This window comes from Marmota flaviventris, chromosome 6 (assembly GCF_047511675.1).
Source record: "Marmota flaviventris isolate mMarFla1 chromosome 6, mMarFla1.hap1, whole genome shotgun sequence".
Lineage (NCBI taxonomy): Eukaryota > Metazoa > Chordata > Mammalia > Rodentia > Sciuridae > Marmota > Marmota flaviventris.
Window position 1 is genome coordinate 156,113,689 of NC_092503.1, and position 58,805 is coordinate 156,172,493.

A 58,805-nucleotide genomic window follows, 5' to 3' on the forward strand; every position below is an offset into this window, starting at 1 on the left:
TTCAGTTCCTGACCCACCACTTAATCGACTGTGGCTTTGGGCAAGACCCAGAAACGAACTTCCTGGCCTTCAAAGGGCTATCTGAACACGAGAACAGCACTGTCTCCTTCTAGGTTGGCAGCAGGGGTCCACTGAGTACATGGACATGTGTGTCATGACACAGCAAAGGCCCCTCCCTCCGCCTGACCACACTCTGTGACATCGCACTTGGACTGATGTCTCCTATGCCAGTAATTTCCAATTATGCATAAGATTAACTTAACCTGGTCACTGGGTAGGGCAGATCTAAGTTTATGATGCTGAATACTGGTGTAAAAAGCATCACATTTTCCTTATAATACTACAGATGGTATTGAACCTGCTAGTTATACAGAAAATATGAACATAAGAAATCACCACACCAAGAAATTACTGTAAAGATAAAATTACACTTCTGTACATTTTAGTTCTATTCTGCATGAAGTGTAACACAGGAGTCCCCTCTCACCCATGGTTTCACTTTCTGAGGTCAAATGCAGTCTGGAAATATTGAATAAAAAAAATTCAGAACTAAGCAATTCACACTTTTGAGTAGCATGGTGAAATGGCATGCTGCTGCACTCCATCCAGCCTGGAAGTGAACCCCCCAGTGTCCACTGGGTCCATGCAGTATATGCTACCTGCCCATTAGTCACTGGGTAGCAGCCAACGCCAGTTGTCACAGCATCTCATTATGTATGTTAAGGTAACCCCTAGTTTAACTTAACAATGGCCCCAAGGCACAAGAATAGTGAGGCTGGCAATTTGTATATGCTAATAGAACCCACAAAATGCTTCCTTCAAGTAAAAAGTGAAAGTTCTTGACTTAGAAGGAAAAAAAAAAAAAAGCCCCATGCTGAGGCCACTGAGCGCTATGTCCAGGACAACCACGTCCCTGAAGCTGTGAAGAGGGCAGAGAGCTTGTGTGGTTTTGCCATCACACCTCGACCTGCAGAAGCCATGACCACCAAGTGTCAGTGCTCCATGAGGTGGAAAGGGTTAGATGGCGTGTGCGGCCACGGCAGGACTGGACACCGCGCACTCCTGCCTGAGGGTTTCAGAGGCCCTGCTTCTCCTCGGGGTGGACAGAGGCATCCCCACCTGCCGCAGGCCAGAGCCTGAGCCACAGGGTGGTGCTGGCTGTCACACTGTGCCACACCCTGTGCCTCCCCCCACTCCACAGACCTGCCAACGCCCCCGCCAGCCCCAGCCCAGGACCACAGGTGCTAGGGGACCTCGAGGCCACAGCCAACTCTAGGTCACGCTCTGGGTGCTGCTCTGTGGGAGGAAATGGCTGCTTAGATAAGATCAATTGGGTCCAAAAACTATTTAACAAGTATCACTTTTAAGCATATGAAGTGGATATAGGTCCGGTTATTATGGAAAGTGCCTCAGGGGCCCAGATCCTCAGCACCCTGCCACCTGCATGAAGACTGACCGGATTTCAGGACCTTGGCTCACGGGTCACGGAGCGGTTACCGCCATCTGGGGCAGTCCAAATGCCCGGCCCACGGTGAGACTCAATGTTCAGTGAATTGGTGATTCCACTGTGGTGGGTGGCTATGGACAGGTGAGAGAGGCTCAGCGTCGGCTCTCTCTCAGAGAAGGAAGAGACGATGTCCGGCCTCCCCTTTCCCTTTCCTCAGCTCCTGAGCTTCTGCCAGCCACCGAACGCTCTCTAAGGTTCTACAGACACACACAGGTGTGAAGCTTCACCTGGACATGAGCATCAGCACAGGGCCAGCTTTGGAAACACACAACTCTCGCCCGCGCGTAGCCTGGGAATTCACCCGGCCTTCAGGCCCGCTAACGAGCCTCCCGGTCAGAAGAGCAAGGTTCCATTTTCAACCCCAAGAAACCCGGCCTCTTCCTACAGAAGCCCACCAGGCCCCTGGGAGAGGCGTCAGTGTGCAGGGCGAGTGGGCTTCCTGTTCCAGGCCACAGTTGTCCTGCACACAGGGTCCCACGGGGTCCTCCATCTCCGGCTGCTGCACTATCTGTCCTTGGAGCAGTAGCTGAAGGAAGCCCCGTTCCTGACGGAGCCGGTCCTGGATGCCCGGGGATGCCCTCTCTCCATCCCTTCCCGGCTGAAGACGGTGTCCTGCTCACTGTCAAACTCGGACTCGGACACCATCAGGCTGGAGTTGTGCTCCGTGCTCCGGTGCTTGATGCCTAGGGAGAAGCAGCAGAGGCTCAGGGAGCAGCACCCCTCCTAGGAGGAGCCCTGTTCTTCACATTCAGCTCCACTATTCTGGGTGCAGGCTCAGGAGGAGCGTAGATGTGTCCCCTGAACCTGCAGCCGAGCAAGTGGCTTGGGGTTCCTAGTGATCAGCAATAGGGACCTTGCTGTCACACCTGAACTTGAGCCCCAGCTTTGGCAACTCCCAGCTGTGTGACCCTGGGCAAGGTACCCAGGCTCTCTGGGCTTTCATTCTCCTCATCTATCAATTGGGTTTATGGTGAGGATCAAGTGAGATAGTGCTGTGAATGTCTAGGCCCAGCATTCCCATTCCGCAGAGTGAGCACTCAGTGAGAGCCGTCACGATGACTGTATAAGTTCAACAGATTTGAGTTCTTGGGGTTAACATAGGGGCAGAACAGGAAGGAGAGTGATCCCTGCTCTCAGAGAACGAACAGACATAGACAGGTGAGCAGACAGCGCGACAGGCGAGAAATAAACACCGACCTGAATCTAGAGGAGTGGCCCCCACCCCACCCCCGACTGCTCCGGGGCCTTCCATGTAGCCTGGGAGCTGGGCAAGAGGAGGATCTGGCTGGGGAGACAGAGCAGGGGCATGGACTACGGGCAGCACCCAGGACCAGACCGCGGCCAACGATTCACACAGGAAATAGCGAGTGGGAGCCGGGGCCTCCCAGAGAAGCACCGAGTCAGGGCAGGATGTGGAGTCCGGCCTCACCCCACAGCACAGGCAGACAGTGGCAAAGACACAGGCTGCGGGACAGAGGAAGAGGCCCCGGGAGACTGCAGACCAGGCTGCTGTGATCTCCACGCTACGTCCCCTCGAAACGCTCTACCCCCAAGGAGAAGGCCCTGAGAGGCAGTGCCTTGGGACGTGACAGATGGGGTCACAGTCACAATCAAGGAGGCACTGGAGAGCTCCCCTGGCACCCCCCACCCCCCCACACACACACACACGGTGCAAGGCTACGGGGAGGGGAGAGGGTGCCTTCCGGAGGAGCTGGCCCTCACCGGCACCGAAGGTGCTGCCCACGTGCAGGAGGAACTGTGGTCTAGGGACATGTGGATGGATGAGAACTACGGGTCAGGTGCGCGGCAAGCACCCAGCACGGTTCGGCCCTTGTCATTACACAGTTCAGAGGTGAGACCGTGAGGATCCCAACGAGGGTGGAGGAGACAGCGGTGTGGAGACAGCAGGAGACTGGCAGCTGGGGCTGGGGACCAGGTGAGCTCCAATGACTGAGTCCTGCACCTGGGTAAGAAGGGCCCCAGGAGGACAGAGACATCAGGGGGTGGGCGTGTTCCAAGTGGGACGGGGTGACCTCATGCAGCCAGAGGACCCTGAGCTCTTAGGTGTAGTCACTTTGGAGCACCTCCAACGTCAACTATGTAATGTAAACAGTGGGCACTCAGTGAATGCACACTACTCTGTACTTGCAGTGAAGCTCCTGCTGCCAAAGCCTCTGACTACACTCGGTGTACCAGGCAGTCCTGGCCTCTGCCCTAAGGCTTCCTCCGGCGCCCACAGGACTCCCAGCACCGCAGGGTCTGACCCGCACTCAGGCTGAGCTCCTGTAAAGGTAGGTGAAGGTTCACTTCCCTCCCTCCCCAGGGAACCCGGGGACTGTGCAGGGGGCAGGCACTCAGCACCGAGAGTGGGCAGCGTTTTGCATTTCTTGACCTTGAAAGTGAGTATGTCCCTGTGTGAGCAAGAATTTAGCTGCAAAGCCAGCGTCATGGCAGATCCACAGACGCCCGGCTGAGCAGCCGCAGAGGCCAGAGAGGACACATGAAGCAGGCCGCAGTGAATACTGAGCTCCCAAAGCCAACTGAGGCGGGCAGGAGAGGCCCACGCGCAGGGCGCCCTGAGTGGAGCTAGTGCAGCTGCCGGAGAGTGCAGGCTAGTGAGGTCTAAGTGTCCTTTTGCTGCATTTCTGGTCTGGCAGGCCGACAGTGATGAGCGTTCACACAGGAGCTGGGGACACTGTGTCGTGCGCCCTGCCACCCTGCCACCACAGGGAACAGAGCCAGGCACTGGGTGCCAAGGAGTCTTGCCCTGGGGTCACTGGGCAGAGCTAACTGATGACAGACACTTCACATCCCTCACCATCGAGGCCTCAGGCTCTCTGCCAAGATGGCACTACTCTAAGACCACAGTGTTCCCGTTGGCAGGTCCCCAGGACCGAGGCGCTGGCTGTCATCGCAGGCTGCGTCCCACTCTTCCTACCTAACTGAGCGCGGACTCGGCTTACTCCTCCCCTAAGCCCAGTGTCCCTCCCTGGCAGACACCCTGGCGAGGCGGCTTCTTACTGTATCTGGGCCTCAGCTCCATTCTCTCCTGTTCGTCCATGTTGTCCAGGATGGTGTACTTCGTTTTCTTCCTGATTTTAGTCCTTTTTTGTCTGAAAGGAACAATGAAAAGTTCAACCCAGATGGGTCACTGGGACCCAGGGTTGGGGACACTGAGGAGAAGACACTGAGGAGGTGTTTGGCCTCTGGTGTGTAGGAGTTGACACTTCAGCTCCTCACTGTGAGACCCAGGTGGGGCCGGAGCCCAGCAGGGCTGGCACGTGCCTTCCAGAAGCCCCCTGCAGAGAGCAGCAGGAGAATGGGCCAGGAGTGGGACAGCCATGGCCCTGGGCCTCTAGCCAAGGGCTCTGAGGGATGGAGCCCCGAGAGCGGCCCCCAGAACCATGTGTGCAGGGGGCTTTTCCTTACTGAGGAAAGAAGACTGGTAAGCAAGCTTCCCCCAAAGCCTCAGCACCCCGGAATGTCAAAGATGCAGGAATCAAACTGGCAATCAGAGAAGGAAAGACAGCAGAGATTATACTACAGGACGTTCCCAAGTTCAGTTGCTGCTTTAGCAACGAGTCAGACATCCACTCTGTATCACAGCACGTGACAACCAGGCTGGCCCTGTGTACCTCATCCCATGCTGCAGAAGACAGTTTGAAAACACATCAAAACCATGCTAAGGTAGGTAAAGAACAAAGAGTGATCCCAATTTTCTGATCTCGAAGTGAATAAGAGATGGGCCTCTCACCCTCAGGCTAGAACCTCCTAGCTCTGGCTTTGAGAACTCTCCTAGACTTCGGTGCCTCCATGTTCTGACCTGTAAAATGGGGGCAAGGATGGTCCCTTTCTTCTCTGGTTGCTGGGAGCACTACACGAGATGACACGAGATGACACGAGACAGGCCTTGGCCATGTCACCACCCCTCCCCGTCTGCTGGGTATGTAGGACCCAAAGCTGCGGGCCACAAGCAGCAGGGGACCCCGTCCCAGGTGGCAGCAGGAAAACCTGATGGACCTAAGCCTCTCCCTGGGGCCTGTGCTTGGCTCTCCTTCACCACCCACCATGGGACCATGAGCACAAGTAAAGCTTGAGTAGAAGTGACTTCTGAAAAGAAACTGTTAGTTTTAGTACACCTACATTTTTTTTTTTTTTGGTACTAAGGATTGAAATCAGGGGTTCTCAACCACTGAGTCACATCCGCAGCACTATTTTGAATTTTATTTAGAGAGAGAGTTTCACTGAGTTGCTTAGAGCCTCGCTAGGTTGATGAGACTGACTTTGAACCTGTGATCCTCCTGTCTCAGCCTCCCCAACCACTGGGATCACAGGCGTGCGCCCACCTTAGCTCACCTACTCTTTATTACATCTTTGGAGCACATTTTTAGAGACTCATAGAAAAATGGACCCTTGCTGGCTCCTAAGGACTAGATAACCACTTCCCCCTAGTCTCACAGAGGGCCGAGTGCGGGGTTCCGGGAGGTTCAGACAACAAGGCAGCCAAGGGGCTTCTGGGCACCCCATGGAGAGAAAAAAGAAAAACCAACACAGGTTCTCTTTGGTGATATTAGACTAAAAGAGATTCGGGCCCAACTTGGTGGTGCACACCTATAATCCCAGCAACTTGGGAGGCTGAGGCAGGAGGATAGAAAGTTCAAGGTCATCAGCAACTTAGCAAGGCCCTCCCTCAAGATAAAAAATAAAGAGGGTGGGGATGTGGCTCAGCGGTAAAGCGCCCTGGGTTCAATCTCTAATACCTAAAAATAAAAGGGATTCATACAGATCAGGATGTTGTTTCATGCAATAAAAACTGAAGTCTTCTTCTGGAAGTCTGTACCAGTATTCTTGTAGAACTCTTTTCTCCACTGAGACCTCTAAGGCCACCAAGGTTGTGCTCTGGGGAAGTGACATGAGCTAGCGAGGATAACACTGGATTTGATGGAGAACTTGGACCCTCCTGGAAAGTGAGAGCCTTCAGAAGGAGAAGCAGCCTCCAGTATTAATCCACTTCTGCAGGCTCCTGCACCGTGGGCCAGATGTGCATCGAATTCTTGGACTAGCTTGTCTTCATAAAAGCGACCATCAGACAGGTCAGCAACTTAAGAAACCCCAGCAAGCCACACCACGGCAAGACACGGTGCCCAGGGAGGCACCTTGGTTCGAGTGGACAGGCGCACCAGCACGTACCTGTGACAGCAGCAGATGCACAGCCACGTCACGCCTCCTGCCAGCACTAGGAGAGCGCAAGCCAGCCCCGTCACATAGAATATGCTCCACTCTGGAAAACGAGAGAGCCAGGGTGGGCGCTGTGGGCTGTTTGCACACAGCACCGCGGGGGATTCGCAGTGATTTCTGGGGCAGCGCAGAGCAACAAGGCTGAACGTCAGTAATCAACACCCAGGACGGCCCTGTTCCACCCATTGGTCCAGGGACTCATGGAGCACGTACTTCATGCTGACTAGAGAACCAAGTAACCTAAAATAACCAAATCAGCCCATTAAGTAGCATAATGTCCCTTCCACACACACTGTGGCCCATCAGCCGAGTCCCTCCAGAACCCCAAGATCACGACCCTCCCCCAAAATGGTCCTGGCGTGGTGTTAATGAAGCCAAGTGCCCGTGGATGAAGACACCTTTCAGCCCCGTCTTCCCTCCTCCTGTGCCCTCGCTCGTCAAGGGCTCTGCCGAGCAGCTGAGGACCAGAGGAGCCACGGGAGCCAAAGCCGAGCTGGGTTAAAGCTCTTGGGGTGAAGGTCACACGCTCTCCCTGGAATCCTGGCCCAGGTGGCGGCTCTGCATGCTTGAGCCATACGAGGCAGGATGTGATCTGGCAGTCAGCTCCGACCATTCTTTCTGCCAATCATTCCCATCAAAACCACAAATCTACTCCTAGAGGACGAGCAGTGATCGGATACGGTTTTCTCCCCAGAGCAGATGGAGGGGCCCAGCCCGGCCTGCTGAGGCCCTGGCTTCCACTGTTGGTGCCTGCCTGGAGGACAGCCCGGAGGAGTGGGCTGGGTCTCCATACTGGTCCAATTCAGGCAGGTCCCCCTGAGCTGGAGCCAAGGGAGGTGCAATCTGGAAACGTGGCCTGTGGCCACAGCAGCCCCCTCTCAGAGCTGCCGGCCAGGGTTGGCAAGCAGGCTCTGCCGCAGAGCACTCCTCCCGGGGAGGTTTTATGCATAAGCCAGAAGGCAGTCCTGGGGAGGACTCTGGGATAGGACGATGGCCCTGCAGCTCCTTGCCACGGCCACTTCGACGCCAGGACTCACCACAGTTGCTCTCCCCATCGCGGACATAGCGCTGGATCAGGTTCTCCATCCACAGCTGGGAGCAGACGCAGCGCTTGGTGATGGGGTCGCAGCGGCCGTGGCCAGAACACTCCAGAAGGCAGCCTGCAAGGGGCAGGGAGCTGAGGGCCGCAGGGAAGGGCCTGGCTTCCCTGCTCCGCACCCAGCAGCAAGGCCCTGAGCACTTGTGTGGTGTTGGACCGAGGACCTGCGACCTCCTCATCAGGAAGCAAATGGCAGAGAAGCCACACCATACAGCAAACGCCTTCAAACCCAGCAAACACGTGCCACCTCTGGCCCAGGAAAGCGGATTCTGAGAATGCACCCAGTGAGACTGACTGGGAATGTGCACAGAGCTCTTGTGTGAATGTCACAGAGCTCCTTGGATACAATATCTGCATTGTAACATTACTGAAAATCAATCCTAAAGTCCGTGGATACAGGGCGGGTCACATGACTGCAGATCATGCCCAGGGAGGCACACCACACAGCCACCAGCATCTCCCTAACGGGAAGCTTAAAGGAGTTAGTTGAGAAAATGATCATATATGAAGTTAAAAGCAGTTAAAATAGACGACAGGGGCTAGGGGTGCGGCTCATGGTGCGGCTCGTGGTAGAGCGCTGCCTAGCGTGAGTGAGGCCCAGGTTCAATCCCCAGGTCTCAAAAAAAGACAGACATCAAATCATCCTGATTGTATTACATGTTCACAGAGATGGAGCAACTGGAGAGAAATACCAGAATATTAATGAGTCATCTCTGAGTGGTGTGAATTCTAGGCTTCACCATCTGGAAGATTCTTTCCTCCTCGGTATCTTCTGGATAGTCCAGATTTCCCACAACTATAAATATTACTTTTGTAGCCAGAAAAAAAGATTTTTTACATCAAGTTACTCTACATTATAATGGAAAAAGTCAATAATATTTTATCGGAGAATTTGTTGGAAATAAATTTATTGGAATTAAATTTTGTTGCCCAAATGTTATCATGTCCCTTGTGACCCTCACAGAAATGACCACTTCAGCGTGATGTGCATTCATATTGCTCATGAGATGAAGACAGGACTGTGGACTGTGGACCAGTGGGTGTCCTGGAGGGTGGCCAGCAGGCCCTGAGAGCAGGGTCCACGTGGGAGGCACATTGAAGCTGTGTCGCGGGCAGGCACAGTGGCACATGCCTGCATCCTGACACTTGGGAGACGGAGGCAAGGGGACAGTGTGAGCCCCGGAGTTTAAGACCAGCCTGGACAACACAGAGGACCCTGTCTCCAAAAAAAAAAAAAAAAAAAAACAGAGAGAGACCCTGCCTGTTGTTGCTCTCTGTCTCCTTCTAAGACACGGCTGTGGGCAAATGTGTGCTGCAGGAAACACCCCTGAGAAGTAAGTGCAGAACAAGTCCCTGGGTGTCCCCATCCACTCCTCTCCCTGTGCCTGCAAGCCATATCGTATCCACCACCGGCAAGTCTGATTCTTTTAGAAGATTCCAGAACGCAACATACCTGCTGTGTCCACCCTCAAGACCTTGAAAAGCAAGAAGTCGGCCCTCTCCCGTGACAGCCGCCTGTGCAGGGCTCGGGCCACGTCGGCGGCTCTGAGGACCTGGGCGGGAGGCCCGCTCTGCACATAGAACACGAGCATGGTGCTGCAGAGGAGACACGGGAGCACAGCCACACGTACGTGTCAGGCAGGGCCACGGGGCACGGCCAGCCTGGCCACCGGCCTGTGCTGTCGGGAGCTGGGCGGAGAGGCAGGCTCGCCTGTGGCCAGGAATTGCTTCTCTTCATAAATAAAGGCCCTTAGGTCTCCAAGCACAGCTGAGAGAGGCCTCACAGGGGAGCCCGATGCACAGGTGCAAGCAGACACAGCACACGCGAGGAGACGGCCTTCTCCCCTCCTTTGTTTCTGGTGCTGGATTGAACCCTGGCCCTTGCACATGCGAAGCACATGCTCTACCCCTAAGCTAAACCCCATCCCTCTAAAGCACAACTGCAATGGCTTCCAGTACATTCACGGACTGGCACCGCCATCACCGCCGTCTAACCCAGAACAGGCTCTTCACCCTAAGAAGGTAACCCAGACCATTAGCATATTTCCCCTCTCCTCCTCCCCCACTCTGAAAACCACTGGTCCGCCTTTCTCTTTATAAGGGATTTGAGTACTCTGGACACTTGGTGTAAATGGACTCACACGATGCAGTGATCCTCTGCGTCTGGCTGTTTACTTAGCACAGTGTTTTCAAAGTTCGCCGCCTTGCAGCATCTGCCGTGCGGCTCGATCGCTGTTTTATCCACTCCTCAGCTGGTGAACGTTCAGGTTTCTCCACTTTTTCTCTACTGTGACTAGGTGCTATGCACATTCATACACAGGTTTTTGTCTCTCCTGGGTGTACACCTGTGAGTGGAGTCGTCGGGTCGATGGCAGCTCTGATTGGCCTCCTTAGGAACACCAGACCTTCCACAGGGCTGTGCCATGCAGATGTTCCAGGGTACCCAAGTCCTTGCCAGCACCTGCCCTGCCCTGGTCGGCCAATGGGTGCTGAGTGGTGTCAAGGTGGGGTTTTAATTTGCATTTCCTTAGTGGCGCATGAGGAAGAGCATCTTTTCACATGCTAATGGGCCACTTGCACATCTTTAGAGAAATAACTATTCAGATCTGTTAGTTTTCCAGGAATGTTGTTAAAAAAAAAAAAAAATACAACAAATTTGTCTGTATTTCTTGTCCCCTCTGTCCTGTGGCGTTCCCTGTGTACCCTGTGTACCCGTGTCTCCACTCTTCTCACGAGGACACCAGGCACATGGATTGAGAGCCACCTATCCTAATCCTACCTAATCTTAAATTAACTACATACTTCTGCAACAACTCAGTTTCCCACTGAGCTGGTATACCAGGGTCAGCACTTGGCTAAACCATGTTGGGGACACAGTTCTACCACAAGTGTTTCTTTTGCGGGCACTGGGCTTCCAGTGAGTGGGCTCTCTCATCCAGCGAGGAGGTCCACGGAACATGGTAGAGGAGAGTGTGGCTGTGGAGTCGCTAATCAAGACCTTGGGAGACCAAGCAGGAAGCAGGTCTGATTTTATTGCACAGTTACCATGTACATAGACTCAGGCAGCAGCCAAGCAGATTACAGGCAGTCACCAGTGCAATGTCTGCTAACTAGCCCTGCAGCGGCCAATAGAAGAGTGGACCATGGAGCAAGCTCAGGGACGGCCACACATGGCCTCACGCCCAGGGTGTGCCTACGGGGTAAGCGGCCTGCCGCTCATACGCTCTCTCTCTGTGCCTAGTATGAGGGCAGGGCCTGCCACTCAGACGCCCTTAATGTATGCCATGGATGAAGTACACCATGTACTTGTCCCCACATTCCAGCGCCTGCGGCTGTGGCTGGGCTTTGCGCTCTGTGCCCTCGCGTGGCCTGTCACAGGCTGGCCCTTGAGCATGGAAGCAGCCGTGATCCCCGGGCGGGGCACACTGGTCCTGGCCTATCTTCTCACCAGGGGCTGGGTTCAGTTTGGCAGTATTTTGTCACCAGTTTGTGCTTCTGCACTGGAAGGGCGGTCGGCCTACAGTTTTCTTTCCTTGTGGTGTCCTTTTCTGATTGAGGATTGGGGGAGAGCTGGCCTCACAGCACCATTGGGAAATGTTCCCCAGCTTCTATTTTGGGGGAATCTTGTGAAGTGCTATGTTAACCCTTTAAACATTTTGCAGGGTTCGCTGGGAAAGCCGTCTGGTCCTGGGACATTTGGGGACCTTTGTTACTCTTCAGTCTCCACCTGTTGCACGTGGGTCTACGTAGACTTGTCATTTCTTGTCAGTAAGTTTTTTTGCTGTTTATGTCCTTCTAGGGGTTTCCAGTTTCACAAGGTTCTCTGGTGGGCTGAGGAGCGTTCAGAGCATCTCTGTAAAGTCCTTTCCATTTCTGTAAGGTTGTCCCCTCCTTTATTCCGGCTTCAACAATTTGAGCCTTCTCTGGGTTTTTTCTTGGTCAATCTTTATAAACTTTGTTGACTGGCCAAAGGAACAACTTTTGGTTTTGTTGATTTTCAGAAAAGTCTGTGACTCAGTATTTTTTGGTCTTTTTTAAGTAAGAGAAATGTATGCTGTGTTTTAGAAAGAGTTCTGTAAAAAGTAACTAGAGGGCTGGGCCTGGCACCCCATGCCTGTAATCCCAGCGACTTGGTGGGGGTGCAGGGGGGCTGTGGCAGGAGGATCTCAAGTTCAAAGCCAGCCTCATCCATTCAGCAAGGCCCTAAGCAACTTATAATGAGACCCTGTCTCAAAATTAAAAAATGTAAGAAGGCATGGGAGTGCTGGGGATGTGGCTTCGTGGTAAAGAGCCCCTGGCTAAATTCCCAATGCCAAACATCCATCCACACCTACACACAGGACTGGGGAGGAGCTCGGGGCAGAGGCTGGCCTAGCCCGCAAGATCCTGGGCTCAATCCCCAGCACCGCAAAATCACCACAATGACAATGATAGTAGTAATAATCAGGATGTGTTTCACTGGGCACTTTTCTAAGTAAATACCAGTCCAGGGGACGAGCTGGTGGAATTACTGTGCATGGTGGGATTTTCCCCCATATTCCTCTCTCCTCCCCTCCAGCCAGTCGGATAAACATTTAAAAACAAATCCCAGTGAGCCCTGCTCCTCGGGGAACGCCTCCTGTAATCCCAGCTGCTGGGGAGGCTGAGACAGGAGATCTGGAGTTCACAGCCAGCCTCAGCAACAGGGAGGTGTTCAGCATCTCAGTGAGACCCTGTCTCTAAATAAGACACAAAATAGGGCTGGGACGTGGCTCGGTGGCTGAGAGCCCCTGAGTTCAATTCCCAGTACCAAAAAAGAAGACCAAAGCAAATCCCAGGGAAACACAAAAGGCAGGAGCTCAGCCTCACACACTCCAACCCTGGGAAGAGGGAAGCTGAGAAGCTTGGGCCGCAGGAGCCCAGAGGCGCGCACAGGGAAGAAGCCCGACAGCGCCGTCCTGGCCTCCGGGGTCCGCCGCTCAGCCGACACGAGGTACCTGAGATCCGAGTGCGCCTGGATCCGCTGGACCTTGATGTCCGAGTCCAGCACGTCCAGCAGCACGGCCAGCTGCCTCACCAGTGCGTCCTTCCGCTGCTCTGTCAGCTGCCCGACCCCCACCTGCAGGATCAGCTCCACCAGGCCGCCCCTCCTCGGGTCTGGAAGGAGAGACCCCAGGGCTTTCCACCTGGAGGCATTGCCTGCGGGATCTCCACACCCGGCTCCTAGGACAGTTCTTCCAGACACCCAGAGGCCGCTATGGGGAGTACTTTTTCTCTTTTATCCCGGTTTGTTGTCTTTTTTTCTTCCCAGCATACCTGAGCCCCTCGCTGATCTGAGATGCCAGCATCCCCCATGTTTGCCCAGGACCAAAGAGAATCCACCCCCACCCCGTGCCCCGAGCATTGTCCACCCACAGTGGGGGTCAGTGTGGCCACCTTGTGAGCTCTCCCCCACCCGGGCATCCCAGCCCCGCGTCCCTGTGTCCACGACACATTGAGTCTTTGTCTCTTGGCAGGAAAACAAAAGTGAAAAGATGATCTCGCTGCCAGCTCTAGTTGTCCTTTACAAGTTACGGGGCTGGATGATCGAGTGGGGATCACAAGGGCAGCAAGTGGGCCGAGAGCTGACTCCAGCCACAGGAGGCCCCCCACCACGGCTGCATCTGTGAAGATCCCCAGGTGCTGACCAGCTGGACCGTGCCTGGGCAGCTCCTCAGTCTGTGAACACACCTGGCTGCACCTCCACAGTGGCGGTGTCCATGTCCGAGGCCCCCTGGCTGTCGCTGACTCTCAAGTGGAAAGTGTAGACCCCCTCCACCAGATTGGTGAGCTGCAGGGCCACACTGTGGTCAGAGCCATCGATGACATCCTGTGAAATAACAGGATGCACAGGGCAGCTGTCAACCTCGGGTTTCTGATCCCAAGCCTGAGCACCCTCACCCACGAGACGAGATGGGTCAGGCTGGGGAGGGAGCATCCCTCAGCTCCCCTCCCCACACAGCTCCAGGGCACAAAGTCCAAGGCAGGATTTCCAGGGCCCGAGCGCTTTCCAGGAATTAGCAAATGAGTGATTCTGTCCAAGAGAGGGAAAGACCCAAACCAGGGCGAGGACCCCAGGGGCAAGGCCTGGGTTTCACGGGTCTTGTTTAACATATCTGCTTTATAACACTCTCATCTTGGGCTCCCTTCTGGCACAACACGGTCTCCTCAAACTGAAACCCTGGGAGAAAGGGAGGTCATTGTGGGCCTCGATGGTCCGAAGGATTAGAGCAGACTCTCCAGATTCCCAGCTCTGAACTTGCTGACGGGAAAGGATGCACAAGAAGGTAGGGACTCGGAGGAGAGGAAGAGAAGCCCAGGAGACCCACCACCAGCTGGGCAGAGGGCATTCCAGAGGGACTGGGGAAATGTGGAGCGCTCAGTCCCTCCCTGTGACCACGCCTTCAGTACTTCTCCCAGAGAAGGTTTGCAGTCCCTGGCAAGGGCAGGAAGGAAGATCCCCAACCCTAAGCCCAGGAGGCACAGCGGGCTGTGGGAAAGTGCCCCAGGAGCTGCACCCTGGACGGTTTTGTAGGCAGAGGGACGAGCTAGCTGACCTGAGCCAAGGCTCTCTCCACCTCTGCGTTCACTCTCCTCCCCTGCGGAGGGGATCAGCCATCCCGACTTGTGACATGTCTGATATGACATAAGGAAGAGGAAGAATCTACTTGGACCAAAACAGCAATGACAGGGAAGAGCAAAAAGATTCCCTCAACAGACTCGGCTTCCAAGTGCTCCAGGCTCTGCTCTGCTACCCAGCCAGAGTGTGGTCAGGGAAGGGCGGAAAGGATTTCAGGATCTAACAGCAGCTCTGACCTCCAGGCCCTGGGACATTCAAACTTAGACCAAGCCCCTTACCGGGGAGATGAGGCCATGATATGGACACTGCTACAGACTGACTGTGTCCCCCAAACCTCACATGTGGAAGCCCTAACCACCAGTGTGACCAAAGGCAGGACCCATAAGGAGGTAATCAAGGTGAAAGGAGGTCCTAGGGTGGGGCCCTGATTAGGTATGATCAGTGTCCTTCTGAGAAGAGACACAGGGCTTGTGCCTCCCCTCCTCGCTCCCTGCCATGTGAAGACACAGCGAGAAGGCAGTTGTGGACCATCCAGCAAGAGGCCTGAGCAGAACCCGAACTGGCCGGCGCCTCAGTCTCACCTTCCCACCCTCCAGAGCAGCAGGAAGTGGAGTCCTGTTGGCCAAGCCACCGGGCCCCAGTGTGCTGCTGTAGCAGCCCGAGCAACTGGCACAGACACATCACAAACAGGCACTCAGCTGGCATTCAAGGTACTCACCCCCGCAGCAGGACTCTGGCCATCCCGCACCCACAGATAGGACACAATGCCTTGGTCGTCGGTAGACCTTGAACCATCCAAAGTAATGGAATTATTGGGAAGGACGAGAACATGCCTGCCACCAGCCCGGGCTCTGGGAGGACTGTTACTTTCTATGTCAAGTACAGCAAAAAATAAGCAAAGACATCGATTTAAAATGCTGGTGATAGAAAGCAGGTCATAAAATACCCACAAGTGTTCCCTCTTGCAGAGATGCAGCTTTTAAAAACTTAAAAGACATTATTTTCTGCCCCAAATACCTGCAAGACAATATATAGACTTTCTTACAACTCTGTGCTTAGCTGTTTAAGATTGGGGTGAAAAGGGCAGGTGGCAGCCTGGACACTGATGACTTTTCTAATATATATAATAATGTGTTACTTCTCCTTTTAAAAAGAGAGAAACATTGATCTTACAATGTTCAGGGTCCAGAAAGTAAAAACATTTTGATTTAAAACACACTCTAGGGTTGGGTCAGTGGTAGAGGTCTTGCCTACTACGTGCAAGACACAGCCAAGAAATACAAATAAAAACAAAGCAAATACACCCTGGGTCATCTTTTACTGGTCCACACCGTCTGACTGCAGAAATGTCTGGATTTTTTAATATTATCAAACTGGTAGAAAGTGATCAGCCCCTCCCTCCTCTGATGAGGTGTCAGATAGAAATGAGACAGCATAGAGCCATTTCTGATTTAACACCCCAGGAAAGAGGGCCGGGGCACCAGCAGGGACGGGTGCCACCAGAGGCACAGGGCTGGTCTGGAGAGGAGGCGGCTGCAGGGCGAACCCCGCTTGTTCAGAGGGCTCCAGAGTCTCCTCCCCACAGGCAGCAGCAGAAAACAGGGTCAGAAAGTGTGAGGACGGCCTTGGGCCTGAGCCTAAGCAACTCCATTTAAAAACTCCCACTTTGAAACCTGCGGTCTCACCAGGTGCCTACGGAGCCCTCCAGTATGGTCATGAGGCACAGCCCTGACATGAACAAGTCACTTCCCCCCACCCTGACAAGCTCAGCGCGAAGTCTCTGTCGTGTTGTCCTTGCCCCAATAAGGGGGAGAGGCAAGAGAATCAGGGTGAGGACCTCCAGACCAGATGCCTTAATACCAGGGCAAATGACATCACTGAGAAACCCGGTGGCAGAATTGAAAGGGTGGTCGGATGCCCCCAAATGTAGTCTAAGTGATGGAGCAAATGAGCAGACGTTCAGCCAGCCGACACCGATGCCCTCAGGCTGGAGAGCCTGGTGAGGACCTGGACTGACATCCCAGCTCTTCTCATCCGCCTGATCCTCTGCATTGTTCCCATCACTCTCAAACTCTACAGCAGCCTCCTGACTCTGGTGAGAAAAGGACTTCTCCCCATGACCGCCTCCTCAGCCAGCCGTCAGCTCCACCCCAGGAGAAGCCTGCCTCGGTTCCTGATCTGATGTCAGGAAAAAGTGAGTGTGCATCTGCTGGACTTGCGGCTCAAGGCTGGAGACTTTTGATCTGACACTTGAACTTGGCTTGCAGACGGAATGTCTGTCATGAGCCTGTCATGATTACGTGTGTTTGCAGTGCTTAGAATTAATTAGTCTAGAATTGTTTGCTGTAAATTGATTATGTCTATGCAGTGCCCAGCATTAAAGATTGTCCTTTTCTTGATTAAGAACCTTTAGAATGAAATTGTATTGAGTGATTTGAGTGAATAAAGCATCGAAAGGGCAGAAGTGTGTGGACATTCTTTATTTCTCCCCCCTCGACTGCATAAGTCACACCTTTTGCCCATCGCGACAGGAGGCCAAGGCTGGAGCCCGGGGATCCTTAATATTCCCTGGTCCCCAGGCTGGAGACTGCGGCAGAGACAACTGGTCCCATTTCCAGGCTTCCCGCTTCCCTAAGTCCTGAGATGGGGCTCGGGGCAGAGTGCTTGCCCAGCACACACAGGTCCTGGCTTGATCCCCAGGACAAAAAAAAGGATCTCATTTACCACACTCCATTAGGGGTGGGACATGGGGAGGGGAGCGAGGTTCACATTAAGGAGGCTCAATTCCAGGTGAGGGATGTGGCTCGGAGGTAGAGCACTCACCTAGTATGCAAAAGACCCCAGGGTCAATCCCCAGCAACACACACACACACACACACACACAAAAAAAAAAAGACACAAAAAAACTTAATTCCACTGTGAAAAAGGGGGAAGGTGCTGAAGAATAGAAACAAACAGCCATAAACTGAGCCCAAAGGCCTGTAGAAAACAACACCGAGGTTCCAAGTAGGTCCATGGCAGGTCCAGCACTTCCCCTTGGTCTGTGCTCTTGAACTCCAGTTATATGCTCCCTGACCCCTGCCCAGACACATCATTGTCACCAACTCAAAATGTCCAAATCTGCATTTAAAACCTACTGCTGCTCTTCTGTGAATGCGATTTCCCTCACCACCCACCCACATGCCAAAGTCACAAATCTTGGTGCCATCACTGCCATCCCCCCCAGCATCATGCCACCTCTCTTACCCTCAGGTGCATTTCTAAGTCCTGAGAACACACGCTCCCAAGGTCTTCCCAACGTGTCCCTTTTCTCCCTAGTCTCACCTTCTTGGCCTCTAATAAGGTAATAAGGTTCCCGTCACCTCCTGCCCAGATGACTCCACATCCCTCACATCCTCCTGGCCTGCTCTTTTCCATATATATACTGGTGCACACACTTCACCACTGAGCTACACCCCAGTCATGCCATCTTCCTAGAAATCCAGGTCTTAAAGTTGAAATGACATGGTGCTAGGGTTTGCTTTCAAACATTCCAATCAAAGTAGACTAAGCTGCGAATTGATCAGAGGAACAAGACCAGCAAAGCAATGTTGGCCGTGGAAGGTGCCCGCGGCACACAAGGGGCTTTAGGGCTATTCTGCTTTTATGTGTGGTTAGAAATATCTACAATAAGATGTTCTTAGAAATCCAGCTCTACATCACTCTGCTGATGAAACTGCTCCAGCCTCACCTACCTGCCAGCTGCTAGGCATCACAGGTGGCAGTGCACCCTTCGTGGCTGAGCCTCTGCCTCAGGCCCCAGCAGCTGTCCCCACAGCCCCACGCCCTGGCCCTTCCCATACCACATGTGCATCTTTCCGTCAGCCATGCTTTCCTTCCTCTGTGCTTAAACATGTCACAATCGTCCATTTTAGTCCTTCCAACTAACCAACATTTGTGACTGCCACAAGTCCAGCACTGCTTTATAGAGAGGATGAAGAAATGGCTGAAGCAAAGGGCCCGAGCCCTCAGGGCCAAAGAGGCAGGCAAGAGAACAGAGCCAAGAGCAGTTAACAGCTAGAGGCTGGGAGCACCTCTGAGCCGAACTCCGACAGACAGCAGAGTGTGGCCGCATCTCCGGACCTGGGCTTTGGTCGCCACGGCCTCTGAAGGAGAGTGGAACTGTTACAAGATACTCAAGGAAAAGGAAAGGTGCTTCCTTGCACAGGGCTTGGGGAGAGCTGTGCGGCTCCGAGGCTGGCCCTGTGGGAAGGAGGGAGTGAGCACTGACATCTCTACCCGGCGGGGCCCAGGGTCCTGCTGGACACGAACGCAGGCCGGTGGTCTACTCACCCTTCTTCACTGCCAGAGTCAGGGTGGACGTGCTGCTCAGCCCCTGCTGGTCTGCCACTGTGAGGCGGAAGAGGTGGGTACCCACCTGCAGCCCGGTGACGGTGGCCACAGCCCTGTCCACGTTCTCCATCTCCACTGCACTGGGGCCTCTGTAAACCAAGACAGTGAGAACACGGGGAGGGCGTGGGGCGCTCAGGCAAGAGTGTGGCCGCCCCACAAACGCTGCCTGCCGCTTCCGGGCAATGTGCACACCCAGAGTATCTTAAGGTGACCTTGTGTCCCTGGTACACTCCAGGTAAGCCTAACCGTCAACCGCCAAAGCCTATTTTCTACAGTCGGCTGCGCTCCTGGAAGAAGATACCTGTTCTTGGTTTTTTATTTTAGTTAGCTGCCAGTGAGATGATCTAGCCTTGGAAACAGAATCTTACAAACTACCCCTTTCTTTTCCTAATAAAATTGGGTCAAAATCCTTGTCCACCTTTAGGGAGCGCATGGAGGAGGGTGAGCCAGATGGCGGATGTCCTAAGAGGAATTACGCGGTGCATTAAGAGGGAGACTTGGTTCTCAGAAGACCTAGGTTGAGCCCAGCTCCTTCTCCTCCTGCCTTGGCAGCCTGAGGCCATGTGATCTCAGCAGTCCTTGTGCATCTTAGGTTTTCAGCTTCAAAATGCGAGTAACCCTCGTAATCAGCCTCTTAAAACGTCGCGTAGACGTCCAGGAGATGGGGCGTGTGAAGCTCGGGAAATGCTGGGTCATACTGAGCTCTGAACTTCCGTGGCCTCCAGTCTGCGCAGGGTGGTGGGGCGCAGACAGGGCTCCCCGAGGCCCCCCTGAGCTTCTTCCATCCCCAGTTCCCCTCACACCAGGACAGCCCTGCCACCTGCCCTGGGACCCACGCCCTGCAGTCTCTGTCCATCTTGTCTGCACTTGGTGCACTCTTCGGCCAACCACGCCCAATTACTTCTAGAAGCCTGCTCGAGTCCTGACTGGCTGTCTGGTGCTGGTCCTCCAGGGAGGGGACACTGTCCCTCAGCATGGCTGTGACCCCTAGAGTGGTGGCTTGACACCCACCCAATGTGCTCCCAGTGGTAGTGGACGATGCCGTGGTCGTCACTGCTCCGGCTCCCATCCAGGGTGGCACTTTGCACTGGGAAGACCAGCTCCTTGTCGGGGCCGGCCACGGCCACGGGAGGCCTGTTGTTTCCTAGAATTGCAGAAACCGTGTGAAAAGGTCCCATCTCTGCCTGAAGGCTGCCATCCTCTGACTTATTGTTCTAGACATTTATCTGATACATAAAAACATAAAAGTGGTACTTGATACTTGATAACGGGCACCATAGAACGTTCCATGCGTGTGTGCGCTGCCTAATGTTTACATCAGACAAATCTCCTCATTTGTCAATTTTTGGTGGTGAAAGCCTCTGCAGATATTGCCCCCCACTGGTGCCTGTCCTGTGGGCTCTTGCAGACCCTGTTATCCCCTGCTAAGTCCCAATCATGTTGTACCACAGTTTAGAGACAGAATCAAGACAAGATTCTGAACTTGAAAGAAAACCGGTTCTCCGAGCAGCAGCAGCTCCCAGCCTGACGTCCTGACGGCAGCGAGGTGTAGAGACTTTCCTGCCCAATTGGTCACAACCTAAGCCCAGGGGCCCGATTACTGTTCCTGCTTCCATCCTGGGGGCCAGATCTCATTTCCATGTCACATACCAGGCTGGACAACCACAGCGACCACAGCAGTGGACTGCTGACCGGCGGAGTCTGTCACCAGCAGCCGGAAGGCGTACTCTCCTTCCTGCAGAGCAGACAGATGAAGGTACGGGGTCTGTGCTCCCTGAGCAGCAGCAAATGCAAAGACAAAAACAGAGAGATATTAAAGAAGCTCAAGTAAAGAGTGTGACATAGGCAAACTCACGATTTCATCTAATACAGAAAATGAAAGACATATGAACCCAGGAAAATGGAATGTGTAGCCCACTGTGTATCCTCAGAGCATTGAAGGAATTAGGTGAATATAGCCCAAGAGGCAATGTCCATCAGGATGCACAGCGGGCACATTCTTACCCAGCAATCCTCAGCATCTACACCAGAGAAATGCACAGGAGGCTCACCCCAGGGGCTGACCTAGCCCAGTGCAACAGCGACACAAGGGAAGCAAACCCACTGCTCACCAACAGGGAGTGGCCAAGGCCACCGCAATGCACTATGGAATGCAAGCTTAGAGGAGAGATCCTCAGGGCTGGGCTGCGGCTCGGTGGAAGAGCAAGTGCTTAGCATGTTCCAGGCCCTGGGTTCCATACCCACCAAACAGAAGAAATTTAAAAGAATGAGGTAGCTTTAAATTTTTAAAATGAAAAATGTAAAGACATATTAAGCAAAAAAAAAAAAAAAAAGACATTGTATACACTGTGATAGTATCGCTACACACACACACACACATGCAAACACATAGAGAAGATTCTGGAAGCGCACCCATTAAACTTATCAAAGAAATGGCCTCTAATAGGGGACCTGTAAGAGAGTGGTAGTCAGTATACATTTTCACCTTATCAGAGTTTATTTGAGCTGATTTTTAAATTTTTTCCCGTAAGAAGCAATTCATATATCACTTTTGCAATCAAAAATAAATCTGGGGGCTGGGGTTGTGGCTCAGCAGTAGAGCGCTCGTCTAGTGCATGCGAGGCCCTGAGTTTGGTCCTCAGCACCACATAAAAATAAATATATAAAATAAAAGGTATTGTGTCCAACTACACCTAAAAAATAAATATTAAAAAATAAATTTTAACATTAAGGCAAAAAACATAAACAAACAAAAGCAACACCGTTTTTCAAAAGGCATGCTCTCAGCCACACTCGGTGCCTGCAGGTGAAAGTCCTTTTGCGGTAGAGCAGGGGCTTAGCATGTGCATGATGCTGTGTTGTCGCTGGTAATAGTTTCAGTTATTCTTACATTTGCAGTTCGTGGCATCAGAAAAGAATTTTGACTTTAATCCTATTTCAATTTATTTAATTTTAAATATCCCAGGATTGCCTAAATATAAATGTGTCTGTATTTCTTGAGGTTTTAGGTGGAAAATTGATAAAGAAAGTTGATACAATATCAATTGTGTTATCACAAGGAATGGTATTCTGAAATTTGAAATGCATAAACACTTAAGAATTTTAAAAGAAAATGCTTTCCTCTATTTTCCCCTTCTGGTGCTAGGGATCAACCGACGCAGGGCCTTGGGGACGCCAAGCCCATGCCCTGCCTCTGGACTCCCCCACAGACCCTTTACTTTAAACAGGCCAAGCACATTTCTCTGAAAATTTCAACAGAAAAAGCATAACTTCTAGTACTTGGCTCAAAATTGATATGGTCAGAGAGATGTTCACGCACACGGGAACTGAGCAGACCATGGGCCTGCCTGAGCAAAGTGTCTACAAAGAAACTCTGCAGAACTGGCCCCTTCAGCAGGCTGCCTGGTGTGGTTTTCAGGCCATGCAAAAGGGTCTGGTTCTCAGAACTCGACTCTGTGGTGGCCCCAGCGGGTACGAAGCTCGTGCCTTGGGACATGTTAATCAACCATGTGGCAATAACATGTTCCTGTGGCCAGTCTCTGGGCAGGGAGAGAGGGGTGTGCAGCCACTGCACTGCTATGGAGAGCCAGACTCACTCGGGGACCCAGCCCCCGTAACTTCCCTCCACTACACGTCCAGGGTGGGGGGTGGATTCTGAGGGATTAGCTCTGGGCACATAAGGCTCAATAATTATGTAAAAGAAAATTTGGAAGAATCTCTTAACCAAGGAAGTATAAAATATCAAAATAGCCCAACCTTCCTTTTTTTTTTTTTTTCTTTAGCCAGTACTGGAAACTGAACCCAAATTAACCTCAAGATCTAGTCATCAACACAGGACAGCTTGGTTGAGAGGAAAGGATGTGAACTTGGAAGGGTTGGGAGTTTAGGTGCTCCTCTAACAGTGCAGTAGTCTAACAGACACACTTATGAAAGCAGACTTTCTGGATCTAACTGCCCCTGCCCCAAACCAAGACTCAATTGGTAGAAATAAAATATGGATGGAAGGATGGATGGATGGGGGAGTAAGGTAGATAGATAGATGGATAGATAGATGATAGTGACAGGTGACACAGACAGATGCTGCAGTTGACAAGGGTGGACTGATGTAGATGATAGAAATGGACAATAGAGATAAACACAGAGAACAATAGAGATGGACGATACAGACAGACAACCAAGAGTCAGGAGCAGGTGGAGAACGTGCCTGCATGGCCACCTCTTTGCTCCAACTGCTGGGGTCCAGGGACCACTCATAGAGGACGATCTGGTGATCATCACTGCTCTGGTTTCCGTTCAAAGTGATGGAGTTCTGGGGCAAGGTCATGGTCTGATTTGGGCCTGCGTTGGCGACAGGTGGGTGGTCCACAGCACTGCCGACGGTCAGGGTGGCAGTGGTGGAATTGGTGGCTCCATCAGAGTCAGTGACGGTCAACCTACAGAAAGGAGAGGAGGCTGTGAGTCTGCAAGAGCTTGCACATCTGGACATGAGTGGCCAGCTCAGCTGCTCCTGGTCACAGTCTCCAGAACGGCTCAGAACAGGCAAATGGAAATGAGGATGAAGTTTAAAGAAGCACACAGACTCAGGGATGTTTTTGCCTGCTTTTCTTCCTGTTGACTCATCTTTGTTTATCTTCTCATGTCAAAGTTTAGGGGCTTCCCTTGCGGCTGGGATGCTGGGTGGAGAGGCCCCTTGGCCAGAGCAGCTGCTCCCCACAGCTGAGACTAAGAAGAACGGCGTCCGAGGTAAGTTCTGCCTTCAGTCTGGAGCACTGGGGGACAGTGGACCGTTCTTGGATTTTCAGCTAGGAAGCTCTTTAATTTTTCAACCCTTTTCCAGAAGCTTATGATAATTGTTTTCAGGACACTCTGCAAGGTAATGTTGGGACTCAACACTTTCAAATACAAAGTGATGCTCAGTCCACCAAAAGAAACCAGCATGGACCCTCCTGTACTGATGGAATGAGTTAGTTGGAAACGTAGTAATAAGAACAGGATATCCCAAAGGCCACTTCGTCCTCCTGGGGGACGACGGTGGCTGGGCAGTGGTAAGGGCTAGGTGGGTGAACAGGAATGTGGGGATGAAGAAGCAGCTTCAGGGAGGTGCCCTCGGCCTGCGCATCCTGGGCCTCCTCTCCCGCCGCCCACCCGCTCTCTCCAACCAAGGTCCAAACTCCCATTTCATCATGTATAAATTTCATACTAATAAGTAACTAAAGTGATAGAGAAATATTTTAATCATAACTTCTTTAAAGTTCCTTAGGCTTTTATATCAGAAACTTTCCACAAGTCCACATTAGAAAATCCTCAAATAAAAAAGTGGTTGATAATGTGTCTATAATGTTGCAAACACCTGTAAACACACACAACTCTGACCCAGAAGTTTCACTGATACCCTAAAATGTAGCCGTAAAGATGTTCACTAAACAGGGAATGACGAGGCTGACTTCATAAAGGACTACTATGTTGTAGCACCACAGCAGCCAACGTGCAGAGAAAGCCCAAACCAGACCCACCAACGAGGACATCTGCTAGAGGAAAGACGTGCACTGCAGAGTGGGAAGGTCCAGAGGGACAATGAGTAGTACCAACGCCCAGGTGGGGAAAACCACAATTGAGAGACAACCCATTCCAGATGGATAAAAGTTTGAACATGAAGGATTCAAAATTTTAAACTGTTAGAAGAAAATATAGAAGGTAGGTTGCAAAACACCCCATATGTCTTGATCCATGTAAGAGAAGAACATTTTTGTTTGTGAATAGAAAGGGGCTGTGAGGGGCTGGGGCTGGGGCTCAGTGGCAGAGCGCTTGCCTAGCATGAGTGAGGCACTGGGTTCCATCCTCAGCACCACGTTAAAAAATAAACAAATGTCCATCTACAACTACAAAAACATTTTTTAAAAAAGAAAAGGGGCTGTGAACTTAGATACCATGAAGAAGCCATGAGGAAGTTCACCCCAGATACATGAAATCAGATTCCGTGTCCTTGTGTCCTTGGGCCTGGCTTATTTCCCTTAGCGTAATGCTCTTGGCATCTATGTTGTACCATCTATCCAAATTTCATTCCTGGGTTTTTTGTTTGTTTGTTTATGTTTTTATTTTTTTGGTTTGAACCCAGGGGCACTCTCCCACTAGGCCACATCCCTAGCCCTTTTTAGTTTTATTCAGAGACAGGTCTCACTAAGTTGGTTAGGCCTTACTAAATTGCTGAGGCTGCTTTGAACTCACAATCCTCCTGCCTCAGCCTCCCGAGCTGCTGGGATTACAGGCGTGTGCTACTACACCAGGCTCATTCCTGTTTTTTAAATTTCATTCCCTTCTAAAGCTGAATATCCCTCAATTGCATGTGCATATTTCATATTTTGCTTTTCCATTCATCTGTTGATGAATGGAAATTTCAGACACCTGAAATTCTGCTCCATGCAAGGACACCTCTGCCTCTCGGCCATTGTGAACAACACTGTGGTGAACACTGGAGTCCCTGCTGTCAGGTCCCTGGGTGTAGGCCCAGAGACAGAACCACTAGGTTATGGGTGATTCTGTCTCAGCTTTTGGAAGAGCCGCGAGTGCTCTCAGCAGCTGCCGGCGGACATGCCCCCTCAGCCCTGGGGCTTCCACTTCTCCACACCCTTGGCAGCGCTTGCTATTTTCTTCCCTCCCCTCTCCTCCCCTTCCTCCCCTCCCCATCCCTTCCTTCTTTCCTTCCTTCTTTCCTTTTTAGCAATCCAAATGTGAAATGGATGAATAATTTCTAAGCTGACATTTCAAACAAACTAAAACACAAACTGATTCAACTGTGTGCAAAGCCTAGAAGACTCTGGAGTTCCTCTGTGGACCTTGTGGTCAAAGATAAAACCCAGCAGGTTCTGAAGGACCCCAAACCAAGCCGGACTCCAGGTCTGCAGACCCATGGGGACGGCTCTAGGTCTAACAGCTGGGAAGTAGCAGAAGGGACACCTCATGCAGCCAACTGAAATTCTGCTCCAATCAAGAAGAGAAGAGCTAAGTGAGCAAACGGTCAATAGGGTCAAAGAGATAACTGGGAGCACAGTCTCGGGGTCACAAGGGAGCCGGGTGGGGGGTGGGACGAGTGTGGAGACGGAACTCCCGGGAGGTCGGAGGACAGAGCCACTGTGGGAAAGAGAACTGCATTGAGCCAGCCTTCCCCTCCTGGCCGTTTGCCTCTCAGTCTCCATCCCCGAAATGCAAATCTATGTCCTCCCAGAGACATGCTCACGGCAGCTTTATTTATCATTGTTCTGCCACAGAGAACCCAGATTTCAGCAGGTGGAGTGGGGTGCACCTGTATCCCAGATACTTGGGAGGCTAAGGCAGGAGGATGGCTTGAGCCCAGGGGTTCAAGACCAGCCTGGACAATGTAGTGAGGTCCTCTCAGAAAAAGACCCTAAATGTCCATTGTAGATGAATGGATAAATGAATCATGGCATATCTATTGTTGGGACTCAGAAGATAATACCCCAATATATGACTTTTGGGGGGCATACTGAACAATTTTGTGTAAAGGGAAAGACTTTCTCTGGATTCCCTTCATCTGCACTGAGGCCTCACCTACCACAAGGAACACACCTGCCTTCCCTCCCCACCCTGACACCCAACTGTCCACGGCAGAGAGGAAGGTTGAGGAATGAGCCCACTCTGATGGACATCCCTTGAAGCAGTCCCCACATCACGCATTCCCCGAAGAATCGCCCAGGAGCCTCCAGTCGTTCACCTCTGGCAAAGGGGCCAGAGTTTGAGCAGTGTTGAGTGGGCGAGTTCCCTCCATGTCCCCTCCTCCTGGCCGGGAGCGTCCTCCCCTGCACATTACTAAGCCTTCGGCCTTTTCCCCTGTCTGATCTGTCAGTTGACGACAGCGAACCCTGGAAGGTGTTCCTTCGCTCCTGCGCCCTACGCTCATATAGACTCAGCCAAGGCAAGGGAACCCTGTGATGCAGAAGACACAGGTCAGCCTCAGCGCAGGCGAGGAGCAGCTGCGGTGCCCTCCAGGGACACAAGTTACAGAATGCAAAAGGTCAACGGTGGCAGGAGGCCCGTCAGTGGCTGCCTGGAGGGGCAAGAGGAGCTTTGGGGGCAACAGAAATGTTCATTGACTCCATCAGGGTGGTGGCTTCACAGGTGTGCACATGGGCCAAGAGTCACTGAGTTCCACAGTTTGAATATGTGCAGTTCACCTTACTTCAGTTGTACCCTAGAAAGTCATAAGAAGGAAAGATTGAAATAGCCATGTAATTAACAATCACATAACTCTGCCTCACTTTGAAGATGCAGAGTTTGTTTTTTGTAACTCAACAGAGCAAAAAAGGTGCTCTGTTATAGTCCCCATTCAGTTGCTGACACCCAAACCAAACACTTCCAGTGAACAGGTCACAGGAATCAGGGAGAATCAGCCTGCGGTGGCGCCAACCAGAACCCAGAGAAGACCAAATTCACCTCACTTGTGGACCAGGATAAAAAGCACAGCAACTTTTAGGCTTCAATTCAAGGAGGCAGTCAAAACGTAAGTTCTGGGAAGCGATAAACAATGGCAACAGGACCCACTTGCCTGACGGTGTGGTTGCCAAGAGCAAGGTTAGCCACGCGCAGGACCGGGGCGTCGGACAGGTGCTGCCCCGCAAGGGGCCCGCTGACTGCTTCCCAGCGATAGCTCACTATCTCAGAGTCATCTGTACTCCCTAAAAGGTCAAAAGCAGAAACCAGAATGAAACCCAAGAATAGTAAAGCATAAACTTTGTGACTTATGTAATTCCAAATTTAAATTCATTTTTTGAATTTATTTTTTTGATTGTTGATAGAACTTTATTTTTATTTATTTACATGTGGTGCTGAGAATCAAACCCAGTGCCTTAACATGCCAGGCAAGCGCTTGACCACTGAGCCCCAGCCCCAGACCCCTTTAAATTCATTTTATATGAGACTCTTACATAGAGCTCAATGACAAATATTATGTATTAGAAAGGACCATTTTCCTACTCCCTAAATTATCACTCTGTCTTTCTCCTGGATTTGGGCAGATCCCAGTGAGGACGTTCCCACAACGTGAATATTTAAGAAGCACAGTGACAGTGTTGCTTTTTGAGAAAACAGGTGTGAAGAGCAGAGCACATGGAGAGGCTGGTTCCCCTCGCCCCCTGCAGGAGGGACCCCACTCACGGGTTCTGAATCCCCTGATGCTGACCATGTGAAGAGCTGCTTCTCTGTCATTCAGACAAAGCTTCACTACAGGCATTATTAAGGCGTGAATCTAGAAAGGTCTGATCCTGCATGAGAAGTTCCCACTTAAAGCACAGCAAAATGTTTCATGTGGAATTATAGAAAGCAAGACCTGGCAGGGGGCCCATTTCATTAAAGGAAACCACAGGTTCATGTGGCAGAATAATTCTAACTTCTTGTAACTAAGCTGCACTGAATCAAAATTCGAGGCGTCTTCTCATGGAAACACTTCCATTTAAAATATGCCTCATCTTCATGTCGCAAGGGGAAATGTGGACCTGCCCATCTGGACAGATGCAAGGGTCAGGTGGGCGTGATCTCTGCGCCCTTGCAGGCCAGGAGAAGGGAGCGGCCCTGGCTCTTCTCCCTGCAGCCAGGACAGCTCCCCATGGGATTTGCATTAGCTTTGTGGTCAAGTGACATGACACGCACATACCACACACACTAAGTCTGGTGAAGCAAGTGAGCACACACGCCAGGCTCTTCTTATCTGCGTGGCCACCTGTAACCCCCTGGGGCCTCTCCACTAGAGAGAAGGAACCCTGGTCACATCAGCAAGGGACACTTCCACCTCACTGATGGCAGCCCACTCATGGTACTTTAAAGTGGTTTTCCAGCTGCCCTTTACATATGTCACACACATCCACAGAAGCCTCTTGAGTAGTGGCTTTAGGTCCAGGTCAAACAGCTGGCCCTAAGAAGTTCCTTACAGACCAAGGTGACAGCGGAAGGGCAAGGGAGCACAGACAAGGACACAGTGAGGACAAAGCTGAGGAGCTGTAACAGAAGTTAGAGGAGGACACACTCATCGCGTGTTGGCTAAGTCCCCAGGCCTGCTGCAGGGACAGTCAGATCCTGGGGGTGGGGGTGGGGGGCGAAACCCAGGCGCATCAGGGGACACACACCGCTGCCATCGATGAGCGCTGCTGTCGTCAGCGGAGCGAGCTCCTGTCTCTGGGGAGAAACAACAGCCACTGGAGGCAGGTTGACTCTTCCGGCTGGGAGACAGAGAAGAGAGCCCTGAGCCCAGGCTGTGCGTGCACAGGTCCACCCAACACGACCAGCGGCTTTTTACCCTGATTCACCCTGCCAAGAGGGCGTCTCCCCGCAGGCCTCAACCTAGAGAACGTTCTGAAGCTTTAGAACTTTCCCGTGAATGTCAGTGTCCTCTGCAAGCTCACATTTCTGACTGTGACCGAGGCCCAGCAAGACAGGGAAGAATGACACGGGGTGGGTCCCTCGGTCAGAGCAGCAGCACAGACTGCGGCTTCAGCTCCTGTGATTGGCTGCGTCTTGGATCTTTGACTGATGGTACCCAAAGCCACCACCATGCTCCAGCTATGATAAAGATCATGCAGAGCGGGCAGAAGGCAAGCTGCCGACCTGGGACAGGGAGGAGGGGACCTGGCAGAGCTCTGTGGCGCAGGCTGAGACCCCACCCTGCTGAGGGGTGGTGGAGGATGCAGGCCGGCTTGTGGCCTACTCACTGACCAGGGCAAAGGCCACTTGTGGCCCCAGGGCAAAAGCCACCTGCTCTGATTCACATGGATGCCCTGACTTACAGCCCAGGAGTGGACACAAAGCCCACGGCAGACCTGTCCCCCGACTGGAAACATGTATAGGTGGCTTAACATGGTTAGGTGGCTCCAGTGGATATGTTTAAAACACCCCTGCTCCCAAGCTGAAGCTGAGCCCCGAGGGCAGGAGGGCAGGGGAGTGGATGGAGGTCAGAGAGGAGGCTGAGGTCCAACTGCCACCCCTCAGGAACTGAGCAGGCCTAACTGCGAGTCCAGCAGGTACTAAGCAGTCCTCAGATGGTAGAAAAACACAGCCACCTGGGATCCTCACATGCCTTCCTATCATGGAGCCTAAGGTAGAAGTTGAAACCTCCTGGCCATGTCACCCAGATGCCAAAATCAAGATGACCCACAGAGCAGCAGGCCATCCGTCACACCTACCTGGCTTCACAGTGACGTTGACAAAGCCCTCTCCAGAGGCCTTCTCACCAGAAACGGCCACCTTGAAGGTATACAGTCCGGCTGACAACTGCAACATAAAGTCACACAGGAAGCATGCCCAGCCCTGGCCGATGCCCCCTGGAGGGGCTAGAATATCCCTGGTGTGGCAAGGAGGGGCTCAGGAGAAAGCCCCCATCCCGTCTGTTCAGAGACTGCAGTCTGGTGGCCACCTGAACTCCAGGACATGGAGGTCAGCTGGATGGCCCTTTCGCTTAGTTACAGCCAGCACAGGCCTACAGAGGCCTGAGTGTAGAGATGGACCAGCCAGGGGCAGCAGATCTCAAATGCATGGAAATCATGCACCTTTTATTTTTTTCCCAGAGCTGGGGATGGAACCGGCCACTGCCCCACTAACCCAGGTCCCCAGCCTGGAACCGCTGATGGTCTGGGGAGCACACTAAGCAATGGAGCTCAGTGACAAGAGGTGGCATAAGGGGTGTGGCAACTTCAGCTGTGTAGTCTCGGGAGGTGACAACGACAGGGTCCTCTGTGGGAAACCAGGTCTCAGGATCAGTCAGTCAGGAAGAGGGCAGCTTCCTCCTGGGGACCTTATCTCAGAGCAATGTCCCACAGGCAAAGCAATCTGGGACTGCAGTGGAATTACGGGCACCTCTGAGGAACGCCTGACTGGGAAGTGAGGGGACAGGTGGCTCTGTGCCGCAAAGCTGCGGGATCAGGACGCAGGCTTTAACCCTGCACAGCGGGCGCCGGGCAATGCCTGTCCCCTGAGCAGATATGCTAGCCAAAGCCTTTATGTAACCATCTGCCCAGTCTACCTGCATGGCTTAAGCTGCATGTCCTCCTTCTGGATGGGCTCCGGCAGCTCTGCTATCTCAGCCTCTGCCTGAGACCTGAATCTGGGTTCAACAGGTAAGACAGTGCCAACTGGGTCCAGTTACCTACTTGGGAGAGGTGAAGAGTCGGCCTGTGACCTTGCTCAATGTCACCCTGGTAATCTGCTGGGTGGCTTATTAGGCTCCATTCATACTTGTAGGTTGTTTCTGAGAGAAAATAAGAAATAGGAGCAGTTATAGGTTTGGGGCGGTCACTTCATAACCTGGGTTGAGAGGGAGGAGACAGCCATAAGCCCAGGAGTGTGGACACCTCATACCCTGACCCCACCTACCCCTCTTCACCCTCCATCCCAGCAAAGAGGAACAATGTTTCTCCCCCACCCACCCACTTCTCCCTCTCTCTCTCCTCCATGTCTCTCTCTCTCTCTCTCTCTCTCTCTCTCTCTCTCTACCAGGGATTGAACCCAACCACTGAGCCACACCCCCAGCCCTTTTTTATATATTATATTTTATTTAGAGACAGGGTCTTGCTGAGTTGCTTAGGCCCCCGCTAAATTGCTGAGGCTGGCTTTGAACTTGAGATCCTCCTGCCTTAGCCTCCTGAGCTGCTGGAATTACAGGTGTGAGCCACCGTGACTGGCAGTTCATCCTCTTAATGGGAATATTTTTTTTATTATTATAAAAACATAACTTATAGAAAGTTTAGAAAATAGAAAACAATAAACAACTACAAAGAAAAAAAACCTTCCCCGATCTCTCTGCTAGCCTTTCCTTCCAGGTGCTACGTCTGATCCTCCCTGTAAGTTTTAAGAGGGTAATACACTGTATTTTCTCTCCTGTTAATAAAAGGCAAGGGGATTTCAGCCCATTTGATCTTTATAAGGTTTATATAAGGATATGAGAATGAACTGGACATCTCTAGGTTAAGCTAAAGCCATCTCCCACCTTCAGATATGAGAAAAAAAATGAGGTACCTCCTCTCAGGATTGAAATGCATGTCAGGAGGTATCCGCTCTGCTTATAAAATCCCAGCCACATGTGATGGGAGAATGAGCCAAAGGAACCCAACTGAATGACAAACAGCCAAAGCCCTGAAGAAGGAGTTACCTTAGGGAAAAGGGCATTTGACCACCTGGGGACAGGTCAAGTGTCCACTGGCCAACAGAGCTCTGGACACCTGCAGAAAGTACTCTGGACTTTTTTTGAACAGCTGGCATGAGGTGTCTGCAAACAAACCTTTGGTCACACACTGCCTCCCTCCTCCCGGGGAATTTCCTGGGCTCCATAAGTCCCCACAGATGGAGCTCTGCTACCTGACACCCTGCTCTCACGTGGTGTTCTGAGTTTTCCATCCTGGGCAATTAAAGGTTATGCAGTGCGTGTAATCTCTTACTCCATTCAAGACTGAAGCCGGGCCATGGTGTGGCTTAGGAGGCTGAGGCAGCAATTTAGAGAGGCCCTAAGCTACTCAGCAAGTCCCTGTCTCAAAATAAAATATCAAAAATGGCTGGGGATGTGGCTCAGTGGTTGAGGGCCCCTGAGTTCAATCCCGGTACCCCCACCCAAATAAAAAAAAAAAAACCTGTTTGAAGAAACTTCCTTGCTCATGATCATCCAATCCTAGTCTTCCCTCAGAACCTTGCTTGGTGCTGTTGCCCAGAGTTGTGAAAACAACTGTAAAGACCTGCTCCGGGAGAACACCCACCCCCACCCCGACTCCCCCTTCCCGGGAAGGTCACAGAGGAAAGTCAGACTCACCTGCAGGTGGCGCTGGCACCACGGAGGCCTTCAGCTCCACCCGGTCCTGGGGCAAGGTCACTACCAGGTTGTCTCCCGCCGACACCCACAGTTCTTCCACTGAAAGGAAACCAGGGACCATGCATGCCCTCACATGATGTGCCCACTCCCGTCCCTGCCCGACAACAGGTTTGTTCTTAGATTCAATAAAACAAAATAACATGGTTTTGTAATCGTGCTTCATCGTTTTAAAGGAAGTCACTTTTGCCCCCTGGTTAGTAACTGAACTGTGCCCTCGCTATGCTTCGAGACAGACTTTGTGAGTCAGAGCCATCCAGGTGGGCTGGCGCTGGGAAGAGGACGGTCAGGCTGCGTGAGTTTCTGAACAAGGCGAAGGCGGCGGAGTGGGTCTGTCTCCCACCGCCCCAGCTGTCCTGGGCTCCCCATCAGTAGTCCTGAGCGTTCCTGAGCCGCAGAGCACACACGCAGTTCTGGGCAGCCAGGAGGAAATTCAGGCAGCCTCCATATATGAAAAGGCCACTTTAGCTCAAGCAGCCGGGACAGGGGCTCCAACAGGAGCACAGGGCAGCAGCTCAGCACTCAACAGTGCTCCTGGGCTGGGCGCCAGGGTCGCCCCACTGTGTCCTGCCATGGTTGTGCCTGCTGGGCTGGACACTAGTGTCACTCCCAAACCACATTTTGATGGGTCAAAACACAATGCAGAAAAAAAAAAAAACAGTGAGAACAAAATCTGAGCCCTCACCAGAGGTCTCAGCCACGGGGAGACGCTGGAGGCACAGGGGGCTCAGGCAGGCCCCCGCGGCCCTCAGTCCCAGGCCCCGGAGGCTGCAGCCACTGAGAGGCCTGGAGCCCTCCTCGGGCTCCCCCTCCTGTCACTCTCACTGTCCAGGCCCCCTGTCCCACAGTGGGGAAACGGAGCCCCGGAGAGGCACAACAAGCTGTCCGGGGCCACCTGGATAACTAGCCAATGCTTATTGGTCCACCAGGATTTAATTAGATATACCGATTTCAATACCAGATTGAACTGGGCCAAGCACTGCTCCAAAGGCTTCCAAAAAACACATGTAATCCTCCCAACCTCACATGGCAGTGAGAGTGAAGCCATAGGTCCCTGAAGAAATGGCCTCTGTTAAAGATCCTGCAGACGGCATGGCCTGGGCTGAGGGCCACTGTGACTGTGCAGACATGGAACGCGGCAGGTTTGGAGCCACAGTTTCCTTGGGTTGCCAGTCCCTTGAGAAATACAGCCATTTACTTCCACCCTCTGTGTACCACCCACGTTCTCCTGACTAGTGAACTTCTCAGAATGGTTTTGAGCTAATAGACCTCTAGCCCCCACGGACCCTAAGCTGAGCTCGCTCTCAGATAACATCTGAAACCTGTAAGAAGGACTGTAACAAGGACTTCCAGGCTGCTGTTGCCAAATGCACTGACTCTTGGGCCTGCAGCTGGGCGCAGGTGCCTGATGGGGAACTCACAGCAGGATAAAAACTCAAGCATCTCTCCCTCCATTTAGGGGAGGGGAGTACTGGGATGGACCCAGAGGCACCCTAGCTGTGAGCCACATCCCCAGTCCTTTTTATGTTTTATTTGAGAGTCTTTATAAGTTGCTGAGGCTGGTCTTGAACTTGCAAACTTTCTGCCTTGGCCTTCCAAGTAGCTGGGATTACAGGTGCGAGCCACCATACCTGGCTCTAATCCTGATAACCCCAGCCTAATTCCCTCTTAAGATTGGGAGCCACCTCGTCACAAAGGCATGAAAAGTTCATGTTGGCTTTACTATAAATTACTGCGATTATTCTAAACTTGCTTGGAATGCCTGCCCGTGCCTTGAACTCACTCATGCCTGGCTTTCCCTGACCAGATAACAACCCTCTCTGAAACTCTAGTGGCGCCTCATAAATTCTGACGTCGGGACCTAAATTTACTCCCTAAGTGCTGAATCATTTAGACCATTAACCTACTACCTGCCTTTGTGTTATGCTTGTCAAAATCCTGTTATCTGTAGGTTCTCAAGACACCCCTCACACACACACTTTTTGCAATTTCCTTGCTATAAAGCTGTGCTCCTAGAGAGCTGGGGTGCTGTCTTCTATTCACACGGGTTTCGGGAGAGACAGCCCCGGCCGGTCGGAATTACAAGCTTGCTTTAATTGGATTTAAATTGGAGTCGGTGGTCTTTGTCTCATGGTTTAACAATCCCCATTTTGAATCTGTCCCTTTTGCTTTAAGACATTCTGTCCTGCCATCAGCTTAGATTCCACAACAACAGGTCAGATGGACAAATATCTCTACTGACCAGGCAACAGCCACCCTCCCCCCACCAACCCTGGGATAATAATCAACCAGGCCAGTTTTGAATTAACCCTTACTACTCGGCCACTGGGACTTAATTTTTAAATGAATGTGCTTCTTCCTCTTCCTCTTTCCCAGCTCCTCCCTAATCTCAGGGGAAACAGGGTTACCTTTCTTCCCCACCCTAGACAGAGTTATCTGTCCTGAGCACTCACCCACCACAGGAACAAGTAATCCAGACTTTGGAGATGGCACTAGAAGATCTCAGAAATGAGTATCTCCCAAATTAACGAGTGAATTACAACTTCAACGGGGAACACATGGATGTACGCTTTAAATCACCTCTTTAAAAACCCCTGCTCCCTGGGAATTACACAGAACTCCCCTGTGCTTCTCCTTGGCTGGTAAAGCAATAAAACTCCTTTTTCCTTTTTGTCAAAATCCTGTCCTCCTGACTGGATTGGCACTGGGGACACTGATCGAAGTTTCGTAACAGTTTTGAAGCCAGAATTAGACAGGCAGTATAGGTAGGTAAATGGAGTCAGGTCAGATCCAGTCAGGCCAATTTGAGTGAGTTCAGCTAGTTGGAGACTGTCCCCTGAGGGATTAACTCCTTCAGAGCCCTTCCTGCACCCTTATCCAGAACCTGTCCCTGCTCCAACCTGTTGCTAAGGTCACCTGTCCCAGGAATTGCCCCTCCCTACAGGGAGCTAGAAGGTTGTTAACGTGTCCTGGGCTGCTCCATCCTGCCCTTCCCCCTGCAGCCCACCTGTTCCCCACCTTTTGGGCATCCCACCGAGCACTCCTGGGCCTAGTCACTTACACGGGAAGGAGAAAGAGAAGAGGGAGAAGGCAGGAGAACAGAGGAAGCCTGGGACATAGAAAAGGGCAGAACACCTCCTTCTTGGGATACCAGGACACCAGCTGTGGCCCCTTCTGCCTCCAGGGAGAAGTCCATGTTACCCCTTTTTAAATAAACCCTGCTTTCTATGCCTGACTCGGCGTGCTTCTCTAATGTTCAAACTTCAACATTTGCGGGAGCAGAACTCGTAACCATGACCGGCGGCATCAGTTTGACCAAGACTCCTTAACTGTGAGTACTCTGATCCCTGGTCTATGCTCCCCCCGCAAGACAGGACTGAGGATGTGGGTCTCCTTGTGTCTCTGGTGGGCTACACATTCCTTCCCTGTCTTTGCACTGATGGGCTCTTGGGTTGGTCCTTCAGATGGGTGGCTGGATCTGGTCTGTTGAGATCCCCGAGCTGGGCCTTAACTCTAAAATTCTGGTCACAAGCTTTTCTGCTTTACTGTAGCCACCTACCTAATGTCCCCACCAGTGTTCATTAATACATTGATTTATCGTTTTCTTTGTGCTTTGGCTATGAAGGTTAATCTCTTTCATGGAGGAGCATGTCATTCAGGGTGACCCAAATCTGTGCTCCTGGGCCATGGCCACTAATATTTGACTCAAAATAAACTAATTTCTTATTTCCTGAAAGCAGAGTTTATCTTACATTGACAGTAGGACTGTTGGAACCCAAGGATCCTGATTCCAAGGCCAGTTTCCTTTTCCATATTCCACACAGCTTCTCTTCCACCATTAGCTCTTTCTGAAGCTCAGGATCAAAGTAAATTAAAAAGGTAAAGAGGTGTCAATAAAAAAACATCAAAGTTGAGTATCACTGGCTCAGGGCACTGAAAACGAGTCAGCAGGGCCTTGTTAGTCAGGTCTAAGACAAGTTGGACTGGAGCCACTGCTGACCTGCTGGGACAGGGAGCCCTCCTTCCCTCCCCCCAACTATCAGGGACGGAATCCACACCAACCTTACCTTCTGCCAGCACCAGTCATTCCTGACCGACCAGTGATGTAATGACCAGGCCTCTCTTGTGCTTTTAAACTCTAAATATAGCCACCATTTTGTAAAACCCTAGAGCACATTGTTAAGACTTCGAGGATCTATTTTTTCTCAGATTGCAATCCTAATTAGCCCCACAAAAATGCAGTCCTCTTTATTCTCAACTAGGTTGATTTTATTCTTGCTCAACAGAACATAATCCTCAAAATACATCACCACAGGAAAGCTCAGTAGACACGACGCTTCGGTCTTCCATAGCGTGAAACTTCTTTATTAGACAATCTAATAGAAGCTTTTCATTCCTCACTGAAGCCTCTGCAATACACAGTCCATGGGCTCTTCCTCCTTTCTGGGTCTATGGAGGAAGAACGTGCCACCCCAGAATGCTTGCCAAGGGTCAAGTCTTACGTAGGAGTTCAGGGACTCCAAAATGGCAGAGCAGGGTAACAGAAAGATGCCATTGGAGGCCAAGACAGGGAGACCAGTCGTGTCCTTCTTCACAGTGTCCCATTACCATGACAACTCCCACTGCAGGTGCAGTATTTTAAAATGACCAGTGGGTAAATTGGACAGTATTCTAATTAGGCTTCCTAAAGTAGCCAATGGAGAGGAAGTTGAAATCGGTTTCCTAATCAGGGATCTCAGGTAACCAATGGGGCAAATGGGTAATCTGGCTTTTCCTTGTTTCCACTCCCTGTGTAAGGGCAGGCTGTCTGCAAAGCTTTTTCCTACCTGATTGGGTTGCCCAAACTGGAACACAACTGCCATGTCTTCTTAGAACCACAATCTTATAAACTCTCTGCACAGGAGGAAGACTCAAGAAGGTTGGATGAGGGGCCTGTCCCAGGCTCCACCCACCTCTGTTAGCAGAGGTGACTGAGGCTAAGGGCCTGCCTTTTATCCTGCCCATTGTGGTATCAGAGAAGCTAACTTCCCCTGAAGAATAAACAAGATCCTGTTTTTCAACAGATTGCCCAACCATCCTGAGGAGCATCCGCAGAGACCCACATTTGACCTACAGTAACCCAATAAGGGAAAGCTGGAGTCTAAGACCTCATACTCATTACTTGCCTCTCATGAACCCAGAGTCAAACCAGAAATAAGCATTTGGACCTGCACACTAAGCATAATGGGCAAGGCACAGCAGTCTTCGAGTCGCTCCTTGCTTGCCCTAAACCACTCCTAGCAAAGTGCCCACCAAAGGGAATGAAAAACTCAGGAGTGCATGTGAGCCCAGACCCCCTCTGACCTGTCCCTGCTGTGCTTCCCCAGTGATCCTCCTCCAAATAACCTCTCTGAAGGCCGGTCCTTGTCTCTGTGAATTCTTCTCACTGCCCACACACTGGCCATCAGACTGAAATTCAAATATCTCCTCTAGAACCCAGAGGAACTGGGCCACTGTCAGTTCTTCTGGGCCCATTTATCCACCCTAAAAATAATTCACTATCCGCTCCCCCAAATTTCCTATTTGCCTGCCTCCCTGTCCCCATGAAAAGGCCTGTGTTTCAGCCTCATATTTTGTGTCTGGCTTCTGTTTCTTTGTTAATGAATTTGTTGTTCATTTTTTTTCTGTTATTTATTGTCAGCTTTATTTCAAAGAACGGCATTGTCCAAACTTTCCAGGGAAAGTCCAAACTCCCTGCGGTGGAAGTGCTGAGCAGAGTCCCTGGCTTCTGCAAGCCTCAGCGAGTTCCATTGTCACTACGACATCACTCGTCGCTCTCCAGACCCATTTTAGCGGGTGCACTGGATGCCAGTGTCACCTCCTCTAGAAAGACTGGGCTCCCACAGCAGCCTCGCAGCACTGACAGATTCTATCCAGCCCGACAGCACAGCGGCCCGCCTCCTCTCCTGGACTGAGGCGCCGCCGAGGGGGCGACAAGGTCTCCCTCATCTTTTACGGCCAGTACCCAGCACTGCTGCTGGCACACGGCAGCTGCTCAGAGCCAAGCCTGGAGGAAACAGCAAACTCTAAAAGCTGAGCTGCCGTACTCTACCGCGTGTCAGCACAGTCCTTCCAGTTGGGATTACCTGTCCTGGGAGCAGGAGATACGGGTGGCCCCGGAGTGGACCCAGGAGGGACAGCACTACTGGGGACGGTTGGGATGCTGCACTCTGCGCTCTGCGGGGTGGCTGTGGGAGCAGAGCTTTCCTCCAGGGCGGCTGGCCTGAACCCCAGGCTGGCAGAAGGACTCCGGGAAGGCTTTAGCACCTGCGAGATCATTCAAAAAAAAAAAAAAAAAAAAAGTCTGATAAACCAGCGAACTCCTCAAGCAACGCAATGTCACCAACTTTCATTTCTGTTACAGAAGCACCGCAAAGGGGCAGAGGGTTTGTTCTCTGAAAGGCTCCGCGAGACGGTCACTTTTTCTGCTCCAGGCCAGGCAGGTGCCTCGAGAGGGGCCCGGCGACGCGCGCAGCCTGCCCCGCGCACACCCACCTCGCGCCCCGCGCACACCCACCTCGCGCCCCGCGCAGCGCCCCTCGCACACCCACCTCGCGCCCCGCGCACACCCACCTCGCGCCCCGCGCAACGCCCCGCGCACACCCACCTCGCGCCCCGAGCCGCCGCGGGCTCGCAGAGAAGCCGCCCCCTTCCCCAGCGCCCGGCCGGGAGGGGGCGTGGCGGCCGAGGGAGGCGGATCGCCGCTGTCCGGGCTGTGCTCGGGGGACGCGGAGCCGGCCGAGTCCTTCCGCGAGGGGCGCTCCGGGTCCCGCGGCTTCTCCGAGGACGCCGCGGGGCTGTGGCCGTCGCCTCCGGGCTGCAGGCTCCAGGCCGCGGGCTCGGCGCTCCCGCTGGGGCCTTGCTTGGGGCTGGGCTGCAGGAGACTGGGCTCCATCTCCCCGTCGTCATCGGAGGGCTCAGCCATCCCCGCCATCCCCTCCAGGCCCCGGCCTTGGCCTTGGCCTCCAAGGGGCAAGTCCTCCCTGGTACCCTCGGCCGGGTCCCCCCAGGCCCCCGCGGCGGCGGCCCTGCTCAGCATCCTCTCCCCGTAGTCCAGCAGCGGCGCGGGCCTCCCCTCGGGCCTGAGCACAAACACGAGGTACGACCTGAGCGGGCCAGTCTTCTGGGGCGCACAGTTCTCCTCCTGCGGGCAGCTCACCAGGAAGCAGCGGCCCTCGAACCACCAGGCCAGGTCGCAGCTGGGCAGGTCGCAGCACGCGGCCGTGCAGGCCCCCAGGGAGAAGGTCTGAGGCACTGGCACGATTCTGACGGTTTCCAGGTTGGCCGGAATGACGGCGTTGGGGTAGGTCCTCCCCTGGCTGCACTGCTGGCAGGCACCACCTGCAGGAGGCAGTGCACAGTGAGGACAGAGGCGCCCTGCAGGCATGCCGCTCTGGAAGCGGGACTCCCCGTCTCCTAGAAAGACCACTGCAACATGACAGTCCATCCACCAAGCTAGCTACCTTCCCCCACGTATCCGTCTTCCACTCACCCACCCATCCACCCCTCGTCCTTCCACCTTCCGTCCGCAGGCCCTTCCCCCATCCACACACCACGCAGTCTTCCAGCGCCTCACGACTCCATGCCCTTCAGTGAGCAGAAACCTTCTTCTCCACGTGCATATCGTTTTACATCATTCACAATACTTTGCTCTTCACGTAAAATTAAGTCACACAGGTTTACTTCTGGGAACAGCATCATATCTTTGGGGTTTGGGTTGCAGTTGGCAATTGATTTTTTCTTTTTTTAATTTCACAGGTTATTCTGATGACAGATCAGTCAACAGAGAAATATCCAAGATTGAGAAAAAGTTGTTCTCTGTACATATCTAGAACCAAGTAGTCTTAATCAGATTCTCAATAACCAGAAGAAGGCAGTAACCACCGCAGGCGATGACACTACTGAAGTGGTCTACTATAACTCACTCCCACCAGCTCCATGTCAGAACAGCTTTGAGAAGCTTCTATAGAAAGGTGTCATTGCCTGAAATTCAAGGGCAAAATCACTTCCCTTGTATTCTTAATTGTTTGGTATTTTACAGAAAAATCAGTCCATGACAGATTGGACACAAACTGGCCTTGCCACATACAATTTTAAAAGCATTGTATTAAAGTTTTGCTGCAGAACTCAGAATGACAAGGGATTTCCTCCCTAGTTAGGTTCATCACTAATGATTCTTTAAATAACTGAGTTTTTTTTTTTTTTTTTTCATATGAAGGAATGTCAGAGGTTGTTCTAACTGGAAATAGTGTAAAAGGCTATACACAGCCTAGGAATTATTTTTATGTTTCCTTGCACACACCATAAGTTTTAAAATAACCCAAAGCCAAACCTTGACTCTATGAAAATACTATTTAGTCCTATTTGTTTATTTGTTGGCACTGGAGATGGAACCCAGGGCCTTGCCCCTGAGTTACACCTCCATTCCTGTTTAGTCTAATTTAATACGAATTAGGTATCCTAGATGTGTTTCTTCTCCAGTGCATAAGATAGCAACACACTAAAATGAAGTGGCACTTCTCAAACGTAAGTCTACTCTTTAAAATCATCCAAATAGTTTTGTCCTTTTATTTTCTAGAAAAGAGCTTCATCTGTGATATGGAGAAAGTAGTGATATACTCCAGCTGAGTATCACAAAATAGCATCTCATCAAGATCAAAGATGATGAGAGGTGAAGAATAGAGAGAATCTCCCACTCCCAACTCCACTCTCAAAACCATTGTGTTTAGAGGTATCACTGCATCTCTGAGTGGCCTTTAAATGAAGACCCAAGCTAGACCCATTATTTCACACATGAATGCCAAGATATGCTTTAGTTTCCTTGAGAAATAGTTGGGTCATCTCCTTTGGACAAAGTGATTCAGAGAAAAATCATGTTCATTTCTGGCCTTGGCTCCCAAAAAGCTCAAGAGCCAAATTTTAAACTACGTCACAGGAACCACCACATAGGGAAAGCTGTGACCTTGGAGCACACATAGTTATAGGGGTGAAGAGAACTTCCTGTGGAAGACGTCTTCAACTCAAGCTTAGCCAGTTTCAACTGGGCGGGAGGAGGCCACCGGGCAGACCATTCCTATATTCTGCAAAACTTAAGAAGAGACATTACTGCTAAATAAGGAAATCAGGAAGGTGGCTGCTGACAACAAAATCATTTTTGCTTTGTCCAAGTTTCATAATCACTTTACCATCTTTACAGCACACTTGACTGAAGGAGCACCAAATTCCTGGAACCAAGGAACTGTCAGTAATTGTATGCTCTTAAATCCTAACCCAATCCATGAACATTGTAGGCATTTGATTGTCGTCAATAAAATCACTGGTTAGCATTTAACAAAGGCAAATTGCAGATAACATTATTGGGACTCAGTAACTTAGGAACTGAATTTGTGAACTAGTGGACGGTACCTCAAAAGAAAATGGCAGACAGAGCCAGCATCTCACTAAAACCTATTTGGTCTTAATTATATAGAACCCTACAATCATTAATTTCATTAACTTAGTTGTCGTCTCAAAAAAAGAACAAAAAGGAATGGGAAAATGTTCCTTTGTGTTTTAAAAATGGATGTCTACACATTAATATTAACGAAGGTATTTTTCAGAGCATGTTTAACATTCTATCTTGCACACTAGCGGTGACAGGAGTAGATGGGGGTGGTAAACTAGCATGATGGGCAGAACTTTCCAAAGTGGCCCTTGCATCATCTAAAATAGTGCTTCCCAAAATTTAGGTCTTCTGAACCACCGCCAGGTGCTAGCTGAAACCCCAGATCTCTGAGCCATGCCCTAGGAGTTCTGACTCAGCAGACCTGGAGTGCAGGCCCCAGGACAAGGGTCTCAGGCTATCCTCACCATGGCCTCACGATGGTTGACGAAGTCTGTAAATGAACAGTGTTAGAGTCTGTAAACAAGTCAGGATGGCGCCTGGCATTTTGCCAGGGGAATGTTAGAGTTCGTAGACAAGTCTGGATGGTGCCTGGCAAAATGCCAGAGGGAGTGGTTTGAGAAGTAACAAAAGCGAGCCATTAAGTGTGGAGATTCCTGATTGGTTGACTGATGTATCGAGTTTATGCTAATTAGATAAGCTGTGTGGAATGTATAAATACCCCTCCTGTCCTGCAATAAACGGCTCCCACTCCTGCTGTATCAACGCACACAAGTTTTTTCGTCACCCCCCTTAGTTTGCTGCAGCCGGACTGCGGCAGAAGTTTTCCCAGTGTATCTCCATCCTCAACCCCTGGTGCCCTCTCCCTGGTTCGGCTGGTGTCCTGGGCCATCAGAGCTGAGACTCTCCAATGATTTTATGGTGCAAGTGCATCCACTATAAGCAAACTGAGTATAATTAAAATAAAGACCTATGAGAAAAAAAGAGTCTGATACTTCCAGAAATACCTATGATGTAAGTCTTGTAATTCTACAAATACAAATTTTTCCTAAGATATATTAAATGTGATTTTATTTTCCCACCAAATAGTCATGAGAATAAAAAATTTAAACTCCAGTTTCTATAAAATCAGGGATGCAAGCTGGTAGTGTGCTTGCCTGGCATGCCCAAGAAAAAGAAATCCCTTCAGAAAACCACTTATGCATAAGGTCTGCTTTTTACACAAAAACCAAATCTACTGGAAAGCAAAAACACCGCACCTTGGTGTTGAGTGGACCTGAGTTACTTAGACAAGGCCCAGTGGCACAAGCTCCCAGCCCTGGTCTCCTACCTGCCAGGGTCACCACCAGCAGCAGTGAAGCCAGTGAAACTGCAGGGGGCGCCATCCCGCAGCTCGCAGAGGGTGATGGCAGCCTTCAGAGGCAGCAACTCGGGTACAGCCAGATTGGCCTCTAGGTCTTCAAAGGGAAAACAGAAAAGAGACAGGAAGGAAGAACAGAGTAGGTAAGTGTGCAAACAACAAAGCTGGCGCAAACTCCCTCAGAGTCACATTCCAGGCAGCCATCTGTCCAGAGGGGCTGGTTCAAAGAGTGAGTACAGTTCCAAGAAGCCTGCCTCAGTGGGCTGTGGAAATAGCAAAAACCCACCAAAGGAGAAGAGCAAAGCAATGAACTCAGACTTGTACGGCAAAGGACCCGGCCACCATCAAAGGACCTTGGCACACACTGAATGCAGACGGGGGACCGGGAAGGTTTTAAGGTGCAAAAGGGGAACAGCTTCAGTGTGCACTGCCTGGCAGCTGCTGGCGTGACGTGCAAAAACAGCACACAGCTACCTAGAAGTGTGGCATCCCATGTGATGGAGCAGGGAACATGGGTGGCTTTCTCAGGTCGGTCCTGAGTTGGAAGAAGACATAAAAAACAGGGAAGCTGTCAGTCACCGATGGAGTCCTGGCCATGTAGGATTAATTGTTGCAGAAGTTATTGTTTAGCTTCCTGAATTATTAGAGATAGCACTCTGGCTTCCTACAAGTCTTGCTGATAGCAGGCCGCTTCCTGGGTGGCCGGTTTGTTGAGTTTATTGCTGCAGGTTATGGCTCAAGGTCCTACTTTTAGATATGGTCTGGCCGTTTTCCACTTGTGTATTCAGTATCTCACAGCCCCGACCCGTGAGATGATGACACAAATCATACTGCTCCATTTCTTCAATTCTAGCATGTAAATACTTTCTCATTTTGCCACCTCTGACCTCAGATGTCTTACAGCTGCAGTTGGCCAAGGGACAGGCAGGATTACATGCTGTGGCTTGTGTGTGAACGTGAACCATGCAGCATGGGTGTCTGAGGCTTGGAAGAACATCTCCAAAACCACACGAAGGGGCTGGAGGTGTAGCTCAGTACAAGTTCTTAGCAAGTTCACAGCCCCGGGTTCCATTCCCAGCTGCAGCAACAACAGCAGCAAAAGTGGAGCACTCTTACACAGCGCTGTGCCCGCCCGAGCTCCTGCCAGCACCAAGCAGCTCTGTGTGGCCGGCCATAGAAACTGAGGTGGGACAGAAGAGGTGAAAGGTGGGTAGGAAGGGAGCAAAGGAAGTTAAGGAAATAAGATTTTAACGTGGAGGTCTGCATGCCTTCCCAGCCTCGGTCTCCCTAAGCCAGTTCCTCCCAGGCCTCTCATTCTCTGTGAACCTTGGAGGTAGTGGAGATTCACCCACCTACACAAATCACCTCGTGCACAGGTGATACAGACTAAGCAAGGACAGGATTTTTTAAGAAAATCCTTCCAGTGTTATCTACTACTGGGTTAAACACTGACAGGTACCTAGGAAAGCTTGCCAGGAGATAAGAAGATCCTAGAGAATGTGGTAACAAAGAGAATGGACTCAGGTGGCTGGCCACCTCCCTTTTCCCCAGTCTAGGAGAGGAGTTGAACAGACTGACCCTGGTCGTAAAGTAAGGAGTGTGCTCCTGGAACATCTGCGGCAAGCCACCTGTCAGGGCCTGCGGCCTCTCCCGTGCAGCCCCCGCCGGTAGGCACGGTGAGGCCTCCACTGAACCCCGCTGCCACTGCCAAGGACTGAGTAATAAAATGCCCAACCCTCTCCGCTGAGTCCTCCAAGCTCTTCTCTGGGATGGGTAAACAAGGGCATCTGCGGCCCTGGGGATGGACACCTACCCCTCAGGTAGTGGAGACCAGCCTGAGGATCCAGAGAATAGACACCATGAACCACCTTGACCATCAGACCCAGGCCAGCTCCGGGCACCTCCTCACCCGAGCCCTCTCTCCAAGTGTCCTTTAAAAGAAAAACCTGAGAATCCCCAGCCATCTGCCACTCTTCACATGGTCCACGTTCTCCCTTCCATGTGTGTTCCTTGCTTTCCTAAATGAATTTCTGTGTCTCTGAGGCATCCTTGAATTCATTTCTGCAACATTTGTTAAGAACTCCACTCCTTATGATTGAGGTCCCCCTTTGGAACTCCTTGGGCTTCCTCCAGTAACTGAACTGGTAAGATGTCTGGCAGAAATTAAGAATGTGTGTGTGCATGCGTGTACACACACACACTTTTTTTCTTTGAGATGGAATCCGGGTGGACCTCAAACTGCTGAGCTCAAGCAATTCTCCTCCCTCAACCTGCCCCCTAGCCAGGACTACAGGCACACACCACCAGGCCTAGCTAGGAACATCTATTCACACTGGGGACTGAATGATTCATACTGGGGATTGAACTCAGGGGTGCTTTACCTCTGAGCTAGATCCTCAGTCCTTTTTAATTTTTGAGACAGGGTCTTGCTAAGTTTCTGAGACTGGCCTTGAACTTGCCATTCTCCGGCCCCAGCCCCCTGAGTTGCTGGGATTACAGGCGTGTGCTACTATACCAGAATATTTTAATTTATGTCATTTACATCTTCTTTTATACATGCGTGTTGTGAGCCACCCAAGGGCTGTGTCTGTGAGCTATGCGTATGTGAGTATATGAGGGGACTGGCCTGGTGGTACTGCCTGATTGGGCTGTGTGACATATGTGTGCCCTTTCTCTCGTTCTGCCTGTGATCCCACACAGCACCTGAGATGGGTGCGGCTTTCCAAGATATCGGTCAATCTGCTGACCACAAGACATCACCAAGCGAGAATCCACCCTTCGAAACCCAATCCCTTGCCTTATCTGGGTGGAACTTTCTCAAACGACTTTCCCCTAAATAAAAACAGGGGTTTGGGGTGTGCTTCCTCTCTTGTTCCTTCCAGCACTGGAGCTGACCCTTGGGGTCACCGAGCTGTCCTGCCTTAGAAACTTACGCTGTGGGCTCTGTGGTTTCTTCTTCGTGTTTCATAGTTATTGATACAGCCAGCTCCTTTGAACCCAGCCTGGCCAGCTGGCGATACATGTGCACAAAAATGATTTATGATAAAAATGTTTCTAAGTATACCCTCCTGTCATTCTGTTGATATAGATATTCTAAAGAAAAAGAAATGTGTCCTGGTTTGACAGTGTTTTTGCCTCCTTAGGGTTATTTCTTCTTCTCCTTTGCTGCCTTCTTTTTTGGGGGGATGGGTGTTTGCAGGGATTGAACTCAGGGGTGCTTAACCACTGGCCACACCCTGCCCTTTTTATTTTGTATTTTGAGACAGGATCTGGCTAAATGCCAAACTTAGCATCCTCTTTTTGCCTGGCACCTTTCTCAGTTTGATCTTCACAACTCATAGGATGATTATCTTAAGCTAATGGCGGGCTGGGGATGTGGCTCAAGCAGTAGCGCGCTCGCCTGGCATGCGTGCGGCCTGGGTTCAATCCTTAGCACCACAGACAAAGATGTGTCCTCTGAAAAACTAAAAAATAATAATAATTCTCTCCCTCAAAAAAAAAAAAAGTAAGTTAATGGGCCTCCCAGTGTGGGGAGGCTAGAGTCCATTCTCTGGACTCCTGGGGACTCTGAGTACTTGCTAGGATCTCAGAATGAAACGCACAAGCTTGAGTCCTAGAGATCTAGAGAGAAGTTTCCAAACGCGCGTGTCCGGAACCTGCTGGGAGGTCAAGCTGCTGCTCAGGTAAACCGGGTCTTGGTTCTGGTTCACCTGGGTCTCTCCCCACTCACCCCTCAGTCCCCTCTCCAGCCCCAGGTGTGCACAGAGGACAAGTCTCCTCACCCCTGTTTCTAGAAGCATCTCAGTACTCCTGAGAACTCCCAGGTGCCCTGTTGGAGGAGGAGCGGTGGGAAAAACCACAGAGGTCTCCCCATTGGTCATGCAGTCAGCTGGTGGCCAGGCAAGAGGCAGCCAGACAGGGCGAGGCCCTCACAGACACGCAGCATGGCCGCCTCTGGCAGAGGGTGTTTGGAGCTGCTGCACCTTTGCTTTAGGGTTTTCATCAAGAAGCAAAGCATGGGCATGTCCCCTGGGCCGGAATCTGGCCATTGACCACGCAAAGCGCAGCTGCCCAACTACGGCCACACTGGCCAGTGCCTGGGGAACAGAAGGGGCTCTGTGGGGCTTCAATCATGGAGCTGAGCCAGGCAAGAGGCCAGGAGGGAGCAACCACAGGTGACCTCAGTCAGCTCGGGAGGAAGGCCCCAGGCTCCCTGCCAGGGTAGTTGAGGCCCCTGGAGCAGCGGCTCTGAGAAGGTAAAGCAAGGGTGTGAAGAGTGAGGTTCACGCCCCAACCCAGGAGAGCTCCCGGCAGCAGGATCTGCCACCAGCTGCTTCCCTTCCTTCCAGAGAGAGAAGGGTGGTTTGAGATGGGAAGGGGACAGAAGGGGAGATGGCCGTTAACCAAGACACAGAGTCACCGGCCTGTGCTGGGGATCGGACCCAGGGCCCTGCACAGGGGAACAGGCACTCTACCCCTGAGCTGCCCGCCAGCCAGAATGAGATTTATCCAGTGGCCCACAGTGCTGGGCTTATGAGGGCAACACTGCCACCAGCCACAGGGGTGGTCGCCTAGGAAGGACCACACATTACCTTCAGCCAGATTAAGAAAGCGCCCCTGGGGCAGATGGACCGGGAGGCACACAGCACGGCCAAATGGGCTGTGGCCACATCTCCAGCACCACCGCCTGTGAGGGTCGCCTGGTGTTTAGGACCAACTCCACAACCACACTGCACCTGGAGGACAGCCTGTCTACGCCCCCTCCTGCAAACTGTCAGGCTCAGCCGCAGAAGCTCCCACCCAGGCTCCCCAGGCCGGCCAACGTGGCTCTAGACTTGCTCTCATCAGAGGGCACAAGTACTACCTGCTATGAAAGGTCCCGTCACTAGGCTGGCAGCAATTAATCAAAGGTTTCAGAATGGCCAGCAGACAGAATTTTAAATGTCCCAACACAAAGGAATGATAAAACCTAATCCCATCATTACGCATTGTGTATATATATATCAAAATGTCATGTCAGGTGCTGTGGTGCACGCCTGTAATCTCTGTGGTTCAGGAGGCTGAGGCAGGAGGATCGTGAGTTCAAAGTCAGCCTCAGCAAAAGTGAAGTAACTAAGCAACTTAGTGAGACCCTGTCTCTAAATAAAATATAAAATAGGGCTGGGATGTGGCTCAGTGGTCAAGTGTCCCTAAGTTCAATCCCCAGTACAAAAAAAAAAAAAAAGCAGGAGAAGAAGATTAACATTTAACAGGGATGAGAGGTGGGAGGGAAAGGGAGAGAGAAGGGAAATTGCATGGTAATGGAAGGAGACCCTCAGGGTTATACAGTGGAGGGGGTAGAGAGAGAGGAGGGGAGGGGAGGGGAGAGGTGGGGAGGGGGGAGGGGGGAGGATGGGAAAGGCAGCGGAGCACAACAGACACTAGTATGGCAATTTGTAAATCAATGGATGGGTAACTGATGTGATTCTGCAATCTGTGTATGGGATGAAGGTGGGAGTTCATAACCCACTTGAATCAAAGTGTGGAATATGATATGTCAAGAAATTTGTAATGTTTTGAACAACCCACAATAAAAAATTAAAAATAAATAAATAAATAAAAAAAAAAGAACCTACTTTATGGGCTGGGGTTGTGGCTCAGCAGTAGACCACTCGCCTAGCATGTGCAAGGCCCTGGATTCAATCCACGGCACCACATAAAAAAAAAAAAAAAAAAAAAAAGTCATGCCATATCCCATAAATATGCACAATTATTATGTGTGATTTAAATATAAACAAATACACATTAAAAATCCCTTTAACATGAATAGTTTACAGATTTTACTTTTTTTTTGGTGACGCTGGGAATGGAACCCAGGGCCTCGTGCACGCTAAACAAGCGCTCACCACTGAGCTACTCCCTCAGGCCCGGTTCTTCTGTTCTGCTGGTGAAATCCATATTGAGTACCTTTAAACTGTACTGGCGTCTGTTGTCTCGCTTGGTCTGCAGTGACCACTCTCCCTGCAGTGGCAGTGCTGTTGACCCCTGCAGCAGGAATGACCCTGAGCTCCTCAGTTCTTAGACACTAGACCCCAGCTTGCCCTGTAGCTCCCCAGCCTCCCAAGGCTCTGGGGAGTGAGGTCACCTTCCCTGCTTCCGTCCCTGGGGTGAGGCACTGCTCTCTGGACAGAGCCCTCTGACCTGCTCCCTGCCCTCTGGAAACCCATAGAAAGCCTGTCTTGCTTAACAATTTTGATGAAAGGTTAATTTGAATCCAGTGGTAAACAGGGCTTTTAAGATCAGGCTGAACAAGCTCCAAGTGTCACAAATGTCACACGTGTCCCTGTGCGCCTTCTGCAGGACTGACCTTGTGAAGGGAAGGTCTGGAGGAAGTGCCAGGGGGAGAGGAGGGAGATTAGTGAATGCGTTTTCCTTTTCCTCTCTCTGCCTGTTCTCATGTGTATTTTCTATTTGTTTTGTTTTTAGTAAACCAAATGCATCTGACTTTTGTATATTAAAATACCATATTCTTATCTAAGGAAGGCTTAGATATTTTTACTAGATCATCCTGACATAACAGCTTTTTCAAAAAATCACTAAGGCTTGGAGTTATAGCATGTGTGAGGCCCTGGTTCAATTCCGGCATCAAAAAATCTTTAATAGAAATAATAAGAACAATTTTTTTAAATTGCCAGAAGACGTCAGAAAGCTGACCTTTCTGGCTGGCTCCGTTTCCCAACCCTCACTCCCTCAGAGCTCCCAGTCTGGTGCGGCCCTGGACCAATCAGGGAGCCTCACCCCAACCCTCCCCCTTCCCTTCCTTCCTTACGACCCAGGTCAGGGTGGGCTCAGAAGAGCTCAAAGCTCGTGGACACATTGGACAGGAAGGAAGGCGCCTTCCCCCGGCAGGACCTGAGCCGGGATGCAGGAGGAAAGACTCAAGGACAAGGCGAGGTGACTCCCAGGAATGACATGCAATTATTTGGGACAGCTGAGAGACTGCATTTCCCAGACCTCACTGCTCCCTGGTAACTAGAGTGACTCCTCCTTTAAGCTCCAGCCAATCAATTACTGAAGGAACCACTAACAGGACTCCTGAGAGAAGCTTTGCTCCAGCCTTTTATTTCGTTCGTCCTGCCTCCTAGAACAGCACTAGTGCCCAGCAGGCATCTGGACTATGCAAAGGCCTTGGGAAGGAAGCCTGGTCTCCGCAGTGGGGACTGCCCCCAGCCCTGGACTGTCAAACTATGAATTTGCTTAAGATTGAAATAAACTTGTATCTCATTTAAATCACTGCTCATCTCAAACTCTCTAAGATGCCAGTCTTCTTAGCTAAGGGACATGACAAGGCCACAGCTCTCTTGGGAGGTGTGCACAGGCTGCTCGGGCACATGTCATTTTTCCAGTTTATGTAAGACACTCAAGTACTGTGGCTTTCTGTTGCTGTTGATTTGTTTGCTTTTTAGTCTGGGGGTTGCAAAATTCTCGGGGCCAAGTAAAGTCACATACTGTAGGTAACAGTTGCTTTATGGAGATTTCAAACACTTTGAGGCCCAGACTGTGACATCCTGCTGATTTTTTAAACTGACAGAGTGGTCAGAATTCTGAAATCATTTGTAAGATAGCTAGCATATGCCTCCTTGATTATTTGAGGTGAATGGATATTTTCTCTTCAACTAAATCGTACATTTCCTGAGGAAAGGGACCAATTAAAAGATAAGTTGATATATTTTGACTTCTAGCTCATAATTTTTTCATTTATTAATGTTAGAAATTTTAGTTTTTTTAAAATAAAGCAGATGTTTAATCCAAGAATGCATTTTGTCTTATTGATACTAGAGATTTAACTCCAGGCAATTTGACACTGAGCGCATGCCTTTCCTTTCTCAAGTTTTTATTTTGAGACAGGGTCTCCCTAAATTGCTTAGGACCTCACCACGTTGCTGACACTGGCCTTGAACTTTTGATCTTAGTATTTCAGCCTCTGAACTACTGGGATTACTGTGTGAGCTACCATGCCCGACCCAAGTATGTATTTTAAATAAAAATGTTTCTTTGGGACTGCAAATTGGTATAACCATTATGGAAAGCAGTATGGAGGTTCCTCAGAAAACTTGGGATGAAACCACCATTTGACCCAGCTACCCCACTCCTTGGTTTATACCCAAAGGACTTAAAATCAGCAGACTACAGTGACACAGCCACATCAATGTTTATAGCAGCTCAACTCACAATAGCTAGACAATGGAATCATATATATATATATATTCATACACACACACACACAATGGAACATTATTTAGCCTTAAAGAAGAGTGAAATGTTGGCATTTGCCAGTAAATGGATGGAACTAGAGAATATCATGCTAAGCAAAATAAGCCAATCCCAAAGAACCAAAGGCCAAATGTATTCTCTCATATGCGGATGCCAATTTGCAATAACGGTGGGGCTAGGGAAAAACAGGGTTACATTAGATTAGGTAGAAGGGAGTGAAGGGAAGGGAGAGGGTAAGAAGGTAGGAGGATAGTAGAATGAATGAGACGTTACTTCTCTATGTACATATAGGACTACACGACCCATGTGATTCTACATCATGTACAACCAGAAGAATGAGAAATTACACTCCACTTATGCAGGATGTGTCAAGTGTATTTATTATTCAGTCATGTATAACTAGTTAAAACAAATAAATAAAGACAACTTTAAAGTGCTGCTGAGAAATATAAAGAAACTCAAATGGAGAAAAATATGAATAAATGTTCTCAAACAAATAGACTCAAAATCAGAAAAATGCCAGTTTTTCCTAAATTAGCCTGTAAATTTCTACATTTGAAGTAAAAGTAAGATTGGCAGATTTTTTATTTGGGGGAGTGGGAGATGAGGCAGCTGATTTTCAAGTTCACAAGGGAAAATGAGCAAGGAAGGGAAGAAATGTTTGAAGGGGAAGAGAACAGAGGGGAAAGAGTCCTACCACACAGCACACGCCCGTAAACAAGAGGCTGATTTGTGATGAAGGTCGTAGGACCCTTTGGTGGGGTGCAGACCACCCTCCCAGCTGTGCAGTATGCAGAAGAGCCACCTCCACCCCTGCCTTGCCAGGTGCAAAAGTCAGCCCAATGTGGAGCCAAGACCAAGTGCAAGCGCTAACTAAAGCTACTAGAGGAAAACGTGACCTTGCACTGGGTGTGGGGTCCCTCATACCCGCAGGGGTGCACCTCTTCCACACACCTTGCCTCTGGGTTGCCGATAATACCTGATGCAATGCCGGTGCCAGGGTACACCTGTGTGTACACTGTGTCGCTCAGGGAGCAGTGGCAAGGAAAGGTCTGCACGTGTTCATTACAGCTGTGAGTCTTTTTCCCCACAGATTTTCAATATTTTTTGTTGAATTTGCAGATACTGAATCGGAGCATATGAAGGGCCCACCACCACACTCACCACTTGTGGGAAAAGAAATGGGGTGGAAAACACGTGAGTGTGAATTTTTTTGAAAATGCATAAAATAAAATATCTCAGAATTCACAAGAAACTGTTAACATCTGTCATGACCAGGGGAGAGAGAGAGAGCTCAGAGAAGAGGCCAGGAGAGTCTTTTATACCTTGTGAATAATGTGAATGTCTTTACGATCTCTAATTAAATTGACTACTCCTGCCATTACATTTGGTTGCAGGAGGCTTAGATCTCAGCATTAGGAGCTTTGAGTACAGAGATTAATAAGAAAGGGCAGGGGTTACTGCAGGTCGGAATCCCTCTGTACTGAACAGTGGGCTGAGGATGAGGAAGGTGGCCAGACTTACCAAATAAAACACAGAATTCCCAGTGAAATGCAAATATCAGACAATTATAAATATTTTTTCTATTATGCAATATTTGGGACCTTCATAGCGCGTACCTGGTCTGGCAACCCTATGGCGAAGAACCTTGTTAGCCACAGCTATTGTAGAGTGACAGCAGGGCGTGCCTCGTGCAGCTGCAGGCACAGCTGCAGGAAGTCCACACCCTGAATCCACTGACTGAAGACAGGTGCTGAGGGTGCCGGGAACAACTTGTGAACAAGACTGTTGAACCACGACGCAGAGAGCAGACCACCGGCTGCAATTTCAAACCAAATTAAAGCAAGCTTGTATTGCATACATAAGGAAAGCTGGCCACAGCAACTGTCTCTCCCCAAACTGGGCTAGAGATCAGCCCAGCTCTCAGGGAACAAAAGGTTTATACAGCCCAGAAAGTGACAAAGGGGAGTGTCTTGGGAACTTACAGCAAACAGGGTCTGGCAAACGTAATACAAGGGCAGATGGCACACTAATGATCTACACAGCGTGATATTTCAAGGTAGGGAGTAAGTTCAGATCCCAACATCAGAATTTATGAGGTGCTGCTGAGGTTTCAGAGAGTGTTGTTATCTGGTCAAGGAGACCCAGGCATGGCTGAGTTCAGAGCACGGGCAGGAATTCCAAACAAGTTTAGAAATCGCAGTAATTTAGAGTAAAACAGAAATGAACTTTTCATGACTTTGTGACGAGATGGCTCCCAATCTTAAGATGGGATTAGGCTGGTTCATCAAAGACAAGAACATGAGGCCACAGTCATTCAAGTGAAAGGAGGTGAGGTGAAGAAACACCTAGAAAACAAACCACTGGGGGGGGGGAAGGGCTGGGGTTGTGGCTCAGGGCAGAGCGCTCCTCTAGCATGTGCGAGGCCCTGGGTTCGATCCTCAGCACCACGTAAAAATAACAAATAAAATAAAGGTATTATGTCCAACTACTTCTAAAAAATAAATGTTAAAAAAAAAAAAACCAGAAAGCAAACCAAACCACTGGGGAAAAGGGATCTATCTTTAATTTTCATAGCTTTGAATTGGGTGATTTTTATTTCAAAGACACGAGGCTGCCAAGCTGTTCAGTTATGTTTCACAGCTGAAGGCTTTCATCTCAGCTGGGGCGAGTGGATCTAAAAAGTTCAGGACGTCACAGCCAGGCACCTTGTTAGCGGGGCCCTGTTTTCTGGGGAGGTTTTTTCACAGTTCTTCTGTGGAGAAGAGGAGGAAATATATTACTCACAGATTTCTCTTTCCCTTGCACTGTGATTGAGTTCATTTTTCCCCCTAGTACTTGGAATGAACCAGGGGTGCTTTACTACTGCGCTACCTCCTCAGCCCTTTATATTTATTTTGAGACAGGGTCTCAAAAAAGTTGCCTAGGCCGGCCTCAAATTTATGATCCTCCTGCTTCAGCCTCTGGAGTCGCTGGGATTACAGGTGTGCATCACCATACCCAGCTTGAGTTTTTAAACAAATCAATTCACATTATACATTTATTTTTCCTTATTTTCTTACTTTATTTACATGCATATTAATACATATGTACACTGTAGCATTACGAACAATGGAGAGATTGTGTTATGGTTTAGATGTAAAGTGTCCCCCAAAAACTTGTGTGTGAGAAAATGCAAGAAAGTTTAGGGATGAAAGGATTGGGTTAGAAGAGCCTTAATCTAACAGCGCATTAATCCACCGCTAGAGATTAGCTGAGTGAAAACCATAGGCAGGTAGGGTGTGGCTGGATGAGGTAGGTGGATGGGGTTTCTCTCTCCTCACCCTCTTCTCTCTCTCCCCCACGCCTTCTCTCCTATCTCCCCCTCCCTCCCTTTCTCTCTCTCCCCAGTTTCCCCCTTTCCCTCCCCCCCTCAATCTCCCCCTCTCCCCTCCTTTCTCTCTCCCTCCCCCCTCCTTTCTCTCCCCCTCCCCCTTTCTCTCTCCCTCCCCCCTCCTTTCTCTCTCCCTCTCCCCTCCTTTCTCTCCCCCCTCCCCTCCTTTCTCTCTCCCTCCCCCTTCTTTCTCTCCCCCCCTCCTTTCTGTCTTCCTCCCCTCTCCTTTCTGTCTCTCCCTCCCCCCCTCCTTTCTCTCTCCCTCCCCCCTCCTTTCTCTCTCTCCCTCCCTCCCTCCTTTCTCTCTCCCTCCCCCCTCCTTTCTCTCTCCCACCCCCCTCCTTTCTCTCTCCCTCCCCCCTCCTTTCTCTCTCCCTCCCCCCTCCTTTCTCTCTCCCTCCCCCCTCCTTTCTCTCTCTCCCTCCCTCCCTCCTTTCTCTCTCTCCCTCCCTCCCTCCTTTCTCTCTCCCTCCCCCCCTCCTTTCTCTCTCCCTCCCCCCTCCTTTCTCTCTCCCTCCCCCCTCCTTTCTCTCTCCCTCCCCCCTCCTTTCTCTCTCCCTCCCCCCTCCTTTCTCTCTCCCTCCCCCCTCCTTTCTCTCTCTCCCTCCCTCCCTCCTTTCTCTCTCCCTCCCCCCTCCTTTCTCTCTCCCTCCCCCCTCCTTTCTCTCTCCCTCCCCCCTCCTTTCTCTCTCCCTCCCCCCTCCTTTCTCTCTCCCTCCCCCCTCCTTTCTCTCTCTCCCTCCCCCCTCCTTTCTCTCTCCCTCCCCCCTCCTTTCTCTCTCCCTCCCCCCTCCTTTCTCTCTCCCTCCCCCCTCCTTTCTCTCTCCCTCCCCCTCCTTTCTCTCTCCCTCCCTCCCTCCTTTCTCTCTCCCTCCCTCCCTCCTTTCTCTCTCCCTCCCTCCCTCCTTTCTCTCTCCCTCCCCCCTCCTTTCTCTCTCCCTCCCCCCTCCTTTCTCTCTCTCCCTCCCTCCCTCCTTTCTCTCTCTCCCTCCCCCCTCCTTTCTCTCTCCCTCCCCCCCTCCTTTCTCTCTCCCTCCCCCCTCCTTTCTCTCTCCCTCCCCCCCTCCTTTCTCTCTCCCTCCCTCCCTCCTTTCTCTCTCTCCCTCCCCCCTCCTTTCTCTCTCCCTCCCCCCCTCCTTTCTCTCTCCCTCCCCCCTCCTTTCTCTCTCCCTCCCCCCTCCTTTCTCTCTCCCTCCCTCCCTCCTTTCTCTCTCCCTCCCTCCCTCCTTTCTCTCTCCCTCCCCCTCCTTTCTCTCTCCCTCCCCCCTCCTTTCTCTCTCCCTCCCCCCTCCTTTCTCTCTCTCCCTCCCTCCCTCCTTTCTCTCTCTCCCTCCCCCCCTCCTTTCTCTCTCCCTCCCCCCTCCTTTCTCTCTCCCTCCCCCCTCCTTTCTCTCTCCCTCCCCCCCTCCTTTCTCTCTCCCTCCCCCCTCCTTTCTCTCTCCCTCCCCCCTCCTTTCTCTCTCCCTCCCCCCTCCTTTCTCTCTCCCTCCCCCCTCCTTTCTCTCTCCCTCCCCCCTCCTTTCTCTCTCCCTCCCTCCCTCCTTTCTCTCTCCCTCCCCCCTCCTTTCTCTCTCCCTCCCCCCTCCTTTCTCTCCCCCGCCCTTTCTCTCTCTCTTTCCCCCGCCCTCTCTCCTCTCTTCCTGGCACTGTGTCAGTCCAGAGCAGCTTTCCTCCTCCACACCCTTTCACCGTGGTGTTTGGCCTCCTCTTGGGCCCAGAACAATGGAGGCTGCTGTGGGCTTCGACCTCTAAAACCATGAGTGCCAAATAAACTTTTCCACCTCTAAAAGTGTTCTTGTCAGCAGTGAAAAACCCGACTAAGCAGATTGGAAACCACCCCGACAAATGGTGGTATGGCCAGGCCATGAAATGTCATGCTGATGCATATACATATTGGTGTCATTGAAACCTCTGGATATTATTTGTGGAAAAGACAAGCAACATGGGGGGGGCACGGTGAATCAAGCCCTTGTTCTGCTCTGGGCTTCCGAGCCACGCAGCCAGCAGCAGGCCCACCAGGGCGACTGCGAAGGTGCAGTGGAGCTGGAGGACCTGGGGGGCTGGCCTGAGGCTCTGGGAGCAGCGGCTGAGGTCGGCGGTGCGCTGCCCCAGGCAGGCCCAGCCCACTGGGGAACCGCCAGCAGATGGAGTGGGAGCAGAGCCCAGTGAGGACAGTCAGGCTCCAGGGCTAACAACAGTGTTGATACTTCCGAGACCTAATTAGCATACATCTGGACCAATAGCGTGACTAAGAGCTATATAAACCCCGGAACTAGCACACTCTACCAACTCGCTGTTTTGAGTTTTGTTTTTCCTTTGCACTTAAATAAATTCTTTTACATCGCTCTTTCTTCTGTGGATTTCATTCTTTGAATTCCAGAGACCAGAACCCAGAAAGAAGTTGGCAGTGAGCTGAGCGCTACAACACAGGAGGGCAGAGCCCCTCCGAGCTCACCAGCTGGCATCCCCCTGCTAACACCAGAACGGCTTTCTGCCAGCTGCAGAGGCCTGCAGCTTACACAGACCCACCTGGCAGCAGAAGGGAGATCAAGATTCATTTCAAACTCTGATTTCAAAGACTTGCCACCTTAGTGAGGAAGAGAGGTCGATGCTTGTTTTTACAGAACCTATTTGCTTTGTATTTGAAAAACAAAATTCATGAAAGAATACAAAATTAAGAAACGTAAAGAAGGAAAAGGAGGCCCGGTCAGGTGAGAGCCAAGGGAGCAGACCTTTCTGTGTTCGTGTCCACTCTGGATAACGTGGTATAACTACCAGTGTTGCTAGTTAGTCACTTAAAAGCACACAGGGCCGTAAATCAGGAATTTGGTGCTCACTTCCAGACTACCCAACACTTCCAGCTCCTCCTGCGGTTACCGGCCTCTGGTTTTTAACACATCGCATCTACACACAGCTTTTTCTTGGGCTTTCCATTTCATTCATCCTCCTATCCCTCTTACCACGCATTCCGGTTCGGATCTTTAATGTCCCCTGAAAAGCTTGTGGGTTAGGCAACGCAGGAGTGTTCAGAAGGGAAATGATTGGAACGCGAGAGCTGTGACCTGATCAGCGGGTAGTCCATTTGATGGGTTAATCTGTCTGGACAACTTGGGTGACGGGTATGTGCTGCAGTCCGGCTGCAGCAAAATAACCGGGGGGTGACGAACAACTTGTGTACATTGATACAGCAGGAGTAGGAGCCCTTTATTGCAGGACAGGAGCAGTATTTATACATTCCACACAGCTTATCTAATTAGCATAAACTAGATACATCAGTCAACCAATAAGGAATCTCCACACTTAATGGCTCGCTTTTGTTACTTCTCAAACCACTCCCTCTGGCATTTTGCCAGGCATCATCCAGACTTGTTTACGAACTCTAACATTCCCCTGGCTAAATGCCAGGTGTTATTTTTGACTTGTTTACAGACTCTAACAGGTATGGCTGGAGGAGGTAGGTCACCAGGGGTGTGGCCTTGGGCTAATGTCTGTCCTGACCCCACCTTGCCACTGTCCTTCCTGGGGGCCAGGAGCTGAGCACTGTCCTGCTCCACACCTTCCCACCAGGACCTTCTTCCTCACCAGGGGCCAGCAGTAACAGGGTTGGCTGGCCATGGCTGAAACCTCCGAAACCCTGAGCCCCAAATGGCTGTTCCTCGGCCGGTTGTTCTTGTCAGGCATTTTGGTCACAGTGAGGCAAAGCTGATGG

At 51.1% G+C, this 58,805-nt stretch overlaps 1 protein-coding gene across 1 annotated transcript; it reads right to left on the bottom strand.

Annotated features, from left to right (window-relative positions):
* Positions 1-408: 408 nt before the first annotated feature.
* Positions 409-43,820, bottom strand: Kiaa0319 (KIAA0319 ortholog). Its single transcript, XM_071613723.1, has 21 exons — positions 43,757-43,820; positions 43,441-43,567; positions 39,336-40,069; positions 38,815-38,995; positions 32,633-32,731; positions 30,984-31,081; positions 30,021-30,108; positions 28,968-29,060; positions 27,395-27,524; positions 23,039-23,267; positions 20,485-20,608; positions 19,846-19,978; positions 18,775-18,923; positions 15,161-15,312; positions 13,554-13,692; positions 12,821-12,980; positions 9,298-9,440; positions 7,783-7,905; positions 6,698-6,788; positions 4,529-4,620; positions 409-2,190 (listed from the first exon to the last, which is right to left on the bottom strand). The coding sequence occupies exons 2-21, from the start codon at positions 43,493-43,495 to the stop codon at positions 2,012-2,014; spliced, it is 3,192 nt and encodes a 1,063-aa protein (XP_071469824.1). The 5' UTR covers positions 43,496-43,567; positions 43,757-43,820; the 3' UTR covers positions 409-2,011.
* Between the last annotated feature and the right edge of the window lie 14,985 nt (positions 43,821-58,805).

Coding starts and splice junctions, on each gene's coding strand:
- Kiaa0319 (XM_071613723.1), bottom strand. CDS start 43,495: ATGGCGCCCCCTGCAGTTTCACTGGCTTCACTGCTGCTGGTGGTGACC. Junction 15,313..18,774: donor GACTCTGGCAGTGAAGAAGG/GTGAGTAGACCA, acceptor TACTTGACATAG/AAAGTAACAGTCCTCCCAGA. Junction 12,981..13,553: donor CACTGTGGAGGTGCAGCCAG/GTGTGTTCACAG, acceptor CTCTCCTTCCAG/ACCCGAGGAGGGGCGGCCTG.